Genomic DNA, 72,089 nt, shown 5'->3' on the forward strand with positions numbered 1-72,089 from the left:
ATGCGATTCATTAGATCCATGAATACTGCTGGAGCATTGGTCAATCCAAAAGGCATGACTAAAAATTCATAGTGACCGTAAAGGGTTTTAAACGCGGTTTTAGGAACATCTTCTTCCTTCACTCTCAGTTAATGATATCCGGAGCGTAGATCAATCTTGGAATAAACACTTGATCCTTGCAATTGATCAAACAAATCATCAATCCTCGGTAATGGGTACCGATTCTTGATCGTTAATTTGTTTAATTCTCGGTAATCTATGCACATTCTCATAGATCCATCCTTCTTCTTGACGAACAGAATAGGAGCACCCCAAGGTGAAAAGCTGGGATGGATAAATCCACGGTCCGATAATTCTTGCAACTGGTTTTGTAATTCTTGCATTTCTGAAGGTGCAAGTCTATATGGAGATCGGGCTACAGGTGCAGCTCCTGGTATGAGATCAATCTGGAATTCTACACATCTGTGTGGAGGTAGCCCCGGTAATTCTTCTGGAAATACTCCGGGATATTCTCTTACAACCGGCATGTCATCAATGCTTCTTTCTTTAGTATCGATCTTATTTACGTGTGCCAGAATAGCATAACAACCTTTTCTTATAAGTTTCTGAGCCTTCATACAGCTGATAAGGTTCAGCTTCGAGTTGCTCTTCTCCCCATAAATCATTAATGACGTTTCATCCTTTCGAGGGATGCGGATCGCTTTCTCAGTGCAAACAACTTCCGCTCTTGTTTTGGACATCCAGTCCATGCCAATGATTACGTCAAAACTTCCTAATTCTACGGGTATCAAATCGATTTTGAAGGTTTCACCAGCGAGATTTATTTCGCAACCGTGGCAAATTTTATCGACTTTTATCAGTTTACCATTAGCTAATTCAATAGTATATTTATCGTTTAGAGGCAATGATGCACATTTTAGTTTAGAACTAAAGTCTTTACACATATAACTTCTATCAGCACCCGTATCAAATGAAATGTCCCGTTCTTATTGATTAAAAACGTTCCATATTAATTGATTTCGTTGCGAGGTTTTGACCTCTATATGAGACGTTTTTTCAAAGACTGCATTCATTTTTAAAACAAACCATAACCTTTATTTCATCAATAAAGGTTTAAAAAGCTTTAAGTAGATTATCAAATAATGATAATCTAAAATATCCTGTTTACACACGACCATTACATAATGGTTTACAATACAAATATGTTACAACAAAATAAGTTTCTTGAATGCAGTTTTTACACAATATCATACAAGCATGGACTCCAAATCTCGTCCTTATTTAAGTATGCGACAGCGGAAGCTCTTAATAATCACCTGAGAATAAACATGCTTAAAACGTCAACAAAAATGTTGGTGAGTTATAGGTTTAACCTATATATATCAAATCGTAACAATAGACCACAAGATTTCATATTTCAATACACATCCCATACATAGAGATAAAAATCATTCATATGGTGAACACCTGGTAACCGACAATAACAAGATGCATATATAAGAATATCCCCATCATTCCGGGACACCCTTCGGATATGATATAAATTTCGAAGTACTAAAGCATCCGGTACTTTGGATGGGGTTTGTTAGGCCCAATAGATCTATCTTTAGGATTCGCGTCAATTAGGGTGTCTGTTCCCTAATTCTTAGATTACCAGACTTAATAAAAAGGGGCATATTCGATTTCGATAATTCAACCATAGAATGTAGTTTCACGTACTTGTGTCTATTTTGTAAATCATTTATAAAACCTGCATGTATTCTCATCCCAAAAATATTAGATTTTAAAAGTGGGACTATAACTCACTTTCACAGATTTTTACTTCGTCGGGAAGTAAGACTTGGCCACTGGTTGATTCACGAACCTATAACAATATATACATATATATCAAAGTATGTTCAAAATATATTTACAACACTTTTAATATATTTTGATGTTTTAAGTTTATTAAGTCAGCTGTCCTCGTTAGTAACCTACAACTAGTTGTCCACAGTTAGATGTACAGAAATAAATCGATAAATATTATCTTGAATCAATCCACGACCCAGTGTATACGTATCTCAGTATTGATCACAACTCAAACTATATATATTTTGGAATCAACCTCAACCCTGTATAGCTAACTCCAACATTCACATATAGAGTGTCTATGGTTGTTCCGAAATATATATAGATGTGTCGACATGATAGGTCGAAACATTGTATACGTGTCTATGGTATCTCAAGATTACATAATATACAATACAAGTTGATTAAGTTATGGTTGGAATAGATTTGTTACCAATTTTCACGTAGCTAAAATGAGAAAAATTATCCAATCTTGTTTTACCCATAACTTCTTCATTTTAAATCCGTTTTGAGTGAATCAAATTGCTATGGTTTCATATTGAACTCTATTTTATGAATCTAAACAGAAAAAGTATAGGTTTATAGTCGGAAAAATAAGTTACAAGTCGTTTTTGTAAAGGTAGTCATTTCAGTCGAAAGAACGACGTCTAGATGACCATTTTAGAAAACATACTTCCACTTTGAGTTTAACCATAATTTTTGGATATAGTTTCATATTCATAATAAAAATCATTTTCTCAGAATAACAACTTTTAAATCAAAGTTTATCATAGTTTTTAATTAACTAACCCAAAACAGCCCGCGGTGTTACTACGACGGCGTAAATCCGGTTTTACGGTGTTTTTCGTGTTTCCAGGTTTTAAATCATTAAGTTAGCATATCATATAGATATAGAACATGTGTTTAGTTGATTTTAAAAGTCAAGTTAGAAGGATTAACTTTTGTTTGCGAACAAGTTTAGAATTAACTAAACTATGTTCTAGTGATTACAAGTTTAAACCTTCGAATAAGATAGCTTTATATGTATGAATCGAATGATGTTATGAACATCATTACTACCTTAAGTTCCTTGGATGAACCTACTGGAAAAGAGAAAAATGGATCTAGCTTCAATGGATCCTTGGATGGCTCAAAGTTCTTGAAGCAAAATCATGACACGAAAACAAGTTCAAGTAAGATCATTACTTGAAATAAGATTGTTATAGTTATAGAAATTGAACCAAAGTTTGAATATGATTATTACCTTGTATTAGAATGATAACCTACTGTAATAAACAAAGATTTCTTGAGGTTGGATGATCACCTTACAAGATTGGAAGTGAGCTAGCAAACTTGAAAGTATTCTTGATTTTATGAAACTAGAACTTTTGGAATTTATGAAGAACACTTAGAACTTGAAGATAGAACTTGAGAGAGTTCAATTAGATGAAGAAAATTGAAGAATGAAAGTGTTTGTAGGTGTTTTTGGTCGTTGGTGTATGGATTAGATATAAAGGATATGTAATTTTGTTTTCATGTAAATAAGTCATGAATGATTACTCATATTTTTGTAATCTTATGAGATATTTCATGCTAGTTGCCAAATGATGGTTCCCACATGTGTTAGGTGACTCACATGGGCTGCTAAGAGCTGATCATTGGAGTGTATATACCAATAGTACATACATCTAAAAGCTGTGTATTGTACGAGTACGAATACGGGTGCATACGAGTAGAATTGTTGATGAAACTGAACGAGAATGTAATTGTAAGCATTTTTGTTAAGTAGAAGTATGTTGATAAGTGTATTGAAGTCTTTCAAAAGTGTATAAATAAATATTAAAACACTACATGTATATACATTTTAACTGAGTCGTTAAGTCATCGTTAGTCGTTACATGTAAGTGTTGTTTTGAAACCTTTAGGTTAACGATCTTGTTAAATGTTGTTAACCCAATGTTTATAATATCAAAAGAGATTTTAAATTATTATATTATCATGATATTATGATGTACGAATATCTCTTAATATGATATATATACATTAAATGTCGTTACAACGATAAACGTTACATATATGTCTCGTTTCAAAATCATTAAGTTAGTAGTCTTGTTTTTACATATGTAGTTCATTGTTAATATAATTAATGATATGTTTACTTATCATAATATCATGTTAACTATATATATAACCATATATATGTCATCATATAGTTTTTTACAAGTTTTAACGTTCGTGAATCACCGGTCAACTTGGGTGGTCAATTGTCTATATGAAACCTATTTCAATTAATCAAGTCTTAACAAGTTTGATTGCTTAACATGTTGGAAACATTTAATCATGTAAATATCAATCTCAATTAATATATATAAACATGGAAAAGTTCGGGTCACTACAGTACCTACCCGTTAAATAAATTTCGTCCCGAAATTTTAAGCTGTTGAAGGTGTTGACGAATCTTCTGGAAATAGATGCGGGTATTTCTTCTTCATCTGATCTTCACGCTCCCAGGTGAACTCGGGTCCTCTACGAGCATTCCATCGAACCTTAACAATTGGTATCTTGTTTTGCTTAAGTCTTTTAACCTCACGATCCATTATTTCGACGGGTTCTTCGATGAATTGGAGTTTTTCGTTGATTTGGATTTCATCTAACGGAATAGTGAGATCTTCTTTAGCAAAACATTTCTTCAAATTCGAGACGTGGAAAGTGTTATGTACAGCCGCGAGTTGTTGAGGTAACTCAAGTCGGTAAGCTACTGGTCCGACACGATCAATAATCTTGAATGGTCCAATATACCTTGGATTTAATTTCCCTCGTTTACCAAATCGAACAATGCCTTTCCAAGGTGAAACTTTAAGCATGACCATCTCTCCAATTTCAAATTCTATATCTTTTCTTTTAATGTCAGCGTAGCTCTTTTGTCGACTTTGGGCGGTTTTCAACCGTTGTTGAATTTGGATGATCTTCTCGGTAGTTTCTTGTATAATCTCCGGACCCGTAATCTGTCTATCCCCCACTTCACTCCAACAAATCGGAGACCTGCACTTTCTACCATAAAGTTCTTCAAACGGCGCCATCTCAATGCTTGAATGGTAGCTGTTGTTGTAGGAAAATTCTGCTAACGGTAGATGTCGATCCCAACTGTTTCCGAAATCAATAACACATGCTCGTAGCATGTCTTCAAGCGTTTGTATCGTCCTTTCGCTCTGCCCATCAGTTTGTGGATGATAGGCAGTACTCATGTCTAGACGAGTTCCTAATGCTTGCTGTAATGTCTGCCAGAATCTTGAAATAAATCTGCCATCCCTATCAGAGATAATAGAGATTGGTATTCCATGTCTGGAGATGACTTCCTTCAAATACAGTCGTGCTAACTTCTCCATCTTGTCATCTTCTCTTATTGGTAGGAAGTGTGCGGATTTGGTGAGACGATCAACTATTACCCAAATAGTATCAAAACCACTTGCAGTCCTTGGCAATTTAGTGATGAAATCCATGGTAATGTTTTCCCATTTCCATTCCGGGATTTCGGGTTGTTGAAGTAGACCTGATGGTTTCTAATGCTCAGCTTTGACCTTAGAACACGTCAAACATTCTCCTACGTATTTAGCAACATCGGCTTTCATACCCGGCCACCAAAAATGTTTCTTGAGATCCTTGTACATCTTCCCCGTTCCAGGATGTATTGAGTATCTGGTTTTATGAGCTTCTCTAAGTACCATTTCTCTCATATCTCCAAATTTTGGTACCCAAATCCTTTCAGCCCTATACCGGGTTCCGTCTTCCCGAATATTAAGATGTTTCTCCGATCCTTTGGGTATTTCATCCTTTAAATTTCCCTCTTTTAAAACTCCTTGTTGCGCCTCCTTTATTTGAGTAGTAATGTTATTATGAATCATTATATTCATAGATTTTACTCGAATGGGTTCTCTATCCTTCCTGCTCAAGGCATCGGCTACCACATTTGCCTTCCCCGGGTGGTAACGAATCTCAAAATCGTAATCATTCAATAATTCAATCCACCTACGCTGCCTCATATTCAGTTGTTTCTGATTAAATATGTGTTGAAGACTTTTGTGGTCGGTATATATAATACTTTTGACCCCATATAAGTAGTGCCTCCAAGTCTTTAATGCAAAAACAACCGCGCCTAATTCCAAATCATGCGTCGTATAATTTTGTTCGTGAATCTTCAATTGTCTAGACGCATAAGCAATCACCTTCGTTCGTTGCATTAATACACAACCGAGACCTTGCTTTGATGCGTCACAATAAATCACAAAATCATCATTCCCTTCAGGCAATGACAATATAGGTGCCGTAGTTAGCTTTTTCTTCAATAACTGAAACGCTTTCTCTTGTTCATCATTCCATTCAAATTTCTTCCCTTTATGCGTTAATGCAGTCAAGGGTTTTGCTATTCTGGAAAAGTCTTGGATGAACCTTCTGTAGTAACCAGCTAGTCCTAAAAACTGGCGTATGTGTTTCGGAGTTTTCGGGGTTTCCCACTTTTCAACAGTTTCTATCTTTGCCGGATCCACCTTAATACCTTCTTTGTTCACTATGTGACCGAGGAATTGAACTTCTTCCAACCAAAATGCACACTTTGAAAACTTAGCGTACAATTCTTCCTTCCTCAATACTTCTAACACCTTTCTCAAATGTTCACCGTGTTCTTGGTCATTCTTTGAGTAAATAAGTATGTCATCAATGAAAACAATGACAAACTTGTCAAGGTATGGTCCACACACTCGGTTCATAAGGTCCATGAACACAGCTGGTGCATTAGTTAAACCAAACGGCATGACCATAAACTCGTAATGACCGTAACGTGTTCTGAAAGCAGTCTTTGGAATATCATCTTCTTTCACCCGCATTTGATGATACCCGGAACGTAAGTCAATCTTTGAATAAACAGACGAGCCTTGTAGTTGATCAAATAAGTCGTCGATTCTCGGTAGTGGATAGCGGTTCTTGATGGTAAGTTTGTTCAACTCTCGGTAGTCGATACACAACCTGAATGTACCATCTTTCTTCTTGACAAACAAAACAGGAGCTCCCCACGGTGATGTGCTTGGTCGAATGAAACCACGCTCTAAAAGTTCTTGTAATTGGCTTTGCAGTTCTTTCATCTCGCTGGGTGCGAGTCTGTAAGGAGCACGAGCTATTGGTGCAGCTCCTGGTACAAGATCTATTTGAAATTCAACGGATCAATGTGGGGGTAATCCCGGTAATTCTTTCGGAAATACATCGGGAAATTCTTTTGCAATGGGAACATCATTGATGCTCTTTTCTTCAGTTTGTACTTTCTCGACGTGTGCTAGAACAGCATAGCAACCTTTTCTTATTAGTTTTTGTGCCTTCAAATTACTAATAAGATGTAGCTTCGTGTTGCCCTTTTCTCCGTACACCATTAAGGGTTTTCCTTTTTCTCGTATAATGCGAATTGCATTTTTGTAACAAACGATCTCCGCTTTCACTTCTTTCAACCAGTCCATACCGATTATCACATCAAAACTCCCTAACTCTACTGGTATCAAATCAATCTTAAATGTTTCGCTAACCAGTTTAATTTCTCGATTCCGACATATATTATCTGCTGAAATTAATTTACCATTTGCTAATTCGAGTAAAAATTTACTATCCAAAGGCGTCAATGGACAACTTAATTTAGCACAAAAATCTCTACTCATATAGCTTCTATCCGCACCCGAATCAAATAAAACGTAAGCAGATTTATTGTCAATAAGAAACGTACCCGTAACAAGCTCCGGGTCTTCCTGTGCCTCTACCGCATTAATATTGAAAACTCTTCAACGGCCTTGTCCATTCGTGTTCTCCTGGTTCGGGCAATTTCTAATAATGTGGCCTGGTTTTCCACATTTATAACAAACTACATTGGCATAACTTGCTCCGACACTACTTGCTCCGCCATTACTCGTTCCGACACCATTTGTTCCTTTCGTTCTATTAACCCCTGGTCCGTAGACCTCACACTTCGCCGCGCTATGACCATTTCTTTTACACTTGTTGCAAAATTTGGTGCAGAACCCCGAGTGATTCTTTTCACACCTTTGGCATAGTTGCTTCTGATTGTTGTTGTTGTTGCGGTTATTATTGTTGTTGGGATGATTGTTGTAGTTGCTGTTGTTGTTGTTGTTGTTGTTGGGCCGTTTGTTGTAGTTGCGATTGATGTTGCGATTGTTGGGATAATTGTTGCGATTATTGTTGTAATTGCTGTTGTTGTTGTATTGGTGATTCTTATCACCGTTTTCCTCCCACTTTCTTTTGACTTGCTTCACATTGGCCTCTTCAGCAGTCTGTTCTTTAATTCTTTCTTCAATCTGGTTCACTAGTTTGTGAGCCATTCTACATGCCTGTTGTATGGAGGCGGGCTCGTGTGAACTTATATCTTCTTGGATTCTTTCCGGTAATCCTTTCACAAACGCGTCGATCTTCTCTTCCTCATCTTCGAATGCTCCCGGACACAATAGGCACAATTCTGTGAATCGTCTTTCGTACGTGGTAATATCAAATCCTTGGGTTCGTAACCCTCTAAGTTCTGTCTTGAGCTTATTGACCTCGGTTCTGGGACGGTACTTCTCGTTCATCAAGTGCTTGAATGCTGACCACGGTAGTGCGTACGCATCATCTTGTCCCACTTGCTCTAGATAGGTATTCCACCATGTTAACGCAGAACCTGTGAAGGTATGCGTAGCGTACTTCACTTTGTCCTCTTCAGTACACTTACTTATGGCAAACACCGATTCAACCTTCTCGGTCCACCGTTTCAATCCGATCGGTCCTTCGGTTCCATCAAATTCCAAAGGTTTGCAGGCAGTGAATTCTTTGTAGGTGCATCCTACACGATTTCCTGTATTGCTAGATCCAAGGTTATTGTTGGTATGTAGCGCAGCCTGTACTGCGGCTATGTTTGAAGCTAGAAAAGTACGGAATTCCTCTTCATTCATATTCACGGTGTGTCGAGTAGTCGGTGCCATTTCCTTCAAAATAGTTAAATGGAACAAGTTAATCATACAGAATATTAAGAGTAGTTAATAGTATTTCGTAGCATAATATGAACTCATTTATAAAAGCTTTTTCTTCATATTAGCGTTTTATAAGTTTAAATTCGGGTAGTACCTACCCGTTAAGTTCATACTTAGTAGCTAATATACAATTCAACTACTACAATTCTATATGAAAAACTGATTGTAATAATATTTCGCGTTCAAACTTTTATACAATATTTTACAAACTTACAATACCGCTTATTTTACATAAAGCATGAAATATAGCACACAATAACTTTGATACAAGATAGTTGTGAAGACAATTCTAGCTAGTACACAAGTCGTTCGGCAAAGGCAATAAAGACACGTAATTCATACGTCCAGAAACAAGTCATGCATTCTGGTTTTACTAGGACTACTTCCCATCCTTGGTCTTGTGCAACATAACCGTTATGGCCGTTGATAAGACAGCGTGTTGTAACGTCATCAAAGGGACGAGGGTTACGTAATGTCCAACAGTCCCGTAATAATCTAAAAACCTCATTTCTTACCCCAATTACCGACTCCGTCACTTGTGGAAACGTTTTGTTTAATAGTTGTAGCCCGATGTTCTTGTTCTCACTTTGGTGAGAAGCGAACATTACTAATCCGTAAGCATAACATGCTTCTTTATGTTGCATGTTAGCCGCTTTTTCTAAATCACGAAGTCCAATATTCGGATATATTGAGTCAAAATAATTTCTTAACCCGTTGCGTAAAATAGCATTTGGGTTCCCCGCAATATATGCGTCAAAGTAAACACATCGTAACTTATGGGTTTCCCAATGTGATATCCCCCATCTTTCAAACGAAAGTCTCTTATAAACCAAGACATTCTTGGAACGTTCTTCGAATGTCTTACAAACTGATCTCGCCTTAAATAGTTGTGCCGAAGAATTCTGGCCGACTCTAGACAAGATTTCATCAATCATGTCTCCGGGTAGGTCTCTTAAAATATTGGGTTGTCTATCCATTTTGTGTTTTTAAACTGTAAAATAGACAAGAGTTAGATTCATAAAAAAAATACTTATTAATACAAGCAATTTTTACATATATCATAAAGCATAAGAACACTATATTCCATATATTACACCACACGAATACAACTATCTTATTCCGACTCGCTCGTTTCTTCTTCTTCGGTTTTGGTTCGTTTTGCCAAGTTTCTAGGGATATATGATGTTCCCCTAATACGAGCCGTCGTTGTCCACATTGGTTTAGAAAAACCTGGTGGTTTAGAGGTTCCCGGGTCATTGTTACAACTTAAGGACTTCGGGGGTTGACGATACATATAAAGTTCATCGGGGTTGGAATTAGATTTCTCTATTTTTATGCCCTTTCCCTTATTATTTTCTTTTGCCTTTTTAAATTCAGTTGGGGTAATTTCTATAACATCATCGGAATTCTCGTCGGAATCCGATTCATCGGAGAATTGGTAATCCTCCCAATATTTTACTTCCTTGGCGGAAACACCATTGACCATAATTAACTTTGGTCGGTTGGTTGAGGATTTTCTTTTACTTAACCGTTTTATTATTTCCCCCACCGGTTCTATTTCTTCATCCGGTTCCGATTCTTCTTCCGGTTCCGATTCTTCTTCCGGTTCCGACTCTTCTTCCGGTTCCTCTTCGGGAACTTGTGAATCAGTCCACAAATCATTCCAATTTACATTTGACTCTTCATTATTATTAGGTGAGTCAATGGGACTTGTTCTAGAGGTAGACATCTATCACATAATATCAAACACGTTAAGAGATTAATATATCACATAATATTCATATGTTAAAAATATATAGTTTCCAACAAAAATGTTAAGCAATCATTTTTAAAGAAAACACGGTCGAAGTCCAGACTCACTAATGCATCCTAACAAACTCGATAAGACACACTAATGCAAATTTTCTGGTTCTCTAAGACCAACGCTCGGATACCAACTGAAATGTCCCGTTCTTATTGATTAAAAACGTTCCATATTAATTGATTTCGTTGCGAGGTTTTGACCTCTATATGAGACGTTTTTTCAAAGACTGCATTCATTTTTAAAACAAACCATAACCTTTATTTCATCAATAAAGGTTTAAAAAGCTTTAAGTAGATTATCAAATAATGATAATCTAAAATATCCTGTTTACACACGACCATTACATAATGGTTTACAATACAAATATGTTACAACAAAATAAGTTTCTTGAATGCAGTTTTTACACAATATCATACAAGCATGGACTCCAAATCTCGTCCTTATTTAAGTATGCGACAGCGGAAGCTCTTAATAATCACCTGAGAATAAACATGCTTAAAACGTCAACAAAAATGTTGGTGAGTTATAGGTTTAACCTATATATATCAAATCGTAACAATAGACCACAAGATTTCATATTTCAATACACATCCCATACATAGAGATAAAAATCATTCATATGGTGAACACCTGGTAACCGACAATAACAAGATGCATATATAAGAATATCCCCATCATTCCGGGACACCCTTCGGATATGATATAAATTTCGAAGTACTAAAGCATCCGGTACTTTGGATGGGGTTTGTTAGGCCCAATAGATCTATCTTTAGGATTCGCGTCAATTAGGGTGTCTGTTCCCTAATTCTTAGATTACCAGACTTAATAAAAAGGGGCATATTCGATTTCGATAATTCAACCATAGAATGTAGTTTCACGTACTTGTGTCTATTTTGTAAATCATTTATAAAACCTGCATGTATTCTCATCCCAAAAATATTAGATTTTAAAAGTGGGACTATAACTCACTTTCACAGATTTTTACTTCGTCGGGAAGTAAGACTTGGCCACTGGTTGATTCACGAACCTATAACAATATATACATATATATCAAAGTATGTTCAAAATATATTTACAACACTTTTAATATATTTTGATGTTTTAAGTTTATTAAGTCAGCTGTCCTCGTTAGTAACCTACAACTAGTTGTCCACAGTTAGATGTACAGAAATAAATCGATAAATATTATCTTGAATCAATCCACGACCCAGTGTATACGTATCTCAGTATTGATCACAACTCAAACTATATATATTTTGGAATCAACCTCAACCCTGTATAGCTAACTCCAACATTCACATATAGAGTGTCTATGGTTGTTCCGAAATATATATAGATGTGTCGACATGATAGGTCGAAACATTGTATACGTGTCTATGGTATCTCAAGATTACATAATATACAATACAAGTTGATTAAGTTATGGTTGGAATAGATTTGTTACCAATTTTCACGTAGCTAAAATGAGAAAAATTATCCAATCTTGTTTTACCCATAACTTCTTCATTTTAAATCCGTTTTGAGTGAATCAAATTGCTATGGTTTCATATTGAACTCTATTTTATGAATCTAAACAGAAAAAGTATAGGTTTATAGTCGGAAAAATAAGTTACAAGTCGTTTTTGTAAAGGTAGTCATTTCAGTCGAAAGAACGACGTCTAGATGACCATTTTAGAAAACATACTTCCACTTTGAGTTTAACCATAATTTTTGGATATAGTTTCATGTTCATAATAAAAATCATTTTCTCAGAATAACAACTTTTAAATCAAAGTTTATCATAGTTTTTAATTAACTAACCCAAAACAGCCCGCGGTGTTACTACGACGGCGTAAATCCGGTTTTACGGTGTTTTTCGTGTTTCCAGGTTTTAAATCATTAAGTTAGCATATCATATAGATATAGAACATGTGTTTAGTTGATTTTAAAAGTCAAGTTAGAAGGATTAACTTTTGTTTGCGAACAAGTTTAGAATTAACTAAACTATGTTCTAGTGATTACAAGTTTAAACCTTCGAATAAGATAGCTTTATATGTATGAATCGAATGATGTTATGAACATCATTACTACCTTAAGTTCCTTGGATGAACCTACTGGAAAAGAGAAAAATGGATCTAGCTTCAATGGATCCTTGGATGGCTCAAAGTTCTTGAAGCAAAATCATGACACGAAAACAAGTTCAAGTAAGATCATCACTTGAAATAAGATTGTTATAGTTATAGAAATTGAACCAAAGTTTGAATATGATTATTACCTTGTATTAGAATGATAACCTACTGTAATAAACAAAGATTTCTTGAGGTTGGATGATCACCTTACAAGATTGGAAGTGAGCTAGCAAACTTGAAAGTATTCTTGATTTTATGAAACTAGAACTTTTGGAATTTATGAAGAACACTTAGAACTTGAAGATAGAACTTGAGAGAGTTCAATTAGATGAAGAAAATTGAAGAATGAAAGTGTTTGTAGGTGTTTTTGGTCGTTGGTGTATGGATTAGATATAAAGGATATGTAATTTTGTTTTCATGTAAATAAGTCATGAATGATTACTCATATTTTTGTAATCTTATGAGATATTTCATGCTAGTTGCCAAATGATGGTTCCCACATGTGTTAGGTGACTCACATGGGCTGCTAAGAGCTGATCATTGGAGTGTATATACCAATAGTACATACATCTAAAAGCTGTGTATTGTACGAGTACGAATACGGGTGCATACGAGTAGAATTGTTGATGAAACTGAACGAGAATGTAATTGTAAGCATTTTTGTTAAGTAGAAGTATGTTGATAAGTGTATTGAAGTCTTTCAAAAGTGTATAAATACATATTAAAACACTACATGTATATACATTTTAACTGAGTCGTTAAGTCATCGTTAGTCGTTACATGTAAGTGTTGTTTTGAAACCTTTAGGTTAACGATCTTGTTAAATGTTGTTAACCCAATGTTTATAATATCAAAAGAGATTTTAAATTATTATATTATCATGATATTATGATGTACGAATATCTCTTAATATGATATATATACATTAAATGTCGTTACAACGATAAACGTTACATATATGTCTCGTTTCAAAATCATTAAGTTAGTAGTCTTGTTTTTACATATGTAGTTCATTGTTAATATAATTAATGATATGTTTACTTATCATAATATCATGTTAACTATATATATAACCATATATATGTCATCATATAGTTTTTTACAAGTTTTAACGTTCGTGAATCACCGGTCAACTTGGGTGGTCAATTGTCTATATGAAACCTATTTCAATTAATCAAGTCTTAACAAGTTTGATTGCTTAACATGTTGGAAACATTTAATCATGTAAATATCAATCTCAATTAATATATATAAACATGGAAAAGTTCGGGTCACTACATCAAACATAATAGAAGCTAGTTGATTATTAACGGTAAACGTACCCGTGACAAGATTAGGATCATCACGTGTGCTTCACTGGCACTAACATTAAATGCCCTCCCACGTGTGGGTTCTTTGTTCTTCTCCTTATCAGGGCATTGATTTATAAAGTGACCAGACTTCCCGCATCGAAAACATTTCTTGACATCGGTCGGTTTTGTCTTTACTTCAGAAACGGTGGCATAACAAGCTTTCGCCACATGTCCTTTCTTGTTGCACTTATCACAGACCACTTGACAATAACCTGCATGATGTGTGTAACATCTTTTGCAGAACGGATGAGGTCCCTTATAGTTTGGACTTACAGTTGCCCCATCTTATTTACCTTTAAAAGTTTCTTGTTTCTTCAGGTGAGTACTTTTGCCCTTGTAGTCTTCCCATTTCCACTTTCCTTCAGTTGTCTTGACTTCGGTAATTAGTGCCTTAATCGAACTCTCTGTGATCTGGTCCATGAGTTGGTGTGCCATTGTCATGGCTTCCTGCATCATATTTGGTTTGGACGATGTAACATTTCCTTTGATATTGATCGATAAACCGTTAATATACATTTCTATCTTTCGTTTCTCGTTTGGCACCAATTCGGGACACAACAATGCTAGTTCCATGAAACGCTTTTCATAGTTATTGAGATTCGCGCCGAAAACCTTCAGATTACGTAACTCAGATTCTATTTTTCTGATCTCGTTTCGAGGACAGTACTCCTCGATTAGCATATTTTTCAGTTCTTCCCAAGAGATATCATATGCCATATCTACTCCTTCTGCTTTAGCATAATTGTTCCACCAAGTAAGTGCACCGTCTTGCAACGTGCACGAAGCATACTTTGACTTGTCTCCGTCCGCACAATTACTGATTTTGAAAACGGACTCCATCTTTTCAAACCATCGGGTTAGACCGACTGGTCCCTCAGACCCACTAAACATCTATGGTTTGCATCCTTGAAAAGTTTTGTATGAGCATCCGTTTCGTGAATTTGTGTTTATGGTTGCTGCTTTGGCTGCTGCTTCGGCTGCTGCTTTTGCTGCCTCGGCTGCAGCAATTCTTTCATTCACACGTTTCTCGACTAGTTCCTCAAACTCAGCATCCGACATTTGAGACATGTTTCTTCAATAAACACAACAGAGATAATTTAATCATATAGAATATTATAGGTAAAATGAGTTGTCAATAGTTAATCGTAGCATATTAATAATATGAACCAATTATTATAAAAGCCTTTTCTTCTTATTAGCATTTTATAATTATTTCTAGGGTATTACCTACCCGTTAAGTTCATACATAATAGCTAGTACAAGGAATTATCTACTAAAATCCTAATAATATTCCACTATGAAAAATTATTGCGAGTGACTACGTTATTATGTAATAATAATAATAAGAAGTAGTAATAATAGAAATAATCATTCCATGCATTTATTATTAATAAACCAAAATAATACAATACCATACAATACAATACCGATATTTTACATATGCTTGTTCTACATAACAAGATAGAGTAGCACACATAAGCAATAGAATAGCGCATGGAAGATTTATGGTTGCGAGGTCGTTTATTCAGAACTATCAAAAACTTCTTCCCATTTGGTTCTCTCTGCCAATTGTTTATGTGTGCATGGTCCGACAGACATTCTAGCAGTGTATTTAATTTTTGGTTGGGGTTTTGAGGTGCCCGGTGCCTCAGTGGGTTTACTATGGTAAAGGTGGTGACGAACCGAATGGTCCTGTTCCTTTTTAATAATTAAGGACTTTTTATTATTGTGGTTGTTTTTATTATCTATAGCAAGTTGGAATTTCTCCTTAGTGACTTCTTTTATTTCATTAGCGAAATCCTCTTCCTCACTGATCTCATATGATGACGAACTGTCTGAGTCATGTATAGGAGAATATGATGACGAACTGTCTGAATCATGTGTACGAGAATATGTACCGGTGGTCATGAACCGAAATCTGCCAGGCGTAATCTTCACAACCCGCATGTCGGCAGTGTATCTGGCCCAAAGTCCATGTTCGTCTAGAAATGGACGATTCTCGTTTATTCCAGGGATCATGGGTCCATGCCAACGATACTGTGGCTCCGGAAAACTAGAGTTGGGTGGAGCTGGAACCTCCTCTGGGTTTACAGGGAGTTGAGATTCCCCGGCTAACACAATTTCTTCTTTAATAGGTATTGGAACGCCCTTTTCAGTTGTGGATAGAATAGATTCAATGTCCGATTCCGAGTCGTACAAAATGATAGGATTAGAAGAAGTCATCTATCACATAATTGAAACAACAATTACGTTAGCATATAAATATATCACATATAATGTTTTTGACCAAATGATAAGCAAAAATCAGTAAAAACAGATATGGTCATAGTCCAGACTCACTAATGCATCCTAACAATTACCAGTTAAACACCTTAATGCAAATTCTAGTTCCCTATAACCTCAAGCTCGGATACGAACTGTAACGACCCGTCAAAATCGCTATTGACGCTGCACGTTAATCATTGATTCCACAGTGAGGTTTTGACCTCTATATGATACGTTTTGATAAAATATTGCATTCATTAAAATAAGTGACTTTCTAAACATAGAAAGTTATAAACATGTGGGTGAGTGCTTAGGTATAAGCAAATCCCCAAAATACATAAGTTTTTATCATACAGTTTGACATCACAGTCAAATTATTTATTACACAACGCAGTTTTATTTCGAATGCAATAAACTTTATACAAAGCATGAGAGACTCCATGCAGGCAACAAGCACATCACAGCGGAAGCAGTCTAAGGACCTGAGAATAAAACATGCTAAAAAGTCAACACGAATGTTGGTGAGTTGTAGGTTTAATTGCTTGAGTCATAAATATATATAAAGATAGACCACAAGATTTCATCAAAAGTTTATCAATAGATTCTACGTAATAGAGCACCCTGGTAACTAAACTTTAACGTTATAATGATAATTACCCCATTCGTTTTAATACACGCAAACCAACGTGTCATAAACTCAAATAACATACGTCCGTTAAAAGGCTAGCGCTCTAGCTCGGACGGGGATGTCAAACCCTATGGATCCATATACTACTACTCGCGCCCACCAGTTTTTATAACTGGCAGTTACTAGTTACCAAAGCTAAGGGATTTTTGGTTCAAACTCAGTGTAGAATTTAGTATGTACTTGTGTCCATTGCATTTAAAATAAAGTGCATGTATTCTCAGCCCAAAAATATTTAAAGTATTTAAAAAGGGATACTATAAACTCACAGTTCAATATTGAGACTCAATATTGTAGGCAAATTGTGTAGACGTAATGATGGTAGACGACTGTATGGTTGGCCTTGGATTCAAGAACAATACCCCGATTAATACCCAATATTTTCTTAGTTTAAAACGGTTTGAAACCCGAACTAAAAACACCCTCGTATATACCTTATTATTATTAAACTTAAATTATAATTAAAATTATAATTATAAATATAAATACAGATTATAGAAGAAGAAAAAAAATGTGAAGAATCCGTCGAGCAAACAGGCGTATTTATAGTACTTTTTCATTTCCTGTAGCTCATGCGATCGCATGAGTTTTCAGTATTTTTGCCATGCGATCGCATGGCCGCCCGAGCCGCTTTTGTTTGCTAGTTCGCCGACATCAAATAGTGTTCACTGTAGCAAATAGTGTTACTGTAGCAAATAGTGTTTTACTGTAGCAAAGTCGTTTTCACTGTAGCAAATAGTGTTTTACTGTAGCAAAGTCGGTTTCACTGTAGCAAATAGTGTTTCACTGTAGCAAAGTCGTTTTTACTGTAGGAAAGTCATTTTTTTACTTGTACATCTTAATATATATATATATATATATATATATATATATATATATATATATATATATATATATATGTATATATACATACATACATACATACATACATATAATTATTCATGAATCGTCGAGAGTAGTCAAAGGTAATTGAATATATGAAACAGTTCTAAAATTTTGAGACTCAATCTAACAGACTTTGTTTAACGTGTCAAAATAATAAATCGTATAGAGAATTGGTTTAAATAAGTCGAAATTTTTCGGGTCATCACAGTGGCTAACGATGATGTCATTGAAGCACAACTTGAGTCGAACTAAAAGGTATAAACCGTGAGAGATTTAAATGTTATTTTAAATTAGCAATATATGTGCATCTCCGCGTTTCGCTATGGAATTGTCGACTTTTAAAAATTTAACGTAAAATCAACGTGTATGAAAAGTACCCCAAATATTTAGCGTTTTTTAAAAAGTGTCCGTTTTGTGTACCCTTATCAAATCGGTTTTGAGTAGCCTTCCTTTGTATGCTTTTTCCCTATTCCGTTGTAGTGACCCGAACTTTTCCATGTTTATATATATTAAATGAAATTGTTATTTACATGATTAAGTATTTCCAACATGTTAAGCAATTAAACTTGTTAAGACTTGATTAATTGAAATAGGTTTCATATAGACAATTGACCACCCAAGTTGATCGGTGATTCACGAACGTTAAAACTTGTAAAAACTATATGATAACATATATATGATTATATAAATAGTTAACATGATATTATGATAAGAGTATCTCATTAGGTATTTTAACAATGAGTTATATACATAAAATTGAGTTTATTGAATTAAGAAACTCGAAACGATATATATAACGATTATCGTTATAACAACGTCTTACTAAATACATATGAATCATATTAAGATATTGATACACTATGTTTAATCATGATAAATGATAAGTAAACATATCATTAAGTATATTAAAAATGAACTACAAATGTAAAAACAAGACTACTAACTTAATGATTTCGAAACGAGACATATATATAACGATTATCGTTGTAACGACATTTAATGTATATATATCATATTAATATATATTAATACATCATGATATCATGATAATGTAATAATTTAACATCTCATTTGATATAATAAACAATGGGTTAACAACATTTAACAAGATCGTTAACCTAAAGGTTTCAAAACAACACTTACATGTAACGACTAACGATGACTTAACAACTCAGTTAAAATGTATATACATGTAGTGTTTTAATATGTATTTACACACTTTTTAAAGACTTCAAGACACTTATCAAAGTACTTCTATTTAATAAAAATGCTTACAATTACATCCTCGTTCAGTTTCATCAACAATTCTACTCGTATGCACCCGTATTCGTACTCGTACAATACACAGCTTCTAAATGTATGTACTATTGGTATATATATACTCCAATGATCAGCTCTTAGTAGCCTATGTGAGTCACCTAACACATGTGGGAATCATCATTTGGCAACTAGCATGAAATATCTCATAAAATTACAAAAATATTAGTAATCATTCATGACTTATTTACATGAAAACAAAATTACATATCCTTTATATCTAATCCATATATCAACGACCAAAAACACCTAAAAATACTTTCATTCTTCAATTTTCTTCATCTAATTGATCTCTCTCAAGTTCCATCTTCAAGTTCTAAGTGTTCTTCATAAATTCTACAAGTCTAGTTTCATAAAATCAAGAATACTTCCAAGTTTACTAGCTCACTTCCAATCTTATAAAGTGATCATCTAACCTCAAGAAATCCTTTTTGTTTACAGTAAGATATCATTCTAAATCAAGATAATACTCATATACAAACTTTGATTCAATTCCTATAACTATAACTATCTTAATTCGAGTGATAATCTTACTTGAACTTGTTTTCGTGTCATGATTCTACTTCAAGAACTTTCAAGCCATCCAAGATCCTTTGAAGCTAGATCATTTCTTGTCACTTCCAGTAGGTTTACCTACTAAACTTGAGGTAGTAATGATGTTCATAACATCATTCGATTCATACATATAAAACTATCTTATTCGAATATTTGAACATGTAATCACTAGAACATGGTTTAGTTAATTCTAAGCTTGTTCGCAAACAAAAGTTAATCCTTCTAACTTGACTTTTAAAATCAACTAAACACATGTTCTATATCTATATGATATGCTAACTTAATGATTTAAAACCGGAAAATATGAAAAACACCGTAAAACCGATATACGCCGTCGTAGTAACACCGCGAGCTGTTTTGGGTTAGTTAATTAAAAATTATGATAAACTTTGATTTAAAAGTTACTCTTCTGGGAAAATGATTTTTCTTATGAACATGAAACTATATCCAAAAATCATGGTTAAATTCAAAGTGGAAGTATGTTTTCCAAAATGGTCATCTAGACATCGTTCTTTCGACTGGAATGACTACCTTTACAAAAACGACTTGTAACTTATATTTCAGACTATAAATCTATACTTTTTATGTTTAGATTCATAAAATAGAGTTCAATATGAAACCATAGCAATTTGATTCACTCAAATCGGATTTAAAACGAAGAAGTTATGGGTAAAACAAGATTGGATAGTTTTTTGATTGTTGTAGCTACGGGAAATATACAATTCTATACAAATCATATCCTAGCTAACTTATATTGTATTATACATGTATTCTAATATATTATGTAATCTTGGGATACCATAGACACGTATTCAAATGTTTTGACATATCATATCGACCCATGTATATATATTATTTGGAACAACCATAGACACTCTATATGCAGTAATGTTGGAGTTAGCTATACAGGGTTGAGGTTGATTCCAAAAATATATATACTTTGAGTTGTGATCTAGCATGAGACGTGTCTACACTGGGTCGTGGATTGATTCAAGATAATATATATCGATTTATTTCTGTACATCTAACTGTGGAAAACTAGTTGTAGGTTACTAACGAGGACAACTGACTTAATAAATTTAAAACAGTAAAACGTATTAAAAATGTTGTAAATATATTTTGAACATACTTTGATATATGTACATATTTGTTATAGGTTCGTGAATCGACCAGTGGCCAAGTCTTACTTCCCGACGAAGTAAAAATCTGTGAAAGTGAGTTATAGTCCCACTTTTAAAATCTAATATTTTGGGATGAGAATACATGCAGTTTTATAAATGTTTTACGAAATAGACACAAGTAAATGAAACTACATTATATGGGTGAATGATCGAAGCCGAATATGCCCCTTTTGCTTGGTAGCCTAAGAATTAGTAAACCGATCTACTAATTGACGCGAATCCTAAAGATAGATCTATTGGGCCTAACGAACCCCATCCAAAGTACCAGATACTTTAGTACTTCGAATTCGTTTATATCATGTCCGAAGGATTTTCCGGAATGATAGGGGATATTCTTATATGCATCTTGTTAATGTCGGTTACCAGGTGTTCACCATATGAATGAATTTTATATCTATGTATGTCATAACCCGACCTTAACCATAAGGACGATTACAATAACATATGATTTCAACGCGAGGTATTGACCTCTATATGCGACATTTTTCAAAAACTGCATTCGTTTTTACAATACAAACCATAGCTTTTATTACAAATACAAGGTTTAAACAGCTTAATAATGATTATCGTTTATCGATAATCTTAGACTTACAAACTTTACATGTGATAATAACAATACGACTTCCAACATATTTTACATTACAAATCCTCCGATATGCAGTTTTATTTTTGACACAAATATGCATACTCAAGATCTTGCTTAAATTCAACATGTTGCAGCGGAAGCTTTTAGTTATCACCTGAGAATAAACATGCTTAAAACGTCAACATAAAGTTGGTGAGATATAGGTTTAATGCCGGCAGCGTTATGAATATAGACCACAAGATTTCATATATAAACGTTTTAATAAAAATATTCTAAGTTGTTGAGCACTTGATAACCATACTTAACATTTAATCAACGTCGCATATTCCCTTTATTATGAAATCTTACTACACCGTACCAAGTGTAGTCACCGAAACGAAGTACTGTGCAACCGTTGAATACTGGTCGTCAAGTCCGGTTGGGGTTGTCAGGCCCGATAGATCTATCAACAGGATTCGCGTTTACAATACCGCATGTAAATAGTAGTTACCAAGTTACAGGGAGATATGCCAGTGGTACAACTCAACGTAGAATATATAATTTTAATCACTTGTGTCCATAACGTAAATCATAAAATGCATGTATTCTCATCCCGAAATATTTAGAGTTTAAAAGTGGGACTATATACTCACTTTTGCCTTAAAGGTATTTATCACGACTTGGTCTCCGATAGATATCACGAACCTAACCATATATATAATATATCAACATATTTTATTTTTAAGTAATCGTTATATATATATATATATATATATATATATATATATATATATATATATATATATATATATATATATACTTTTAATATTTTCTTAGTCCGTAGTTAGCAGTCCGATGTTAGTGGTCCACAATTAGTTGCTCAATAAAATAAATAAAGACCCCATCGTATTCGTATTGATCAGAATTAATCTTGACCCATGGTACCATGTTGTCAAATGACGTGTTGCGTACATAAAGTACCGTGTTGTCAAATGACGTGTTGCGTACAATCATGAGGTCTTATGATTAATCTTCTCGTGTTGTTTACGGGTGGCCCTGAAATATATAAAATCAAATCATAAGTAAATATATATGAAATATCATATTAATTAGAAATATATGATTAATTTAATTTTTCTCCAAATATTTTCGTAGCTAAACTAGCTTCGCATACCCGATCTTGTTTTAGTCGTAGTTTCTTCATTACAACTCCGTTTTTGTTGGTTCAACTTGCCACTTCCTTGGATCGAGTCAAATTTTAAGAATATGAACTGAAAATACCTTATGTTGTATTCGAAATCACAGGTTATAGGTCAAACTTTGGTGAAACTTATGAAAGTGATCATTTTCCATCATAAAAACAACATTTAATGATCATTTTTCTAAAAATACTTACACTTTGAGTTAAACCATGAAATTTTTATGTGTTAACATATTCATAAGAAATATCATTTTTCCAGAATATGAACTTCCAATTCAAAGCTTAAGATGGTTTTTAATTATCCAACCCAAAACAGCCCCCGGTTGCACTCCGACGACGTAGATTCAGTTTTTAAGGTGTTCTTTGTAAAACCAAGTTATATCTTGTTAAGTTAGCATATCATTATGATATATTACAGGTCTTGAAGTGTTTTAAAAGTCAAGTTAGAAGGATCTATTTAGTTTGCGAACAAGTTTGAAATCATTCAAACTATGTTCTTGTTGTTAAAATTGTATACCACAAAATAAGATAGCTATATGAATATGAATTGAATAAGGTTATGAATAAGGTTACTACCTCAAGTTACTTGGACAAAGTTACTGTAAGAGATGAGAAAAATCCTAGAATCAAAAGAGTGGTGGAGTTGGATCAAAAGGTTGGAAGTAAACTTGTTTACTTGGAAGGATTATTGAAGTGTTCTTGGAAGGTTTTTCTTATGAAGATTAAGGCTTGTTTTTGAAGCTAGATCTTCATGGTAACTTGCTGAATTGTTGAAGAACACTTAAGGTTCCTAAGAGTGTGTTTTTGGTTAGAGAAAATGTGTAGTAAAAATGAAAATGGAATGGAGTATAAATGGTGGTGAAAAGATGTATAAATTTGTAATATTGTGCAAAAGTCTTGTAATATGCCAAATTGATTAATCATGCATGCCAAGATCCAAAATTGGCTAACTCATGGCTGCTAATAAAGTAATTGTGATGTGTATATACTAATAGTAAATACGTATAGAAGCTGGGTATGATACGGGTACATATACCCTAGATATACGTATAAAAATCTTGAGAAAACGGAACGAGGATTCAAATATAGCTATCTTTTGTAAATATACTTATATTGTTTTATGTATATAAATCCTTTAAAAGTAATAAAATACATATCTATACGATACATGTATAAGCATTATAAGTTTTAAGTATTTAAGTCGAAGAACGTCACATATAGTTATCGTTTTGAAAACTTAAGTTAGTAGTCTCAAAATATACTTATAACTCATTGTTATTAGTACACAATGAGATGTTAAAACATTCTTAGATCATGTTAAATATATAAAAATACATATATATACACAAACGTATAATTATCGTATGTTATATAGTTCGTGATATCATCGGCCAAATTGGACGGTCAAACGTTGTGTAAAACTCTTTTCAAAAACATAAGTCTCAACAATTTAGATTGCTTATCATGTTGGTAAGGTTTAATTTATGTAAATATTAATCTCATAGGTATAAAATGATCGAAAAAATCCGGGTCGTTACAATGTATGGGATGTATATTGAAATATGAAATCTTGTGGTCTATTATTATGATTTGATAATATATAGGTTAAACCTATAACTCACCAACATTTTTGTTGACGTTTTAAGCATGTTTATTCTCAGGTGATTATTAAGAGCTTCTGCTGTTGCATACTAAAATAAGGACAAGATTTGGAGTCCATGCTTGTATGATATTATGTAAAAACTGCATTCAAGAAACTTATTTTTGATGTAATATATTCTTATTGTAAACCATTATGTAATGGTCGTGTGTAAACGGTATATTTTAGATTATCATTATTTGATAATCTACGTAATGCTTTTTAAACCTTTTTCGATAAAATAAAGGTTATGGTTGTTTTAAAAATGAATGCAGTCTTTGAAAAACGTCTCATATAGAGGTCAAAACCTCGCGACGAAATCAATTAATATGGAACGTTTATAATCAATATGAACGGGACATTTCATCCGTGCTCCTTCAGGCGTCCTCAACTTACTCGAAGGTATGAGAAGAAATTTTTTTTGGGGCGGGATTGAAAACAACTCTAAAATATCTTGGGTTAAATGGGAAAATATTTTATTACCTTATGAGGGTGGGGGTTTGAATATCGGATCACTCAAAGCAAAAAATCTCTCCTTACTTGGAAAGTGGTGGTGGCGTTTTCATAATGAAACAAACACCATTTGGGTTAAAGTTATACAAAGTTTATATGGGCGGGATGGGGAGTTGGGTTCTCACGTTTCAATTGCTATTCGTAACAGGCACACAACTTGGATGGGTATCCACAAAGCAGGCATTGATATAGATAAGTTAGATATTCCATTCTCAAAGTTCTTTCATGAAGACAGTTAACAAAGGCAATAGTACGAGATTTTGGAAAGATTTATGGTTAGGAAACCAACCATTCTCGGTCAAATTTCCTAGACTTTTTCGACTCGAACAAGAACCTGACACTCTGATTATGGATCGACTAATTCGTGTAGCTGATTGCAATGATTGGAAAGCTTGCTGGAATTGGTCCAGACCACCTACTGGTAGGACTAATTCTGAATTTCTTGGGTTACTAGATACAATTCAAGGTTTCAAGTATTGTGATGATACACGTGATGAATGGAAATCGAATCTCTGTCGTAGTGGCAAATTCCATACATCTATCCTTAGTTCTCTTCTAAATCAAAAGATTCTACCACAAGCTCAAAGTTTAAAAGCTACTGATCGCAATAGACTTATCCCACAAAAAAATCGGTATCTTCGTTTAGCGTGCGAAAATGAACAAACTACCGGTTCTCGTGGAACTCGATAAACGAGGAGTTGATCTCAATTCGGTTCTTTGTCCTATATGTGGTAATGAAATTGAAACCATTGAACACGTCCTAATTCGTTGTTCGGTTGCCTTGGACGTTTGGACACGCGTTTCTCGCTGGTGGAACTCAAATATTAGGGCAAGTATAGACGTGAATTCCAGATTCTCGGGTTTCTCTTCATCCGGTTCGAACACTAAATCGGTTTTGTGGCAAGCGATAGAGTGGATTACTGGCTATATACTATGGAAAAATAGAAACAACGTCATTTTCAAAAGAAAAAAAGGCAACGCTCCCATGATCCTAAACGAAATCCAAGTTAAAGCCTTTGATTGGATTTCAAATCGCTCGAAAAAGCATCGTTTAGTTTGGTCTCAATGGCTTCTTAATCCTAATACGTTTGGCGATCATGGTTAGTTCAAAGTAGTTAGTTTCTAGTTATTAAGTTAGTCACAATCCACTGTTCTTGTTGTACTGTATGTAGGCATTACCTATATGCCTCTTGTTCATGTTTCTAATTAATAAAATTTTCATTGGCTTTTCAAAAAAAAAAAAAAAAAAAATCGTTCGTTTTGCGTATAGCTAGTGACATTGTGTTCCTAAAATTGTTTCGAGTTTATCGATGGTGTCGGAAAAATTTAACTCGTTGCGAGCGAGAAGATATGACCCGTTGAATATTTGGGTGGAGTTTATTTAAGATTTTTTTTATGAAAATGGTTATTTGATACTTTACCCCCTGTTTGGGGGTCGATTTGAATTTTTTAAAAAAGTGTGGGGGCCTTTGTTGGTAAAATGAAATTTAGTTAAATTTTTTTTTTTAAAAAGGGTGAAAAGTCGAAAATGCCCCTGATACTATTCATAAGTTTTGTCTTTGACACTTTACCCCCTGACCCCTGTTTGGGGGTCGATTTGAATTTTTTAAAAAAGTGTGAAGGCCTTTGTTGGTAAAATAAAATTTAGTTAATTTTTTTTTTTAAAATGTGAAAAGTCGAATATGCCCCTGATACTATTCATAACGTTTGTCTGTTAGTTAATATGTAAATGTAAATAAATTATAATAGAATAAGTAGCCATGTTTTTTTGTAAATTTACAAAGAGAGCCCTTCAAGCTTGAGAAAATAGATAATGAGCGGGTGCACGTGCGAAGATAAAAAAGAAAAGAGAATTAATTAATGGTCGTGCGTAAAAAAACGCGTAAACAGGAGGAGATCGGGGAAAGGAAGGAAATGATTGAAAGTGAAAGTAACAAGAAACAAACATCAACCAACAAAACAAAAACCTTCCTTTTAATTCTCTATTTCTCCCTTTCCTCTTCTTTCTTCAAATTATTAATATTAATTTATTGATTGATTTTAATATAAATTATTAAATTACTGCAATACAAAGTGAAATTGAAATTGAAATTGAAATTGAAAATCAAGTCAATTAATTCATCAGCAAAACAAAATGCATACATACATACATTCATTCATTATTTCTTTGTTGTTCCTTCACCACCCAACACCCCCTTTCCCCTTAGGGTTCCACCTTAACCTCACATTATAAATAGTAAAATCCTTTTTTTCTTAATTTCAATTTAAATCAATGATTCACAATTACAATCCCCAAACAAAACAACCCATTTTTTATTTTATTTCCCAGATTTAAACAAGTATCAATATCAAGATTCTCTCCTTTTTAATTAGATTTGAATAAATTAGTTTTTTTTTTTTTTTTTTTTTTTAACCTAGAGATTAAAAAAAAAAATCTCATCTTTCGATTTGGGTATCACCGATTTTTACAAGTTTCTTATTTGGGTGTTTCTAATATACCTTGCCTCTCAAGATTTAGAGTAAAAATTTTGGATTTTTAATAACTTCAAGGATTTTGTTTTGTTGGTTTGTTAATTAGGGTAAAGAGGTATTTTGGGGGTTGTTTTAATTTAGGGGTATTTTGTGCAAGAAATGTGGGATGTCAGAAGGTTTTATGAATCTGTTATCTGTTTGTTGGAAGCCTTTTATTAAGGGTGACAGTAGCGAAACAGGTGCTTCTGTTGGTGTTAATGGTGGTGGTGGTTATAATGGTGATGGTGGTGGTGATGATTTTGAGAAAGATGGTTTGTTGTGGTATCGAGATATCGGAAAATACGCTGGCGGCGACTATTCGATGGCCGTGGTTCAGGCGAACCAAATTCTTGAAGACCAGTGTCAAATTGAGTCCGGTTCGTTTGGTACATTTGTTGGGGTCTATGATGGCCATGGAGGACCTGCTGTTGCCCGTTACGTTTGCGATAACTTGTTTAGAAACTTTCAAGGTTTGTTGCTCTGTAATGCAATAAATATTGTGATAATTGTGTTTGCTAGGAGTCTAGCATACATGATCATCATTTGGATTGTTTAAATTACAATTAACAAATTTCATAACTTGTGATTAATGGGGTGTTCAGATATGCAATTTGGAAGCGATCGAATAATCACAATATAAGAAATGTAGTAGATAGTGTTTAGATGACCCTGTCATTGAACGTGGTAATAATCACTCATTAATTATTATAACTTGTTTTACATTCTGGCCACTTAAGGAAATAAGAGATAAAAGAAGGGAGAATTTTTGCAGTTTTACCTTATGATTTGATAATCGAGATTGTTGCAGTTAGTATGATGATGATGATTAAACTGGTTACTGATCATTGTGGAAGCCATATTTAAGAGTTACTAAATGCGAATAATTCATCAAATTGTTTTAGGTTACTTTATTTAATTACGATGTAATAATGGACGTTCTGCGTTTGGTAATACCTTAGACGTAGCTTTCAAATTACTCAAGTTTTGTGTCCTAGGAGCTCTTGTTGATTGATTGAAACCAAAAGTGAACTAATTTTCTATCCTAAATTATACACCGGTTCCATATGGTTTGAAATTATGATGTGGTACGTAGATTGATGTTATGACGTACACTTTTTGATGTAACTCAGTCTTATTAAGCAGGAATTATCAAATTAACTTACTTTCCTTTTGGGTAAGATTTGAATCTTAGTTTACCTAGTTATTAAGAGTGATATTTGATTTTGCTTCACAATATATTAAATGTAATATCATTATTCGATTTGTAAGATATTTATGAACATAAATAATTTCCATTGAAGTATAGAGATGATTACCTAATTTCCTTTTTTCTATTCAACGTTTATATTGTTAGTAGTAGGGTTATAATTGAGATTTAAAAAGTTTTTTTAGTTCGATCAGACTGGAAAAAAAAACATCCTTTTGCCTTTCTTTGTCCATCTATATTCTACGTTTATATTGTTAGTAGTAGGCGTGGGGCTTATATCTAACAGGTCAAACATGATGGGCTGACCCTCCAATACATTTGTCCACTTTTTTTTGAATTTTTAGTATATATTAAGTTTGTGCATTAAACATGATAACGATGAAACTTAATTTACTAAAGAACATGAATTCCTTTTAAGCAGAACAATTTAGGACATTGGAAATTTGAATGTTAGACGATTTTGACCTTTTAATCTGTTTCTGTTTTAGCCAATGTTATATTTGACCTGTTAGCAAGAATATACTACCTAAATTACCGGTTTGGGTTTTAGGTAGAAGGTTTTCCCTGTTTGGGCTACCCGGGAGGGCGAGTAATTCGACCCCCATACTCTAATGTATGCAGCCCAACATGATTACTCCTTGACTGTTTTCAACCCTTCCCTGACCACCACAATATATTCGTCCTAGACAGGATTCGAACCTAAGACCTCTTGCAAGGAACTCAGAGCCCCAACCACTTGGGTTTGAGAATAAAAAGTAGAAGAGTATCCTTTTCTAAAAAAAGAATAACAAAGTATTTATTTCATCATTCTAACGATAGGTGTTTATGCAGTAGCGTCAGCTGCGGATTACGGTGTCGTGACCCCAGAGACAATAAGAACCGCGTTTCTTGAAACCGAGAACGGGTTCACGTCTCTTGTATCCGAGGTTTTTAACGAACAGCCAAGCGTTGCAACTGTTGGATCATGTTGTTTGGTTGGGGTGATTTATCAGCAGACACTTTTTATTGCTAATCTTGGTGATTCGCGTGTTGTGCTCGGTAAAAAAGTTGGTAACACGGGAGGTATGGCGGCAATACAATTGTCGTCGGAACATAATGCGAATCTTGAGGAGGTTCGGCACGAGTTAAAAAGTTTACATCCGCATGATCCGCAAATCGTCGCGTTGAAACATGGAGTTTGGAGGGTCAAAGGCATTATTCAGGTTTTTCTCTGGAATTAAATTTCTTTTGTATCTTTTATATTAATAGCTATTTTGTGATGTATTCAATGTTCTTTAAAAAAAGGCTGAGTGTGTGGAAAATTTAGTACTTTAAGTGCATTGGCGAATGAGTGCTTGATAAAATGTAAACTAATGTGTATGTGATTGTGTACCCTTACTTTGTATTATTATTATTATTATTTTTAAATTGTGTTGTCTGAATTAGATGGATTAATTTTGTGTCATCTGGTACGGGATTACTCATATATTGGATGTAAATTAAACTTGCTTAATGTTTCGTGGGAAGACTCTTATATATGGCCATGTATACATGAAGAGATGAAGGTGGGACCCACAAAATGAAGTTGTGTAAGTCAATGGATTATTATAAATAAATAGCAAAATATTTAATGGTAAAAGTTGTTGCTAGTAAACATTGAGTACATAGTACCTAGACCTTGCCATGTTATGTGACTATTGATACGGTACCCATAAAGATATACGTTACTGTGGTAAGTATTATATGAAAAGTTTGACTATGATGCCCTTAATGCCCATACAAGTTATAGCAGGGTATGAATAAAGATTTACATTAGGTCTCTTAATTACCTAATTAGTATTTTATTAGGTGTTTCTTATGGGTTTAACCTAAGGTTTTGGTAAATATGTTGCACCGTTCCTGATTAGTATAAACTTCAGCTTTTGAACCATTGTCTACATTTATTTGCTCAACACGGACTCTTATAGTAAACTTGAATGATAATGTTATGTGGTGCAGATTTCGAGATCGATTGGGGATGTTTATATGAAACATTCGGAGTACAATACTGACCAAATTGCACAAAAATTCCGACTTCCTGAGGGCACGGTTATGCCTATTTTATCGGCCACGCCGGCAATCCTTACGCATGATATCCACCCAAGTGATTCTTTTCTTATATTTGCTTCTGACGGTTTATGGGAACACATGAGTAATGAAGAGGCGGTGGAAATCGTTCACAATAATCCACGCGCTGTAAGAATTCTTCTGCCTTTATAATATTTCCATGTTTAGATATTTTAATGCTTTCAATTCCATTAAAATGAAAACCGTCATCTCTGATGCCGTGCTTCTGTGTTGAGTATAAACGTAATGGCATATGCCGAATATCTTGTTCGTGTCATATCGCGTCTTATATGCCTACATACACACATACATTCATACTCTCATACACGCCGACTCGGCGTGAATCATGGTTGCAAAACTCGGCCGACTCGGCCGAGTACTCGGGGAGAAAGCGGCAGAATGGAGAAAACTAGAAATCGTCCACAAACTCGGTCAAAACTTGGTCAACCTTGGTCAACGCCAGTCAAACCTCTAAAATTTCCATTTTTTGTTTCTCACCTTTTTCATATTCTTGGGAGCTGGAAAATGAAATCTGATGGCTGAAATTGGAAGTTAGTGGCCGGAATTTGAGTTAAGGAAGAAAAAGTTAAGGAAAAAAGAGTTAAAAATATAAATATACGGGGTCTATAAGTTAATATATCATTATTATAAACTGAAATATACATAAAATATATTAAAAAACTAAAAAGTCAACGAAGTCAACATCCGAGTTCTCCCCCGGGGTTCTCCCCGAGTCGCCGAGAACTCAAAAACCTCCTGCCAAGTTCTCTCCAAGTCGCGAGTTTTACAACCTTGTGTATGATTGTGTTGGGCGAATTTATAAATTAATATTCATTATGTGTGATGCCTAAAATGCTATCTTATAACATTGACTTGGGGAGTATATGGAAACACGGGGAGTACTCGGATGTTGATAAGTTTGAATTTGACCAATCTTGACCGAGTTTTGACCGATTTTCTGAGTAATCCCGAGTTTTGACCGAGTATTCCCCGAGTTGCAAAACTGAGTATTCGCCGATTAATTTCGAGTTCTGAAACATTGCCTAAAGGTTCATGATCTGTGTGTTTATTATGTGTGCGCCTCGGCTACATAACTAGTTGTGCTTGAGGTACACAACCCGGTTGCATGATAAAAAAACATTCTGGTGGTTGTTTCAGGGAATAGCGAAGAGACTAGTGAAAGCTGCATTACACGAAGCAGCAAAGAAACGAGAAATGAGATATTCTGATTTACGCAAGATTGATAAGCGGGTCCGACGTCACTTCCACGATGATATAACTGTAATCGTATTGTATCTAAACTATGATCAGATTTCAAGAGGCCACTCCAATGCACCTAACGTCTCTCTTCGAAGTGCATTGGAACACTAATCCTGGTCATCTGTCTATTCTAATGTCGATATAGAGGTTAAATATATCTATGAGGCGATTAAAAAAAAAGGAAAACTTGAAATGTTTGTTGAAACATAAGATCTTTGTAATACCTTCATGTTTATCATCCTTTACTATAACCATTCATAAATCTATTTTTGTCACAAATTTTGCCAAATCCTATCCCTTTCCTGTTCCTATAAGTTATGAACTAGATATATAATTTTTCTTTTTGCTCATAATTTAAGACAGTTGAATAAACTAGGTGTGTATTATTATTTAAATTGTATTTTTCGTTATATGTTACATATATAGTGTATCATAAATTTGTAGCTGTACTAGTTGGACAACAGTTCTGTAATAGTTAGGGCAAGGATATCAAAAAAGGCCACATAATATTTTAGGCGTTGTTCTTCTTGATTGGTTAGATTTGGGGAATTATAATTCAGTTGGTTTTGTTTTTGTAGCTATAAGTTCATAAATACTCCCTCCGTTCTAAATTAATAGTTCACTTTCATAAATAGAAAAAAATAAAAAGCTTAAGTTATATTATGTCTTTAATGTATGTGGATAGGATTAAGAGAGAGAAAATGTACGGGTAAAACTGGAAAGTAAACAGAAAGTACAATATTGTATGTTTTTTTATCTCTGAACTATTAATATGGGACGAACGAAGTACTAACTAAATGCCCTGAAATTAAAGAACTTTATTGAAGGTTAAAGACGATTTGATCATTTAACAAACAAGAAGGCACTGCACGATTTGTCTCAAATTTCACTATTTTGAAATTCGTGTTCCAAATGGTTTGAGTTATGGCGGGAGTTGGTTAAAAACATATTAACCTTGAAGTGAAAGTTGATGTTGGTCCCATTATGCAAGTGGTCAAGTAGGATTTCATGCATATGTTTTGTTTGCCACTATAAAAATATGCACATTCGGGTTATATGTAAACAAAAGTTTACTAAAGGTGGTCAAATGAGTTAACAAAGACAAAATTACACGGGGGGTCCCTGTGGTATGTTCGAAATTGCAACTGGAGTCCAAATTTTTTTTTTCGACTTGGGGGATCACTGTGGTATGCGCTTGTTTCATGGGGAGTCCAATTGCCTAACTTTCGTGTAAATCTAACGGTTGATTGCTGCACATGACTTGCACACGAGGGTAAACTCGTCTTTTTAAATCATTTTACCCCACATCAGATTTTCCTTTTAAATCAACTTGTACCTCTCGCTATAAGAGTTGCACATAGTTCTTAAAGAATTACTCTGTATAAACTACAAACTGCATCTTGTTTACCAACATCAATATATCCTTGTAATCAACCCCCATTTCCAGATTTCATTACTTCCAGATTTCTTTTCCCTTCAATTTTTCTTCTCATTTCTCAAAACACAACAAATGCTTCTTTTCCCTTTAATCTTCTTCTCATTTCTCAGAAACTTAATTTTTTAAAAACCACTAATAACCGTCATCGGCACTTGTTGTAATGGTTGGAGTTTGTTGCAGCGGTGGTGGTGGTTTGGGGATTTTGCAACAGGGTGGTGCTTTTGCAGTGACAGTGGTGGTGAAAGTCGTGAGTAAAAGTTGGATGCATCTGGCTGAAATTAAGAAAAGTAAGAAGTGGGTTTTGAGGTGTAAGATGAAGTAGTTAATGGTTCGAATTAACAACTGAAATAAGTTGTTATAAATGAGATGAAGGTGATGAAAAAATAATTGAGGTAAGCATCAGTGAAATCGAAATCGTTGTCATCAGAGTTCTACCAACTGTGGCTCCGTCTTGGCTCAACCGCCACCACTCGCCGGAACCCTAGTAAACCGACCTCAGATAAAGGAGTTAAAGCGCTGCGTAATTTGGTGTTAATTGGTAAACCTCACAAATGGCTTTGTACCTTAAATTCAATACCCATGTCTTCAAATTTGAAACTGATTTATATTGTTAAGGTTCTGTATATTTAATTGGTGGTGGGGAAAAGAGGAACAATGGTAAAATTGGGTGTGGAGGTTTCGAATTTTGATTTTTGGATTTGATTTAAGTTCAAATGATAATAATAAAAGGTGAAATCAAAATTGGATATGTGTATTTAAACTGAATCTAGAATTGGGTATTGAATGATACGGAGTAGATTGATGAATTGAAATGGATATTAAAAGGTGTGATTTAGGTTTTAAATAAGGTCGACGGTGTTAATTTTGGTCAAGGTTTAAAATGTGTGCAGGTGTGATGGAGTTTCAAGAGTGCAGATGTAGACAAAAGGGAAAGGGGGAGAGTAAATACCGAAAATAACCTTATGTGCACTGCACATGATGAAGTTTAACGGAAAAATTTAACGTCGTTAACGAATTGGACTCTCCATGAAACAAGTGCATACCACGGTGACCTCCCATGTCAAAAAAATTCTTTTGGACTCCGGTTGTAATTTCGAACATACCACAGGGACCCCCCGTGCAATTTTGTCGTTAACAAATGATGCCAAAATACAATATAAAACATACATATTGTAGTACGATTCATAATATTAAAATATATATTACATGTACAATTTACCATTAAAATTTTAGAGGTCTCTCTTTATGACTTCATATGTGACAATAATTAATTACATTATAATTGGAGTATATTAAAACCTTCTAAATATAAATATGAATCGTTACGTATTACTACACCACACAATATAAAACTTGTGAATAGAATAATACCGGAGGTTCATAACATTGAATAAAAATTGATATGAAATTAACAATTGTTTATTAGCTAATAAAGTTATGTAACACCACCAAGAGTAATAAAAGTTATAAACTTTTTAATAATTGTTATCTTTTTATTTTTCTTAATTTAAATTTAATTATAAACATTCATTCATAAAAAGTAAAATTTATATGTCATAAATTATATGATTAGTTTCAATCTTTTCATTTTCCTTATTATAATTTTGTCATAAATTTAAAATTAAGCTACAATTTAAATAATAACAAAAGTTTCACACTTTTCATTTTTCATATTTACATTGATAGATATCGTTGCATATATATATACATATATATATATATATATATATATATATATATATATATATATATATATATATTAAGTAAATATGATTTATATATTTACATGAATAAAAAATATTACACCTATAATAATCATACTTATATAAATTATTACTAAAATGTAATAATAATAAAAATAATAATTATTACTATTAATCATAATCGTAATCATATTCATAATTATATATATTCATAATTATTTATATAAATTAATTAAATAAACAATATCGATATATTTACATGTATAAGAAACGTTACACCTATAATAATCATAGTTATATAAATTATAACTAAAATGTAATAATAATAAAAATAATAATCGTAATCATATTCATAATTATATTTATGAATTATAATCATAATAATAATCATAATCTTAATTATTAATCAGATAAGTTATACAAATATACAATATAATAATCATAATATAATAATATTAACATCAAAATTAGAAGCTTCGGACGAATCGATCCAACATTGAGTCTACCACGTTTCTTCATGCTTTGTCCGCGGTTTACAATATTTTGAAATTGATGTTTCTTCGATACCTACAAAAACAAACAAACATATATATATATATATATATATATATATATATATATATATATATATATATATATATATATATATATAATATGTGTATATATATATAATATGTATATATATACATATTATATATATATACACATATTATATATATATATACACATATTATATATATATATATATATATATATATATATATATATATATATATATATATATATATATATATATATATTGTATTCGAACACACACACACACACACACATATATATATATATATATATATATATATATATATATATATATATATATATATATATATATATATATATACACTATATTTACTATAATATTCTATATATCATTTTTTCTTCTTTCCATTTAAAAAAAAATTGAGAATACAACATTAGTAATATGGTGTACTTTTTTGTATGATTGATATGGAAAAATGGAATGGATATGACATATTTATAGGATAAAAAAAATAACTTAGGTTACCTAGAAGATGAAAGGTTTATATATTTATTGATAATTAATTATTTATAATTTATTTATGACATTATTATTTAATATGGTGTTTATTTTTATTTTTTTAGTTTTTTACCATAATAATTTTTAACCTTTTTTACCAGTCTATTAAATTGCAAGAGTAAAATTTTATTAAGTTAAACGTATTTAATATACCATACTTATGATTCTAGAACTCAATTACTATAGATATAAGGGAAATTCGCCCAAATACATTTTTTTATAAAGTTTTATTCCAAAATACACTTTTTGGGAAAAAAAATTGTCTATTTACACCATTAGGTCGACCACCTTTTGGGTCGACTACCCCTTGACCTGGTCGACCACCACAAATTTCAATGTGGTCGACCAACATTCTTTGTAAAAGATGGTCGACTACTTCAAAAACACGGTCGACCACGAGATCGACCGTATTTGCATTGTAGTCGACCAACATGTAGGTCGACTAAGCATAAAATCACTCTTTTATTGGATAAGATATATCAGATTACATACCTAACTTATTATTAAACCACAAAGACTTAAACACACGAAACAGAAAACATACAAACACACATACCTATCATCCATGACAGCCAAACACATTTAAAACTTAAAAAAAAGAACCTAATCATCACTCAAATTGTAAGTCGAGTCAATAAATGACGACGGTGAAGTCCTTAAGATCAAGCACAATAAGCACCCAGTGATCCGCATCTTCCAAACATGTTGGGAATAGGACCTACAATTTAAAGGTATACAAATAACTATAATCTGAATGTATATGTCTATGTATATGAAAACTGTATATGTATATGTATAAAGTATACTAACCTTCTGACACTTCGACCATTGTGGGAAAGGGAGTCTCGAACCGTCTGCATAACAAGTAATATCGGGAATGGTGTAATTCGGGTCAAGTGTTACACCCGTTTTAAAAATTCCCATTCACTTAATCATGTCGACCGGCATGATCGCACATCTTTGACGGTCCTTTAGCGACTGAAAATAAATTTGATCTAAACGGTAGCTCCACCACAACAACATAGATCCCCAACCATTAATATTCTGCAATTAACAAACACGTAGTCAATCTCATGTTTTCGAAGTTAAATTTACGATATTAATAATAAGTTTATTAAACACTTACAAAGTTATCTAAGTAACCGCCTTCAAATTTGTTGTAGATCCGCTCCCAAAACTCGTCAGTGATGAATATAAATCCGTCGGATATGCCCCGAACAAATACAGAAATGCACTCATAATGTGGAGTCATCATCTCTTCCGGTGTCTTAGGGCCTTTTAGATTCCTTTCATCACCATATAATGTGGAAGGGCCGAGATAGATAAGTCCAGATCCATGGATCAAATCGTCAACGATTTCTAGAATAACAGTATCAGAAACTACCGAAGCCCTCAGTCTCCCCGTCTTCTGTTGTTTTATCGGGATTTCTTTCTCTGGTATGTCAGGCTTTCTTTTACCAGCCTTTTTGATCATCTGTAATGGTGTAACGTAAGGAGACATCCTTGCCCTTGAAACCCGACTGTCCCTTTTGCTTTTCCTGATATAAACCGGTGAAGCAACCTTCACATTATCAAACATATCGTTCTTGGTTGTTTGAACTTCTACATCTGACACATATCCACCAATGAAACCACCATCATCCTATCACAGAGAACACAGAACAAATGTAACATAAACATTCAATATAATCGACCTTGATTAAGGTCGACTATAGTAAAACTTTACTATATTCGACCTAATTAATGGTCGACTATAGGCAAATAATGTGATAGTCGACCATTTGTAAGGTCGACTACTCCACAACACACTGTCCAGTTTATAATTTGGGAAAATTATCAACTTGCACAATAAATGAATTATATAATAACAAATTACCTGTACTTGTTGTTGTTGTTGAAGCTTTTGTATCATGGAATGGAGTTTTAAAATACAGTTTACATGGATGCCTCTAGAAACATGTAGTGTTGTAAATCTCCCGAGATCTCCCCCGAGATCTCGTTTTTAGAAGGCACCGAGATGAGATGTTCATCTCCCGAGATTTCTCGGTCAACGAGGTCAAACTTAGTCAAAGCCACGATTTCTCGGATTTTCTTGCTAATTTGTAAGATTTGCTTGTAAAATTCGTAATTTCTAAGATTTTCTCGCTCATTTCTCGGATATTTTTGTAAAATCTCATAAAAACGTATATAAATATTCATATATTTATGTTTTTATGTATAGTTTTATTAAAAAAACTATAAAGTCAACGTAAGTCAACTTCCGAGATCTCTTCGAGATTATTCCGAGATGCCGAGATCTACCTAAAAAAGTCCAAACGAGATCTTTCCGAGATCCGAATTCTCCAACCTTGGAAACATGTAAACTCTGCACTATCTTTAGTGTCTCACGTGTAACATGGATGCCAGACTCAACCCGATCACTCATCACCTTAATCTCCTTGGCATGTTTCTTTTCCTAATCATCTAATCTCTTTGTCAAATTCTGGATCATATCCATCAACTCCTTCTTCGTCTCATCATCAAATTTCTTCGGATCATCAGCTTTCTTCACCGGGACTTTAGCATCGGGGTTCTTGAAATAGTTGACACTAGCAACCCACCACTCACACTTAGCCTCTGTCTTGGTGGGCCTCAAACGATTAAGAGGCCGTTCTTCGGTAGGGATATCATCCTGTCATATACATATACATATACATATACATATAGATACACATTCAAGCACTGATATACATATACATAAACACATATACATACACATACATATACATACACTTTTTGGTATAATTATACTCACTGGGAGTTGCATCAACTCAACGTACTCATTCCAACCCATGACTTTCTTCTTCCGTTTCCAGTGGATTCCACGAGGTATGCCATTACTTTCTGGCTTGAAAGTGTATGCTTCTATTCGCTGTTTGTATGCCTCCCATATCCACATCTTCAAACAAAAGTCAAATTTGATTAAACATGAGACATGTTAATTGCTTAACAGGGTATAAGTACGGATGAATACCTTAAACGCCCAAGTGAAGCCGCTCAAATGGTATGTCATCACCCCCTTCCTGGTTTTATCTGCTACCCTCTCTTTATAAGGTACTAACACGTGACGCAAACTATTGTAAAGTTTGGTCCATAAGAAAGAACCCCACGGATACTTGTTCATCAAATCAAAGTCCTCTATTAAAAGCAGCATATCATCATTTACACCATCCCGCAACTGCTTTCCAAGGAAGCATAAGTTAATTATCAATGCAATGGAGACTATGACCTTATCCTTGTCAGTTCCTTTCAACTCATCATTAAAAAAGGCGTCGTGAAACTCTGAAAGGTGACGGGGACCACTATGTCATTTACTAAAAATAAGAGATGAAACCGAGTGGTCAAAATCAGACCTCTCTTGACCTATCCAATCTACAAAATATGTAACCGGACCAAACCGCATTTCGATAATCAAGTAAAACTCACGTCTACCACACCTAATGACATGATCTCGGGTAACTCGAAACCATAGCTCTTCTGGCTCCTCGCATATTTCGCGTCCATTGATTGTAAAGTTTTTCGGACGGTCAATCTGATTCATTAATAAGCAATGTATGTATCCCGGATCATTGTCATCACACTTTATATCTATAACACCCGCGTTTTGGGCCTAGCTGAAATGACCCTTTTGACCTTGGGCTTGTTTGTATGATATTATAATAATTGTTTGTTTATAATTATTTGGTTGTTTAGTTGAGACCAGTTTGTGACAAGGGTCACAGAACAAGTTCGTTTTTTTAATTTGGACTCCGTTAGGGCCTCTCAGCGAGGTATGAAAGATATCAGATAACTGGTAAATACCCGTGTGTGATGGGGTATGGGATTTTAACCTCAAATAAGTGTAGTGAGCTGCATTTTGTTACCAATTTCTCCATCCCTCTAGAATCTTCACCAAACACCGTACCTTCATCCCTCCCATCTACCAAACCCTAATCCTTAAACATTAATCTTGAGCTCAAATTGGTGTTAGAATCGTGTATGCTATCGTTTACTGAGTCTATCAAGGTAAGTAACATGTGTTTTTGTGTTCAATTCGGTGTTAAATTCATGGTTTTGTGTGAGTTTTGTAAAAAGATTAAATTTTTGTCAAAACAAGTGATTTAAGTGTTGTTATGGTCAAATTGTTGTGGGTTTTGAGTCTATAACAAGTAGTTAACAAGTTGTGGTCGATTTTGGTGTTTAAAACGAGCTCTAGATCGAGATTTGAGGATTTCATCGTGAAGTCCGTAGCCTTTGTTCAGTTTCCGATGAAGATGAACACAGTCGGCTGACTGTCAGTCGACAGTCGACCGACTGAGGGTTGAACCATTTGAGTGAACCGACCGACTGAGAGTTACCTTCGGTCGATTGATGTAATATCTGTAGTGACCCGAACTTTTACGTGTTTATATATATTAATTGAGATTGATATTTACATGACTAAATGTTTCCAACGTGTTAAGCAATCAAACTTGTTAAGACTTGATTAAATGAAATAAGTTTCATATAGACAATTGATCACCCAAGTTGACCGGCGATTCACGAAAGTTACAAATTTGTAAAAACTACATGTTGTGGTATATATAGACATATATATATGGTTGAAATGAGAATATGGTGACTAAGTATCTCACTAAGTATATTAACAATGTGTGATATACATAAGAAATGAGATTACTAAGTTAAGAAACTCGAAATGATATATATAACGATTATCGTTATGATAACGTCTACTAAATACATATGTATCATATTAAGATATTGATAAACTATATTTAACATGATAAAATGATATTTAAATATATCATTAAGTGTGTTAACAATGAACTACATATGTAAAAACAAGACTACTAACTCAAGAATTACGAAACGAGACTTATATGTAACGATTATCGTTGTAACGATATTTTAATGTATATATCATATTAAGAGATATTCATACATCATAATATCATGATAACATAATAATTTAACATCTCATTTGATATAATAAATATTGGGTTAACAACATTAATTGAGATCGTTAACTCAAAGGTTTCAAAACAACACTTACATGTAACGACTAACGAAGACTTAACGACTCCATTAGAATGTATATACATGTTGTGTTTTGATATGTATTCTTACACTTTTGAAAGACTTCAAGACACATATCAAAGTAATTTTACTTAACAAAAATGCTTACAATTACATCCTCGTTCAGTTTTGATGTGGTAGCGGAGGGGTATAAAATACTATTAAATTTTTTCAGGAAATACTATTAAATACGATACAATTTTACACAAGATATTTATTTATTTATAGAATGGATATACTTAAACCTTGCTACAACACTTATAGGCAGTGTACCTAATCGTACAGTAGTGTAGTTTTTAGTAAGTCCGGTTCGTTCTACAGGGAATCTTTTTTTAAACAAAGCTCAACGCTATATTAGTTTACTTTTATAAAAATACAAATATATATATAAGTAATATTATTATTATAAAGGGGGGTTTTTACCGTTTAATGACCGGTTTGTCTATTTTAAAACTTTAGTCGCAGTTAAAACCAAATGTAAAATAATAAATAAATACAAGACTTAATTTTAAGCGTAAAGTAAATAACGATAATGAAATTGCGAATAATAAAAGTGCGATAAAATAAACTTGCGATAATTAAAAAGGACGATAATTAAAAGTGAAATTAAATAACAATAAATAAAAGTGCGATAATTAGAAGTGCAATTAAATATAAAATAAAGGAAATTAAATATGAAATAAAAGAATTATGCTTATTTAAACTTCCGTAATCATGATGTTTGACGTGTTGATTTTAGTTTTATGCCCATGGGTTAATTGTCCTTTGTCCTGGATTATTTAATATGTCCGTCTGGTTTTTGTCCATAACAGTCCATCAGTCATAAATATAAAGTGCGAGTGTCCTCGTCAAATTATTCTTATACCCGAAGTTAAATATTCCAACTAATTGGGGATTTAAACTGTAACAAGATTTTAATACTTTGTTTAATAATTACACCAGGTTGTCGACTGAGTGTAACCCAAGGTTTTAATATTTTGTTATCAATTATACCAAGTGTCCTTTGTACATAATTTCACCCCTGTTTTAATTATTCTAGTGGCTATTAATCCATTCCCGTGTCCGGTTAAATGAACGATTATTCGTACATATAAATACCCCGCCCATCGTGTCCGATTGAGTGTATATGGTAATTTATAGGGACGCCCAATTGTAAATCTTTATATTAACATTAACAAACTATCATTTAGTTAAACAAATATAAAGCCCATTAATAGCCCATAGTCTAATTTCCACAAGTGTCGTTCTTTTGTCCAAACCCCAATTATGGTACAAAGCCCAATTACCCAATTTTAGTAATTAGCCCAACATCATGATTACTTCGGATTAAATAAGCATAATAATAACTTAGCTACGAGACATTAATGTAAAAAGGTTGAACATAACTTACAATGATTAAAATTAGCGTAGCGTTACACGGACAGAATTTCGACTTACACCCTTACAACATTTGCTAACATACCCTTATTATTAGAATTATAATTAAAATTAAAATATAAATTATAAATATATATATATATATATATTTTACGTATGAGAAGAAGAAGAAAAAGATGATGATTTGCGATCAGAATTCGGTTGCTTTTATAGGGATTTTTGACTTTTGGGGCTCCGCGACTCGCGGCATTTTTGCCTTCAAACTCCGCGAGTCGCGGAGAATGAAATTACAGCTCAGTCCCTTTGGAGTCTTTCTTGCCGACGGTTTTTATTATTTATTATAATATATAAATAATTATAAGAATTATTTAAATATTATATTATATTTATGTGCATAGTTGACTTGTAATTTTTAGTCCGTTGCGTCGAGCGTTGAGAGTTGACTCATGTCCCGGTTCCGGATTTTCGAACGTCCTTGCGTACAATTTTATATTTTGTACTTTGCGTTTTGAATCTTGTACTCTTGTAATTTCGAGACGTTTCTTGTCAATAATTGGAACCTCTTTGATTATCTTTTGTACTTTTGAGCTTTTTGGTCGTTTGCGTCTTCAATTCGTCGAATCTGTCTTTTGTCTTCACCTTTTATTATTTAAACGAATATCACTTGTAAATAGAACAATTTCAACTAAAAGCTTGTCTTTCTTGAGGAATAATGCTATGAAATATATGTTCGTTTTTAGCATTATCAAGTTTCATCAACAATTCTACTCGTATGCACCCGTAATCGTACTCGTACAATACACAGCTTTTAGATGTATGTACTATTAGTATATACACTCCAATGATCAGCTCTTAGCAGCCCATTTGAGTCACTTAACACATGTGGGAACCATCATTTGGCAACTAGCATAAAATATCTCATAAAATTACAAAAATATTAGTCATCATTCATGACTTATTTACATGAAAACAAAATTACATATCCTTTATATCTAATCCATATACCAACGACCAAAAACACCTACAAACACTTTCATTCTTCAATTTTCTTCATCTAATTGATCTCTCTCAAGTTCCATCTTCAAGTTCTAAGTGTTCTTCATAAATTCCATAAGTATAGTTTCAAAAAATCAAGAATACTTCCAAGTTTGCAAGTCTACTTCCAAGCTTTCTAATCCATTCCAAGTAATCATCTAAGATCAAGGAACCTTTGTTATTTACAGTAGGTTATCTTTCTAATTCAAGGTAATATTCATATTCAAACTTTGATTCAATTTCTACAACTATAACAATCTTATTTCGAGTGAAAATCTTACTTGAACTGTTTTCATGTCATGATTCTGCTTCAAGAACTTTCAAGCCATCCAAGGATCTTTTGAAGCTAGATCCATTTTTCTCATTTCCAGTAGTTTTATCCAGAAAACTAGAGGTAGTAATGATGTTCATAACATCATTCGATTCATACATATAAAGCTATCTTATTCGAAGGTTTAAACTTGTAATCACTAGAACATAGTTTAGTTAATTCTAAACTTGTTCGCAAACAAAAGTTAATCCTTCTAACTTGACTTTTAAAATCAACTAAACACATGTTCTATATCTATATGATATGATAACTTAATGATTTAAAACCCGAAAACACGATGAACACCATAAAATCGGATATACGCCGTCGTAGTGAAACCGGGGGCTGTTTTGGTTTGGATAATTAAAAACTATGATAAACTTTGATTGAAAAGTTGTTCTTCTGGGAAAATGATTTTTCATATTAACATGAAACTATATCCAAAAATCTTGGTTAAACTCAAAGTGAAAGTATGTTTTTCAAAATGGTCATTAAGATGTCGTTCTTTTGACGGAAATGACTACCTCTTTAGTAATTGACATGTAACTTAAATTTTAGACTATAAACCTATACTTCTTATGTTTGTATTCTTAAATTAGAGTTTAATATGAAACCATAGAAATTTGATTCACTCAAAACGGATTTAAAATGAAGAAGTTATGGGTAAAACAAGATTGGATATTTTTGATCTTTTTAGCTACGAGAAATATTTAACAAATCTATACAAATCATATCCTAGCTAACTTATATTGTATTATACATGTATTCTAGTATATTATGTAATCTTGTGATACCATAGACACGTATGAAAATGTTTTGACATATCATATCGACCCATGTATATATATTATTTGGAACAACCATAGACACTCTTTATGTAGCGACCCGACCAAAACCGTTATTGACGGCGTCGTTAACTTAGGTCCCGTTGCGTGGTCGTAGTCCCTATATGAGACTCGTTTGACCAAAATTATGTCGCGTTCATTTGAAAGGTACAAAGTTTAGTTTAACAAACGGATCGACAATAGGTTTAAGTTTACAAAGTTATAAGTATGAATGAAATAACTTGCGACATAATTAGTTTGAAACCACAGTTGCTATAAATAGCGTAAGTAGACAAAAGTTTGAATCCAAAAATGCTATCCCTAGCGTATGCATGCATGGTAGACTCCAATCAAATAACCAAAGAGTGCGGAAGCGTGTAACAAATAGCCATGTGAAAACCTGAGAAAACATAGAAGAATCTGTCAACGCAAAAACGTTGGTGAAATCATAGGTTTGAGTAAGTGAGTAAAAGTAAAGTAAGTCGAACCACAAGATTTGCAAAGTTGAAATAATAGTAGTACATTCTAAAAGTTAATATTCACGAGCACCCAATTATCAAAGCTTAACGTTCCGTCCGTTGAATACCCCATCAATTAGTGCTAGAACAACACTGTTCCCGAAAATATATTTCATTCGTAAACGGTAGCGAACCGTTTGAATGAGGGTTTGTCAAACCCATATGGCCATATAACATAAGTTCTCGCTTACACCATCTGATGTAACTAATGATAATCGGATTGAGGATTTTCGTTCTAAACTCGTATGTAGAATGTTTGTTTTCCCGTTCTTGTGTTCACTTAGTTCAAAAGAATCGTTTATGTTTTCTCATCCCAAAAGTAAGTTCAAAAGAGTAAAAAGTGGGACTATGATCTCACCTCGAGTGCACGAGTATAAAGGTACTTCAACAAGTAAACGTGTGCATGAAAGTTGCTTAGCCTTGACCTAAACAAATAAGTTGTATCAATTAACCGGTTACGACACAAGGTCGGGTGAAATGTGTTCAATTAGTCCTATGGCTCGTTACGACTCGAATAGTATAGCATGTGAATCACGTTGTCAAGTTTCATGCAAGAATCAAGTATAAAAGCATGTTAGAACGATTGTAATAAAGTTTGAGTTGACATTTCAAAACCTTACCATTAGAAAGGAAATCTTATTACGTTTCCAACGATATTTGATTCATCGAAAACGGAGTTACGGTCAAAAAGTTATGGCCAAAACAAGTTTGCTGAAGTTCGGATGAAACAGGCAATTGTCACGGCGCGACAAATTGCTCCGCGGCGCGACAAATGCCTATGTTGAAGGTCAGAAAGCTTGAAAAACATGTTCTAAAATCACCCTTTGGGCCACGGCGCGACAAATTGCTCCGCGGCGCGACAATGGCCGTGGCCTGGTCCCTGGCCTGTTTCACTTGTTCAAGGCTTGGTAAAATTTCAAACAAACGCAAAACTCAAACCGTAAACAATTAGAAAGCGTATCTTATACCGTTGGAAAGCTCTTTTGACAAGGAACACAACTAAACATGTTTCATAAAACAAAAACAACATTTTCCATAACCGATTTCTCGTCAAGTGATCATTTAAAAGTCCATTTTCAAAGTTTCAAGTTCATCAATTGCATTTTAAGTTTCGGGAATCCAATTCACACATATGATATGCCGTTTTGAAGGTAATGAAGCATACATTACTACTAAACACTAACAATTAACATTCCATGGCATTTAAACATCCAAATGTTCATGTCAAGAACTATCAAACCCTAGTCAAACATCACAAAATCATTAATCGGGTTTTTGAAGTTTTCTTAATCAACCTACACATCCAAACGAAGCTAGTGATACTAGTAACACAATTAAAACATGCACTTTAACAATCTAACAACATTAACTCATCCAAAATCAAGGATTAAGCAAACCCATTTCAAATGTTCAAACTAGTTACTCAAAACAACGAATCGAGCAAACAAAACATATATTCATGTTATACACGAGCCATAGACACTAACTAACACCATTTCAAGTCAAAAACACGAATTTATAGAAATCTAGAGTTTTTAGAAAGTTACCCAAACGAGATGAAGTTGGTATCAAATTGTAGAGGATGAAGAGAGGATTCCAAATATGTAATTTGTTTTGAAGTTTGCTTCCCGATCCGGATTTAGATGATGATTTATGTTTGTGTTCTTGAGAGAAAAAAAGAAAGAAAGAAGGAAAAAGAAATGGATGAATGAGGGGTGGAGGTGGTGAGTGGTTGACTAGTCAACTACTAGCCACCTCTTTGGTCAAGTGGCGGAACTAGTCCCTCAAGTTTCAGAGCGGGTGCGGGAATTAACCAAACGAATATTTTTAAAACGCAAGTTAACGAGAGATGTTATAATTAAATGACGGAATTATTGTGAACGTTAGTCAACGGAAACTACGAATTTAAATAACGAAAGGTATTATTTAAAAGAAAAAGACGGTGTTAAAAATAAATTTAACGGAAAAAGGCGGGATGTTACATTATCCACACCTCAAAAGAAATTTCGTCCCGAAATTTAGTTGGAAGTAGTAGTCGTTGAATCTTCCTCGAGATCTTGTGTTGCCAATTCTACGAATGAGGGAGAAGTACGTTCTAAGGTATTTCAACGAATTTTGACGGTCGGGATCATGTGTTGTTTTAAGGTTTGGCTTCACGATTTATGGTTTCAACCGGTCCTCCTAGGAAGTGAGGGTTATCGTCGATAGTGAGTTCATCAAAGGAGATAACAAGTTCTCGTTTCGCAAAACACGTCTTTGAGTTGATACATCGAATGTAGGATAAACGGAGACCCAAAATGAGTCGGAAAAATCTAAACGGCTAGCGACGGGTCCAAAACACCCCAAGAATTTAAAGGATCAAAATATCGCGGATTTAGCTTCCTACGTTTCCCGAAACGGATTGCACCTTTCCAAGGTGCGACTCTTAACGTGACGCGGTTTCTCACGTGGAATTTGAAATGTTTACGTCTAACATCGGCGTAGCTCTTGGTGATTACGAGTCGCGTAGGGTTTTGCCTGAATATGAATAAATTTTCTCGGTTGCTCATGAATAACCTCGGCCCCGGTGAATTGATCATCGTTTACTTGGTTCGACAAAGGAGAATGACGTTTCCGGTCACATGTGGTTTCAAAAGGAGTGACGTTAAAACTCGAATGAAAATCATTGTAGTACGAGGATTCGGTTAAAGGAAAATACTTTTCTCAAGTAAATTTGAAGTTGGTAATACAAACTTGTATTATGGTTTCCAAGGTTTAAATTGCATGTTTGTTCGGTCCGTCGGGTTGTGGATGGTACGCGGTACTCATGTCTAAACGCGGTCCCGAGGCTTTTTGTAAGGTACTCCAAAATCTAGAAGTGAAACGAGTCTCGATCCGAAACGGGGTACATTTCCCTAAGGCATATTGAACAAGTTTGCTATGAATTGAAAACGTTAGCTGGAACAAGTTTCTCAAGAAATTCACGTCGCGGGAGATTTATCGGTTTCCAAAAACGTTCGTCGGGGCAAGTTCTTATCGGGTTTTGAAAACGATTGTTAGGACTATCCACCCTCGCGGCGAATACTTGTATGACGTGAAGAGTCGCTCTCCATTGAGAATTTAGAATAAGGACCTCCTGAACCGGAAGTACGAGGGTGATGCAAGAGAAGTTCCCGCCCCGATGTGAGCATAACGAGTAAATTGTAGTTAGTCAATATGACTGCGCGAGGACGAGCTAGTATACCCGTGTGACATACGGTTGAAGTCGAATGGAATCGGTAATTCATTCGGTAGCATAAATATAATTTGACAATAATTGTAGGTGTGTCCCCGGTATGGTTGTTATAAATATTCTCGGAGTTTTCGGATGTCCAAACATGAAAAGATGAAGTCATGTACATGGCACTTGGTGGTGTTTAGGTTGATCGAGTCTAACCACCATCACGCGTCACTAGAACTTTGGTATGTCTTACCGTAATATAACCACGTTGATCGAGTGTCGTTATATTACGCTAACTCATACCTCCATTCCCACATCACTCTATAGATTCAAGTTCGTGTAATTGCGAAAATCTAAAATGAACAAAATGTAACGACGTCTCAAACGTGACTCGTATTAAATCGAAAGAATTGGTGCAACTCTGAAGATGCGTTCCCCGAGGGAAGTGTATAGTTGATTGTTCACGTCAATGTGGTTCGAGTCAGACAATATTGTATTCAGGTATGAAAAGAGTAACGAGTCATGATAACGAGTAGCACGAAACCGTAGTGATAAATGGTGATGACGATACTCATCTAGAGTAGTGATGGTAGTAACACTAAAAAGTAGATAGTAAGAAACACCAGTGGGAAACCGATAGTAAGTTGAAACGGTGGCAAATAACAATCCGGGAGACAGAGTTCCCGAACAAGTGTGACTAATGAAGTCGTCGTCATCCATACGTGTATGAATCATGAATTTACGTGTGTTACCAAAAAGTGGCGGAATACAAGTTCGTATGATGAAGGTTGGGTACCATTAAAAAGTTTGCCTAAGAATGATTCAAGTATAATGCACAAGTAGTCAAGTAAGTGCTATCTATAGCAAATGTATGTCAGAATGCAATTGCTAACTATCCGGTTGTAGTCTAGACTCACTAATGCGTCCTAACGACTCTGTTAGACACACTAATACACGTCCTAGTTCCCTACAACCTGGCTCTGATACCATCTGTAGCGACCCGACCAAAACCGTTATTGACGGCGTCGTTAACTTAGGTCCCGTTGCGTGGTCGTAGTCCCTATATGAGACTCGTTTGACCAAAATTATGTCGCGTTCATTTGAAAGGTACAAAGTTTAGTTTAACAAACGGATCGACAATAGGTTTAAGTTTACAAAGTTATAAGTATGAATGAAATAACTTGCGACATAATTAGTTTGAAACCACAGTTGCTATAAATAGCGTAAGTAGACAAAAGTTTGAATCCAAAAATGCTATCCCTAGCGTATGCATGCATGGTAGACTCCAATCAAATAACCAAAGAGTGCGGAAGCGTGTAACAAATAGCCATGTGAAAACCTGAGAAAACATAGAAGAATCTGTCAACGCAAAAACGTTGGTGAAATCATAGGTTTGAGTAAGTGAGTAAAAGTAAAGTAAGTCGAACCACAAGATTTGCAAAGTTGAAATAATAGTAGTACATTCTAAAAGTTAATATTCACGAGCACCCAATTATCAAAGCTTAACGTTCCGTCCGTTGAATACCCCATCAATTAGTGCTAGAACAACACTGTTCCCGAAAATATATTTCATTCGTAAACGGTAGCGAACCGTTTGAATGAGGGTTTGTCAAACCCATATGGCCATATAACATAAGTTCTCGCTTACACCATCTGATGTAACTAATGATAATCGGATTGAGGATTTTCGTTCTAAACTCGTATGTAGAATGTTTGTTTTCCCGTTCTTGTGTTCACTTAGTTCAAAAGAATCGTTTATGTTTTCTCATCCCAAAAGTAAGTTCAAAAGAGTAAAAAGTGGGACTATGATCTCACCTCGAGTGCACGAGTATAAAGGTACTTCAACAAGTAAACGTGTGCATGAAAGTTGCTTAGCCTTGACCTAAACAAATAAGTTGTATTAATTAACCGGTTACGACACAAGGTCGGGTGAAATGTGTTCAATTAGTCCTATGGCTCGTTACGACTCGAATAGTATAGCATGTGAATCACGTTGTCAAGTTTCATGCAAGAATCAAGTATAAAAGCATGTTAGAACGATTGTAATAAAGTTTGAGTTGACATTTCAAAACCTTACCATTAGAAAGGAAATCTTATTACGTTTCCAACGATATTTGATTCATCGAAAACGGAGTTACGGTCAAAAAGTTATGGCCAAAACAAGTTTGCTGAAGTTCGGATGAAACAGGCAATTGTCACGGCGCGACAAATTGCTCCGCGGCGCGACAAATGCCTATGTTGAAGGTCAGAAAGCTTGAAAAACATGTTCTAAAATCACCCTTTGGGCCACGGCGCGACAAATTGCTCCGCGGCGCGACAATGGCCGTGGCCTGGTCCCTGGCCTGTTTCACTTGTTCAAGGCTTGGTAAAATTTCAAACAAACGCAAAACTCAAACCGTAAACAATTAGAAAGCGTATCTTATACCGTTGGAAAGCTCTTTTGACAAGGAACACAACTAAACATGTTTCATCAAACAAAAACAACATTTTCCATAACCGATTTCTCGTCAAGTGATCATTTAAAAGTCCATTTTCAAAGTTTCAAGTTCATCAATTGCATTTTAAGTTTCGGGAATCCAATTCACACATATGATATGCCGTTTTGAAGGTAATGAAGCATACATTACTACTAAACACTAACAATTAACATTCCATGGCATTTAAACATCCAAATGTTCATGTCAAGAACTATCAAACCCTAGTCAAACATCACAAAATCATTAATCGGGTTTTTGAAGTTTTCTTAATCAACCTACACATCCAAACGAAGCTAGTGATACTAGTAACACAATTAAAACATGCACTTTAACAATCTAACAACATTAACTCATCCAAAATCAAGGATTAAGCAAACCCATTTCAAATGTTCAAACTAGTTACTCAAAACAACGAATCGAGCAAACAAAACATATATTCATGTTATACACGAGCCATAGACACTAACTAACACCATTTCAAGTCAAAAACACGAATTTATAGAAATCTAGAGTTTTTAGAAAGTTACCCAAACGAGATGAAGTTGGTATCAAATTGTAGAGGATGAAGAGAGGATTCCAAATATGTAATTTGTTTTGAAGTTTGCTTCCCGATCCGGATTTAGATGATGATTTATGTTTGTGTTCTTGAGAGAAAAAAAGAAAGAAAGAAGGAAAAAGAAATGGATGAATGAGGGGTGGAGGTGGTGAGTGGTTGACTAGTCAACTACTAGCCACCTCTTTGGTCAAGTGGCGGAACTAGTCCCTCAAGTTTCAGAGCGGGTGCGGGAATTAACCAAACGAATATTTTTAAAACGCAAGTTAACGAGAGATGTTATAATTAAATGACGGAATTATTGTGAACGTTAGTCAACGGAAACTACGAATTTAAATAACGAAAGGTATTATTTAAAAGAAAAAGACGGTGTTAAAAATAAATTTAACGGAAAAAGGCGGGATGTTACACTTTATGCAGTAATGTTGGAGTTAGCTATACAGGGTTGAGGTTGATTCAAAAAATATATATACTTTGAGTTGTGATCTAGCCTGAGACGTGTATACACTGGGTCGTGGATTGATTCAAGATAATATATATCGATTTATTTCTGTACATCTAACTGTGGACAACTAGTTGTAGGTTATTAACGAGGACAGCTGACTTAATACATTAAAATCTTTAAAACATAATAAAAATGGTTGTAATTATATTTTGATCATACTTTGATATATATGTACATATTTGTATAGGTTCGTGAATCGATCCGTGGCCAAGTCTTATTTCTGAGGAAGGAAATATCTGTGAAAGTGAGTTATAGTCTCACTTTTAAAATCTAATATTTTTGGGATGAGAATACATGCAGGTTTTATAAATGATTTACAAAATAGACACAAGTACGTGAAACTACATTCTATGGTTGAATTATCGAAATCGAATATGCCCCTTTTTATTAAGTCTGGTAATCTAAGAATTAGGAAACATACACCCTAATTGACGCGAATCCTAAAGATAGATCTATTGGTCCTAACAAACCCCATCCAAAGTACCGGATGCTTTAGTACTTCGAAATTTATATCATATCCGAAGGGTGTCCCGAAATGATGGGGATATTCTTATATATGCATCTTGTTAATGTCGGTTACCAGGTGGTCACCTTAGGAATGATTTTTATCTCTATGTATGGGATGTGTATTGAAATATGAAATCTTGTGGTCTATTGTTACGATTTGATATATATAGGTTAAACCTATAACTCACCAACATTTTTGTTGACGTTTAAAGCATGTTTATTCTCAGGTGAATACTAAGAGCTTCCGCTGTTGCATACTAAAATAAGGACAAGATTTGGAGTCCATTTTTGTATGATATTGTGTATAAACTGCATTCAAGAAATATATGTCGATGTAATATATTTCTATTGTAAACCATTATGTAATGGTCATGTGTAAACAGTATATTTTAGATTATCATTATTTGATAATCTACGTAATGCTTTTAAAACCTTTATTGATAAAATAAAGGTTATGGTTGTTTTAAAAATGAATGCAGTCTTTGAAAAAGGTCTCATATAGAGGTCAAAACCTCGCAACGAAATCAATTAATATGGAACGTTTATAATCAATATGAACGAGACATTTCAGTTGGTATCCGAGCGTTGGTATTAGAGAACCAGAAAAATTTGCATTAGTGTGTCTTATCGAGTTTGTTAGGATGCATTAGTGAGTCTGGACTTCAACCGTATTTTCTTTAAAAATGATTGCTTAACATTTTTGTTGGAAACTATATATTATTAACATGTAAATATTATGTGATATATTAATCTCTTAACATGTTTGATATTGTGTGATAGATGTCTACCTCTAGCACAAATCCCATTGACTCACCTAATAATAACGAAGAGTCGAATATATATTGGCAAGATTCACAAGTTCCCGAAGAACCGGAAGAAGAGGAAACGGAACCGGAAGAAGAGGAACCAGAAGAAGAGGAACCGGAAGAAGAAGAGGTTCCGGATGGGGGAATAGTAGGAACCACAAAAAACCGGTCAAATAAAAGAAAATCCTCAACCAATGGACCAAAGTTAATAATGGTCAATGGTGTTTCCGCTAAGGAAGCAAAATATTGGGAAAATTACCAATTTTTCGATGAATCGGATCCTGATGAGGATTCCGATGATGTTATAGAAATTACCCCGACCCAATTTAATGAGGCAAAAGAAAATAATAAGGGAAAAGGCATCAAAATAAAGAAATCTGATTCCGACCCCGATGAACTTTATATGTACCGTCAACACCCGTATTTTCAATATCGTGACAATAACCCGGGAACCTCTAAACCACCAGGTTTTTCTAAACCAATGTGGAAAATGACGAATCGTATTAGAGGAACATCATATATCCCTAGAAGATTAGGAAAAAGAACCAAGTTCGAAGAAGAAGAAACCAGTGATTCAGATTAGAGGGGTGTGAGCATGTTGTGTAATAAATGTATTGTAGTGTGCTTGTACTTTTATGTTCTATGTAAAAATTGCTTGTATTGTTTGTTTTTACGAATCTAATCCTTGTCTGTTTTACAGTATAAAAACAAAATGGACGTTAAGGGTAGACAACCGAATATTTTAGAAGACCTACCAGAGGATATGATTGAGGAAATCTTGTCTAGAGTCGGTCAGAATTCATCAGCACATTTAGTTATGGCGAAATTAACTTGTCAAACATTTGAAAGGCTTTCTAGAAATGCCTTAGTTTATAAAAGGCTTTCCTTTGATAGGTGGGGTATATCACATTGGGGAGACTTTAAGTTACACCGTGTTTTCTTTAAAGCGTTAAATGCGGGGAACCCAAATGCAATTTTAAGCTACGGGTTAACAACCTATTTTGACTCAACATATCCCAACATAGGATTTCGTGAATTAGAAAGAGCTTCTAACATGCAACATAAAGAAGCATATTATGGTTACGGGTTAGTGATGTTCGCTTCTTACCAAAGTGAGAAAAAGAACATCGGATTGCAGGTTTTAAATAAAACTTTCCCACAAGTGACAGATTCAGTAGTTGGGGTGAGAAACAAGGTTTTTAGATTATTACGGGGCTGTTAGACATTACGAAACCCTCGTCCTTTTGACGACATTACAACATGCTGCCTAGCCAATGGTCATAGCGGTTATTTTCCACAAGACCAAGGATGGGAAGTCGTCTTAGTAAAACCAGAATGCATGACTTGTTTATGGACTTATGAATTACGTGTCTTTATTTTCTTTGCTGAACAACTTGAGTATTAACTAGATTTATCTTCAAAACTGTCTTGTATCATAGTGTACTATATTTCATGTTATATGTAATATAGCGAAGTTGTAAGTTTGAAGAATATTTGTATGTGATATATTATCATAATCAGTTTTTCATATGGAATTGTAGTAGTTGAATTGTATATTAGCTACTAAGTATGAACTTAACGGGTAGGTAATACCCGAATTTAAACTTATAAAACGCTAATATGAAGAAAAAGCTTTTATAAATGAGTTCATATTATGCTACAAGATACTATTGACTACTCTTAATATTCCGTATGATTAAATTGTTTCATTTGACTATTTTGAAGGAAATGGCACCGACTACTCAACACACCTTGAATATGAGCGAAGAGGAATTTCGTGCCTTTATTGCTTCAAACATAGCCGCAGTACAGGCCGCGCTATATACCAACAATAACTCTGAATCTAGCAATACAGCTAACGACGCAAGAAATCGTGTAGGATGCTCCTACAAGGAATTCACTGCCTGCAAACCTTCAGAATTTGATGGGACCGAAGGACCAGTCGGATTGAAACGGTGGACCGAGAAAGTTGAATCGGTGTTTGCCATAAGTAAGTGTGCTGAAGGAGACAAAGTGAAGTACGCTACATATACCTTCACAGGTATTGCGTTAACATGGTGGAATACCTATCTAGAGCAAGTGGGACAAGTTGCTGCTTACGCGCTACCGTGGTCAGCATTCAAGCACTTAATGAACGAGAAGTACCGTCCCAGAACCGAGGTGAATAAGCTCAAGTCAGAACTTAGAGGGTTACGAACACAGGGATTCGATATTACTTCGTGCGAAAGATGATTCACAGAATTGTGCCTATTGTGTCCGAGAGCGTTCGAAGATGAGGAAGAGAAGATCGACGCGTTTGTGAAAGGGTTACCGGAGAGAATCCAAGAAGATATAAGTTCACACGAGTCTGCCTCCATATAAAAGGCCTGTAGAATGGCTCACAAATTAGTGAACCAGATTGAGGGAAGAATTAAAGAACAGGCGGCCGAAGAGGCCAACGTGAAGTTAGTCAAAAGAAAGTGGGAGGAAAACGGTGATAAGATTCACCAAAACAACAACAACTATCCCAACAATCGCAACATCAATCGCAACTACAACAAACGGCACAACAACAACAACAACAACTACAACAATCATCCCAACAACAATAACAACCGCAACAACAACAACAATAATCAGAAGCAGCTATGCCAAAGGTGTGAAAAGTATCACTCGGGGTTCTGCACCAAATTTTGCAACAAGTGTAAGAGAAATGGTCATAGCGCGGCGAAGTGTGAGGTCTACGGACCAGGGGTTAACAGAACGAAAGGAACAAATGGTGTCTGAACGAGTAATGGCAGAGCAAGTAGTGTCGGAGCAAGTTATGCCAATGTAGTTTGTTATAAATGTGGAAAACTGGGCCACATTATTAGAAATTGTCCGAACCAGGAGAACACGAATGGACAAGGCCGCGAAAGAGTTTTCAATATTAATGCGGCAGAGGCACAGGAAGACCCGGAGCTTGTTACGGGTACGTTTCTTATTGACAATAAATCTGCTTACGTTTTATTTGATTCGGGTGTGGATAGAAGCTATATGAGTAGAGATTTTTGTGCTAAATTAAGTTGTCCATTGACGCCGTTGGATAGTAAATTTTTACTCGAATTAGCAAACGGTAAATTAATTTCAGCAGATTATATATGCCGAAATCGAGAAATTAAACTGGGTAGCGAAATATTTAAGATTGATTTGATACCAGTAGAGTTAGGGAGTTTTGATGTAATAGTTGGCATGGACTGGCTGAAGGAGATAAAAGCAGAGATCGTATGTTACAAAAATGCAATTCGCATTGTATGAGAAGAAGGAGAACCCTTAATGGTGTACGGAGAAAAGGGCAACACGAAGCTACATCTTATTAGTAATTTGAAGGCACAAAAACCAATAAGAAAAGGTTGCTATGCTGTTCTAGCACACGTCGAGAAAGTACAAACTGAAGAAAAGAGCATCAATGATGTTCCCGTCGCAAAAGAATTTCCCGAAGTATTTCCGAAAGAATTACTGGGACTACCTCCACATCGATCTGTTGAATTACAAATAGATCTTGTACCAGGAGCTGCACCAATAGCTCGTGCTCCTTACAGACTCGCACCCAGCGAGATAAAAGAACTACAAAGCCAACTACAAGAACTATTAGAACGTGGTTTCATTCGACCAAGCACATCACCATGGGGAGCTCCTATTTTGTTTGTCAAGAAGAAGGATGGTACATTTAGGTTGTGTATTGACTACAGAGAGTTGAATAAACTTACCATCAAAAACCGTTATCCACTGCCGAGAATTGACGACTTATTTGATCAACTACAAGGCTCATCGGTTTATTCAAAAATCGATTTACGTTCTGGATATCATCAAATGCGAGTAAAGGAGGATGATATTCCAAAAATTGCTTTTTGGACGCGTTATGGTCATTACGAGTTTATGGTTATGCCGTTTGGATTGACTAACGCACCAGCTGTGTTCATGGACCTTATGAACCGAGTGTGTGGGCCATATCTTGACAAGTTTGTCATTATTTTCATCGATGACATATTTATTTACTCAAAGAATGATCAAGAGCACGAAGAACAATTGAGAATAGTGCTAGAAGTATTGAGGAAAGAAAAATTGTACGCTAAGTTTTCAAAGTGTGCATTTTGGTTGGAAGAAGTTCAATTCCCCGGTCACATAGTGAACAAAGAAGGTATCCAGGTAGACCCGACAAAGATCAAAACCGTTGAAAAGTGGGAAACCCCAAAAACTCCGAAGCATATACGTCAATTTTTAGGATTGGCTGGTTACTACAGAAGATTCATCCAAGATTTCTCCAAAATAGAAAAACCCTTGACTGCATTAATGCATAAAGGGAAGAAATTTGAATGGAAGGATGAACAAGAGAAGGCGTTTCAGTTATTGAAGAAAAAACTAACTACGGCACCTATATTGTCATTGCCTGAAGGGAATGATGATTTTGTGATTTATTGTGATGCATCAAAGCAAGGTCTCGGTTGTGTATTAATGCAACGAACGAAGGTGATTGCTTATGCGTCTAGACAATTAAAGATTCACGAGCAAAATTATACGACTCACGATTTAGAATTGGGTGCTGTTGTTTTTGCATTAAAGACTTGGAGGCATTATTTATATGGGGTCAAAAGTATTATATATACCGACCACAAAAGTCTTCAATATATATTTAATCAGAAGCAACTGAATATGAGACAACGCAGGTGGATTGAACTGTTGAATGATTATGATTTTGAGATTCGATACCACCCGGGAAAGGCGAATGTGGTAGCTGACGCTTTGAGTAGAAAGGACAGAGAACCTATACGGGTAAAAGCTATGAATATAATTATTCGTACTAACCTTACTACTCAAATAAAGGAGGCGCAACAGGGAGTTGTAAAAGAAGGAAAGTTGAAGAATGAGATACCCAAAGGATCAGAGAAACATCTTAATATTCGGGAAGACGGAACCCGATATAGGGCTGATAGAATTTGGGTACCAAGGTTTGGAGATGTAAGAGAAATGGTACTTAAGGAAGCACATGAAACCAGATATTCAATACATCCCGCAGCGGGGAAGATGTATAAAGATATCAAGAAACACTTTTGGTGGCCGGGTATGAAAGCCGATATTGTTAAATATGTAGGAGAATGTTTGACATGTTCTAAGGTCAAAGCTGAACATCAGAAACCATCAGGTCTACTACAACAACCTGAAATTCCGGAATGGAAATGGGAAAACATTACCATGGATTTCATTACTAAATTGCCAAGGACTGCAAGTGGTTATGATACTATTTGGGTAATAGTTGATCATCTCACCAAGTCAGCACACTTCCTGCCAATGAGAGAAGATGACAAAATGGAGAAGTTGGCGCGATTGTATTTGAAGGAGGTTATCTCCAGACATGGAATACATGTATCTATTATCTCTGATAGGGATGGTAGATTTGCTTCAAGGTTCTGGCAGACGTTGCAACAAGCATTGGGGACTCGTCTAGACATGAGTACTGCCTATCATTCAAAAACTGATGGGCAGAGCGAAAGGATGATACAAACACTTGAAGACATGCTACGAGCGTGTGTTATTGATTTCGGAAACAGTTGGGATAGACACCTCCCGTTAGCAGAATTTTCCTACAACAACAGTTATCATTCTAGTATTGAGATGGCGCCGTTTGAGGCACTTTATGGTAGAAAGTGCAGGTCTCCAATTTGTTGAAATGAAGTGGGGGATAGACAGATTACGGGTCCGGATATAATACAAGAAACTACCGAGAAAATCATCCAAATTCAACAATGATTGAAAACCGCCCAGAGTCGACAAAAGAGCTACGCGGACAGTAAAAGAAAAGATATAGAGTTTAAAATTGGAGAAATGGTCATGCTTAAGGTTTCACCTTGGAAAGGCGTTGTTCGATTTGGTAAACGGGGGAAACTAAATCCAAGGTACATTGGACCATTCAAGATTATAGATCGTGTCGGACCAGTAGCTTACCAACTGGAGCTACCTCAACAACTCGCGGCTGTACATAACACTTTCCACGTCTCAAATTTGAAGAAATGTTTTGCTAAAGAAGATCTCACTATTCCGTTGGACGAAATCCAAATCAATGAAAAACTTCAATTCATTGAAGAACCCGTCGAAATAATGGATCGTGAGGTTAAGAGACTTAAGCAAAACAAGATACCGATTGTTAAGGTTCAATGGAATGATCATAGAGGACCCGAGTGCACCTGGGAGCATGAAGATCAGATGAAGAAGAAATACCCGCATCTATTTCCAGAAGATTCGTCAACACCTTCAACAGCTTAAAATTTCGGGACGAAATTTATTTAACGGGTAGGTAATGTAGTGACCCGAACTTTTTCATGTTTATATATATTAATTGAGATTGATATTTACATGACTAAATGTTTCCAACATGTTAAGCAATCAAACTTGTTAAGACTTGATTAAATGAAATAAGTTTCATATAGACAATTGATTACCCAAGTTGACCGGCGATTCACGAACGTTACAAATTTATAAAAACTACACGTTGTGGTATATATAGACATATATATATGGTTGAAATGAGAATATGATGAGTAAGTATCTCACTAAGTATATTAACAATGTGGGATATACATAAGAAATGAGATTACTAAGTTAAGAAACTCGAAATGATATATATAACGATTATCGTTATGATAACGTCTACTAAATACATATGTATCATATTAAGATATTGATTCACTATATTTAACATGATAAAATGATATTTAAATATATCATTAAGTGTGTTAACAATGAACTACATATGTAAAAACAAGACTACTAACTCAAGAATTACGAAACGAGACTTATATGTAACGATTATCGTTGTAACGATATTTTAATGTATATATATCATATTAAGAGATATTCATACATAATAATATCATGATAACATAATAATTTAACATCTCATTTGATATAATAAACATTGGGTTAACAACATTAATTGAGATCGTTAACTCAAAGGTTTCAAAACAACACTTACATGTAACGACTAACGAAGACTTAACGACTCCATTAGAATGTATATACATGTTGTGTTTTGATATGTATTCTTACACTTTTGAAAGACTTCAAGACACATATCAAAGTACTTTTACTTAACAAAAATGCTTACAATTACATCCTCGTTCGGTTTCATCAACAATTCTACTCGTATGCACCCTTAATCGTACTCGTACAATACATAGCTTTTAGATGTATGTACTATTGGTATATACACTCCAATGATCAGCTCTTAGAAGCCCATGTGAGTCACCTAACATATGTGGGAACCATTATTTGGCAACTAGCATGAAATATCTCATAAAATTACAAAAATATTAGTAATCATTCATGACTTATTTACATGAAAACAAAATTACATATCCTTTATATCTAATCCATATACCAACGACCAAAAACACCTACAAAAACTTTCATTCTTCAATTTTATTCATCTAATTGATCTCTCTCAAGTTCCATCTTCAAGTTCTAAGTGTTCTTAATAAATTCCATAAGTATAGTTTCATAAAAATCAAGAATACTTCCAAGTTTGCAAGTCTACTTCCAAGCTTTCTAATCCAATCCAAGTAATCATCTAAGATCAAGGAACCTTTGTTATTTACAGTAGATTATCTTTTTAATTCAATGTAATATTCATATTCAAACTTTGATTCAATTTCTACGACTATAACAATCTTATTTCGAGTGAAAATCTTACTTGAACTGTTTTCGTGTCATGAATCTGCTTCAAGAACTTTCAAGCCATCCAAGGATCCTTTGAAGCTAGATCCATTTTTCTCATTTCCAGTAGTTTTATCCAGAAAACTTGAGGTAGTAATGATGTTCATAACATCATTCGATTCATACATATAAGGCTATCTTATTCGAAGGTTTAAACTTGTAATCACTAGAACATAGTTTAGTTAATTCTAAACTTGTTCGCAAATAAAAGTTAATCATTCTAACTTGACTTTTAAAATAAACTAAACACCTGTTCTATATCTATATGATATGGTAACTTAATGATTTAAAACCTGGAAACACGATGAACACCATAAAATCGGATATACGCCGTCTTAGTGAAACCGAGGGCTATTTTGATTTGGATAATTAAAAACTATGATAAACTTTGATTGAAAAGTTTTTCTCCTGGGAAAATAATTTTTCATATTAACATGAAACTATATCCAAAAATCTTGGTTAAACTCAAAGTGAAAGTATGTTTTTCAAATTGGTCATCAAGATGTCGTTCTTTCGACGGAAATGACTACCTCTTTAGTAATAGACATGTAACTTAAATTTCCTACTATAAACCTATACTTTTTATGTTTGGATTCTTAAATTAGAGTTCAATATTAAACCATAGAAATTTGATTCACTCAAAACGGATTTAAAATGAAGAAGTTATGGGTAAAACAAGATTGGATATTTTTGATCTTTTTAGCTACGGGAAATGTTTAACAAATCTATACAAATCATATCCTAGCTAAATTATATTGTATTATATATATATTCTAATATATTATGTAATCTTGAGATACCATAGAAACGTATGCAAATGTTTTGACATATCATATCGGCCCATGTATATATTATTTGGAACAACCATAGACACTCTATATGCAGTAATGTTGGAGTTAGCTATACAGGGTTGAGGTTGATTCCAAAAATATATATACTTTGAGTTGTGATCTAGCCTGAAATGTGTATACACTGGTTCATGGATTGATTCAAGATAATATATATCGATTTATTTCTGTACATCTAACTGTGGACAACTAGTTGTAGGTTATTAACGAGGACAGCTGACTTAATACACTCAAATCTTTAAAACATAATAAAAATGGTTGTAATTATATTTTGATCATACTTTGATATATATGTACATATTTGTATAGGTTCGTGAATCGATCCGTGGCCAAGTCTTATTTCTGAGGAAGGAAATATCTGTGAAAGTGAGTTATAGTCCCACTTTTAAAATCTAATATTTTTGAGATGAGAATACATGCAGGTTTTATAAATGATTTACAAAATAGACACAAGTACGTGAAACTATATTCTATGGTTGAATTATCGAAATCGAATATGCCCCTTTTTATTAAGTCTGGTAATCTAAGAATTAGGGAACAGACACCCTAATTGACGCGAATCCTAAAGATAGATCTATTGGGCCTAATAAACCCCATCCAAAGTACCGGATGCTTTAGTACTTCGAAATTTATATCATATCTGAAGGGTGTCCCGGAATGATGGGGATATTCTTATATATGCATCTTGTTAATGTCGGTTACCAGGTGTTCACCATATGAATGATTTTTATCTCTATGTATGGGATGTGTATTAATATATGAAATCTTGTGGTCTATTGTTACGATTTGATATATATAGGTTAAACCTATAACTCACCAACATTTTTGTTGACGTTTAAAGCATGTTTATTCTCAGGTGAATACTAAGAGCTTCCGCTGTTGCATACTAAAATAAGGACAAGATTTGGAGTCCATGTTTGTATGATATTGTGTAAAAACTGCATTCAAGAAATATATGTCGATGTAATATATTTCTATTGTAAACCATTATGTAATGGTCATGTGTAAACAGTATATTTTAGATTATCATTATTTGATAATCTACGTAATGCTTTTAAAACCTTTATTGATAAAATAAAGGTTATGATTGTTTTAAAAATGAATGCAGTCTTTGAAAAAGGTCTCATATAGAGGTCAAAACCTCGCAACGAAATCAATTAATATGGAACGTTTATAATCAATATGAACGAGACATTTCAATATCAAGTGAATGGACCAACTGGGAAGGTCAGTCGACCGGTTGTGTCGACAGTCGACCGACTGTCAGTGTCAGTCGACCGACTGAGTGTCCAGGGCAGAATATTTTTCTAAGTGTTGATTTTTAGCCGTTATGCTGCCCGTTTGTATTTTGTTGTTCAGGATGTAAATTTTGAAAGTGCATAAGTGTAAGGTAGACTTTTAGCGGCACTTTTTATGACTGATTTATGTACTGTGTTGTTTTGTGTTAACGGATAGAAACTAACTTGATTTGCCTTATGTTCAGGTGATAAGGATAAGGAAGAAGCTCAGTGATAGTTTATCTGAGCTGGTTGCTGGTAATCGGTGAGTGGGATTATCTCTGGGTGTACTATAGAGTAGCAATTTGCGCTACTATCTTTTTATTGTTGATAGTTGCCATGATTAGTAGTTTTGTTGTATAGTTGATCGCAGTTAAGGTTGCCATGCTTTTAGTAGTATTAGTTGCCTGTAGTAGTAGTAGTAGTTGACTGGTTGTATGTGCACAAGTTGTTGTTGTTGTTGGAACCTATTGTTGTTAGGTTCAGCTCAGAGAGGTTAACCTAGTTGTGGTTGGGTCTAGTTGGCTACTGTTTGTTGAGTATAGTACTGAATGACGCATCACCTGCGTGTGGATGACTATACTGGAGATTCAGTAGTAAAGACTATCGGTAGACGCTAGACTGATCAGCTAGTGGTCGTGTGCCCGTACAAGACGCCGATCCTCTAGTTGTAGCACAGTTGCTAGTTATTGTTGTTGTATGTGGTTGCATATAGCTGTTGATATAGGAGTACAAGTTGGTACTGTATGCTAGACCTTTTGATAGTTCCATTCACTTAGCCTTGTGCTAACCCCTCACCTCCTCCCTTGCAGGTTTTGGATCTTAGTGCTGGTAGGGACGGGAGTCGGGCTGACGATATGTTTGACAAGACGAACTCTGATGTTTTAAGTTTTGTAAATATTTAACTAGTCGTTTAACGTAACACCTGTGGTTTGTAATAAAGTAATTAACTTATGATTTGTGATAATCATGTTTGTAACTAACTAAGGGTATTTATGTAAACTCAGTCTTCCGCTGTGATATTTTTTTTTTAAGGTGTTACAACTTGGTATTAGAGCATAGGTTTGGCCGCATGTACATTGTGTTGAATGTCATGTTCCCAAACCTTGTGTTGTGTCAAACATATCTGAGGGGATGGGTTAAGTGAATGTAGGAATTACATGCGTTAGTTGATAGGTACTAACATGTTTTCCACTAAGAATTTGTGTGAGTTGTTGTGGTAGTCCAAATATGGCGGATAATATAGGAAACGCAAATGGTCCGTCAGCCCCCGGAACATCCAGAGCCCCAGATGAAGACGGGTATGTGTCAGAAGAGGATCCGCAGGAACAAATTCTAGATTTAGAAAGTAAGTTAAAGGAAGCACGTGACCGAAAAAGGGAATTAGAACAACGCCAGTTAACAGTGAATCCCGGTGGTAGTGTACCGAATCAGATGTTTAGTGGGTATCCGATGCAGTCAAATATTTACCAGCAAACAGGAAGTGTTTTCCAACAACAACAATGGTTACCACCTCAGTGTCACTTTCCTCAACAGTATCAGGTGCCACCTCAGTTTAATCAACAGTTCACAAATCAGATGTGGGGTCAGTATCAGATGTCAACGTTTCAACAACCGAAGAAATGTACCTTCAAACAGTTTTTGAATTCTAATCCACCAGAGTACGTAGGAAGTTCTAACCCAACGGTAACCCTTAACTGGTTAAGAGAGATAGAAATAGTTTTTGAGGCATGTCAGTGCGAACCAGAATTACAGATTATTTATGCTAGTCGTATGTTAAAAAATAGGGCAATGGTTTGGTGGGATACAGTTATTTCTAGTATACCGAAAGAGCAAGTGAACATGATTACTTGGGAACAATTTTATAGTAAAGTTTGTGAGCAGTATTGTTCGTCCTACGACCTCAATCGAATTAAGACAGAATTTTTGACAATGAAAATGACACCTCAGATGACGATCGATGAGGTGATTGAGCAGTATATGGATAAATTAAGATTCGTGCAACAGTGGGTTCCAGACGTGTCATAACCCGACATTAACCATAAGGACGAATACAATAACATATGATTTCATCGCGAGGTATTGATCTCTATATGCGACATTTTTCAAAAACTGCATTCGTTTTTACAATACAAACCATAGCTTTTATTACAAATACAAGGTTTAAACAACTTAATAATAATTATCGTTTATCTTAGACTTACAAACTTTACATGTGATAATAACAATACGACTTCCAACATAATTTACATTACAAATCCTCCGATATGCAGTTTTATTTTTGACACAAATATGCATACTCAAGATCTTGCTTAAATTCAACATGTTGCAGCGGAAGCTTTTAGTTATCACCTGAGAATAAACATGCTTAAAACGTCAACATAAAGTTGGTGAGATATAGGTTTAATGCCGGCAGCGTTATAAATATAGACCACAAGATTTCATATATAAACGTTTTAATAAAAATATTCTAAGTTGTTGAGCACTTGATAACCATACTTAACATTTAATCAACGTCGCATATTCCCTTTATTATGAAATCTTACTACACCGTACCAAGTGTAGTCCCCGAAATGAAGTACTGTGCAACCGTTGAATACTGGTCGTCCAGTCCGGTTGGGGTTGTCAGGCCCGATAGATCTATCAACAGGATTCGCGTTTACAATACCTCATGTAAATAGTAGTTACCAAGTTACAGGAAAGTATGCCAGTGGTACAACTCAACGTAGAATATATATTTTTAATCACTTGTGTCCATAACGTAAATCATAAAATGCATGTATTCTCATCCCGAAATATTTTGAGTTTAAAAGTGGGACTATATACTCACTTTTGCCTTGAAGGTATTTAATTCGACTTGGTCTCTGATAGATATCACGAACCTAACCATATATATAATATATCAATATATTTTCTTTTTAAGTAATCGTTACATATATATATATACTTTTAATACTTTTAATATTTTCTTAGTCCGTAGTTAGCAGTCCGATGTTAGTGGTCCACAATTAGTTGCTTAAATAAAATAAATAAAGACCCCATCGTATTCGTATTGATCAGAATTAATCTCGACCCATGGTACCATGTTATCAAATGACGTGTTGCGTACATAAAGTACCGTATTGTCAAATGACGTGTTGCGTACAATCATGTAGGGGTGTGCATTAAATGGTTTCGACCATGGAATCGACCGACCCAAATTGATTTGGTTAAATTGGGTTGGCTTATTTGGTTTTAGTTTGGTTTTTTGGTTTCAACCGAAAATATTAACGGTTTTTGGTTTGGTTTTGGTTTGTAAAATGTACATTTGGTTTCAAACCGAAAACCGAATTATACAACTATTTATGGTATATATATATATATATATATATATATATATATATATATATATATATATATATATATTAAAATATTTAAATATTTAAATTATTAATATTTAATTTTATTTTGGATTTAAAGTTTGAATTACCGTTTATTTGTTCTTGTTTAAGTTTGTTATATTGGTTTGATATTACTTCAACAATTGAATTTATATATATATGTTGAAAGTGGAAGCTTAGTTTCTTCCGATTTCGTTTTTAATTTTTGAGCTGATGGTGGTTGTTGTACAAATTTAGTTTAGATTTCAGTTTATATTGCTTATGGTGTTTGCAAGTTATAACTACAGTTCATTGATATTACCAAATATGGGTTGTAAAAAAACAACACATGTTTTTATATGTAATACTTAATTTGGTTCAAACCGAAACCGATCCATGTAAACCGATTTGTTATTTGGTTGGATTGATTTGGTTTTGTCAAGTTTGGTTTGGTTATTGGTTCTCAAAAAAAATTCTTAAAAACCAATTAAACCAAACCGAATAAATCACGTAAATCGTAAACCGACCGAATGAACACCCCTACAATCATGAGGTCTTATGATTAATCTTCTCGTGTTGTTTACTGGTGGTCCTGAAATATATAAAATCAAATCATAAGTAATTATATATAAATTATCATATTAATTAGAAAAGATATGATTAATTTACTTTTTCTCCAAATATTTTCGTAGCTAAACTAGCTTCGGATACCCAATCTTGTTTTAGTCGTAGTTTCTTCATTACAACTCCGTTTTTGTTGGTTCAACTTGCCACTTCCTTGGATCGAGTCAAATTTTAAGAATATGAACTGAAAATACCTTAGTTTGTATTCGAAATCATAGGTTATAGGTCAAACTTTGGTGAAACTTATGAAAGTGATCATTTTCCATCATAAAAACAACATTTAATGATCATTTTTCTAAAAATACTTACACTTTGAGTTAAACCATGAAATATTTATGTGTTAACATATTCATAAGAAATATCATTTTTCCAGAACATGAACTTCCAATTCAAAGTTCAAGATGGTTTTTAATTATCCAACCCAAAACAGCCCCCGGTTGCACTCCGACGACGTAGATTCAGTTTTTAAGATGTTCTTTGTAAAACCAAGTTATATCTTGTTAAGTTAGCATATCATTATGATATATTACAGGTCTTGAAGTGTTTTAAAAGTCAAGTTAGAAGGATCTATTTAGTTTGTGAACAAGTTTGAAATCATTCAAACTATGTTCTTGTTGTTAAAATTTTATACCACAAAATAAGATAGCTATATGAATATGAATTGAATAAGATTATGAACAAGGTTACTACCTCAAGTTACTTGGACAAAGTTACTGCAAAAGATAAGAAATAATCTTGGAATCAAAGAGTGGTGGAGTTAGATCAAAAGGTTGGAAGTAAACTTCTTCAAATGGGTGGTTATTTTGATATGTTCTTGAAAGAGTTTTCTTATGGTGTTTAAGGCTTGTAATTGAAGCTAAATGATGGGGAAAATGCTTGGAGATGATCAAGTATGAAGTTAGGAGTATTTTGAGAGAGAAATGAGGGTGTAGGTATGAGAAAATGGAGTGAAGAAATGGTGTTCATTCATAAAAACGTTTTTTGTTTATAAAGAAAGAAAAGGATTCATAATTCTGTTTTCTTACTAATAATTCATGCTACTTGACAAATCCTAGTTACCTCATATCTAGGGCAGTAATAATGTTGATTAGGATATTGATTTGATGTGTATATACCAATAGTAAATACGTATAGAAGCTGGGTATGATACGGGTACATATACCCTAGATATACGTATAGAAATCTTGAGGAAACGGAACGAGAATTCAAATATAGCTATCTTTTGTGAATATACTTATATTGTTTTATGTATTTAAGTCCTTAAAAAGTGATTAAATACATTATATATACGATACATGTATAAGCATTGTAGATTATAAGTATATATATCAAAGAATGTTACGTATAGTTATCGTTTTGAAAACTTAAGTTAGTAGTTTCAAAATATACTTATAACTCATTGTCATTAGTACACAATGAGATGTTAAACCATCCTTAGATCATGTTAAATATATATAAATACATATATATACACAAATGTATAATTATCGTATGTTATATAGTTCGTGATATCATCGGTCATATTGGACGGTCAAACGTTGTGTAAAACTCTTTTCAAAAACACAAGTCTCAACAATTTGGATTGCTTATCATGTTGGTATGGTTTAATTTATGTAAATATTAATCTCATAAGTATAAAATGATCGGAAAAATCAGGGTCGTTATAGTACCTACCCGTTAAATAAATTTCGTCCCGAAATTTTAAAGTTGTACCTATTTTGCGTTCTCGGGAAACAAATGTGGGTACTTTTGTTTCATCTAATCCTCTCGTTCCCAAGTAAACTCGGGACTTCTTCGAGCATTCCAACAAACCTTAACGATTGGTATGTTGCTCTGCTTGAGCCGTTTAACTTCACGGTCCATGATTTCGACTGGTTCTTCTATGAATTGTAGTTTCTCGTCGACTTGGATTTCTTCAAGAGGAATGGTGAGATCTTCCTTTGCAAGACATTTCTTGAGGTTTGAGACGTGAAATGAATTATGTACTCTGGCGAGTTGTTGTGGAAACTCGAGTCGATAAGCTACCGGTCCGATGCGTTCGATGATCTTGAACGGGCCTACATACCTTGGGTTCAGTTTACCCCTTTTTCCAAAACATATTATGAAATGTCCCGTTCTTATTGATTAAAAACGTTCCATATTAATTGACTTAGTTGCGAGGTTTTGACCTCTATATGAGACGTTTTTCAAAGACTGCATTCATTTTAAAACAAACCATAACCTTTATTTCATCAATAAAGGTTTAAAAAGCTTTACGTAGATTATCAAATAATGATAATCTAAAATATCCTGTTTACACATGACCATTACATAATGGTTTACAATACAAATATGTTACAACAAAAATAAGTTTCTTGAATGCAGTTTTTACACAATATCATACAAGAATGGACTCCAAATCTCGTCCTTATTTAAGTATGCGACAGCGGAAGCTCTTAATAATCACCTGCGAATAAACATGCTTAAAACGTCAACAAAAATGTTGGTGAGTTATAGGTTTAACCTATATATATATATATCAAATCATAATAATAGACCACAAGATTTCATATTTCAATACACATCCCATACATAGAGATAAAAATCATTCATATGGTGAACACCTGGTAACCGACATTAACAAGATGCATATATAAGAATATCCCCATCATTCCGGGACACCCTTCGGATATGATATAAATTTCGAAGTACTAAAGCATCCGGTACTTTGGATGGGGTTTGTTAGACCCAATAGATCTATCTTTAGGATTCGCGTCAATTAGGGTGTCTGTTCCCTAATTCTTAGATTACCAGACTTAATAAAAAGGGGCATATTCGATTTTGATAATTCAACCATAGAATGTAGTTTCACGTACTTGTGTCTATTTTGTAAATCATTTATAAAACCTGCATGTATTCTCATCCCAAAAATATTAGATTTTAAAAGTGGGACTATAACTCACTTTCACAGATTTTTACATCGTCGGGAAGTAAGACTTGGCCACTGGTTGATTCACGAACCTATAACAATATATACATATATATCAAAGTATGTTCAAAATATATTTACAACACTTTTAATATATTTTGATGTTTTAAGTTTATTAAGTCAGCTGTCCTCGTTAGTAACCTACAACTAGTTGTCCACAGTTAGATGTACAGAAATAAATCGATAAATATTATCTTGAATCAATCCACGACCCAGTGTATACGTATCTCAGTATTGATCACAACTCAAACTATATATATTTTGGAATCAACCTCAACCCTGTATAGCTAACTCCAACATTCACATATAGAGTGTCTATGGTTGTTCCGAAATATATATAGATGTGTCGACATGATAGGTCGAAACATTGTATACGTGTCTATGGTATCTCAAGATTACATAATATACAATACAAGTTGATTAAGTTATGGTTGGAATAGATTTGTTACCAATTTTCACGTAGCTAAAATGAGAAAAATTATCCAATCTTGTTTTACCCATAACTTCTTCATTTTAAATCCGTTTTGAGTGAATCAAATTGCTATGGTTTCATATTGAACTATATTTTATGAATCTAAACAGAAAAAGTATAGGTTTATAGTCGGAAAAATAAGTTACAAGTCGTTTTTGTAAAGGTAGTCATTTCAGTCGAAAGAACGACGTCTAGATGACCATTTTATAAAACATACTTCCACTTTGAGTTTAACCATAATTTTTGGATATAGTTTCATGTTCATAATAAAAAGCATTTTCCCAGAATAACAACTTTTAAATCAAAGTTTATCATAGTTTTTAATTAACTAACCCAAAACAGCCCGCGGTGTTACTACGACGGCGTAAATCCGGTTTTACGGTGTTTTTCGTGTTTTCAGGTTTTAAATCATTAAGTTAGCATATAATATAGATATAGAACATGTGTTTAGTTGATTTTAAAAGTCAAGTTAGAAGGATTAACTTTTGTTTGCGAACAAGTTTAGAATTAACTAAACTATGTTCTAGTGATTACAAGTTTAAACCTTCGAATAAGATAGCTTTATATGTATGAATCGAATGATGTTATGAACATCATTACTACCTTAAGTTCCTTGGATAAACCTACTGGAAAAGAGAAAAATGGATCTAGCTTCAACGGATCCTTGGATGGCTCGAAGTTCTTGAAGCAGAATCATGACACGAAAACAAGCTCAAGTAAGATCATCACTTGAAATAAGATTGTTATAGTTATAGAAATTGAACCAAAGTTTGAATATGATTATTACCTTGTATTAGAATGATAACCTACTGTAAGAAACAAAGATTTCTTGAGGTTGGATGATCACCTTACAAGATTGGAAGTGAGCTAGCAAACTTGAAAGTATTCTTGATTTTATGTAACTAGAACTTGTAGAATATATGAAGAACACTTAGAACTTGAAGATAGAACTTGAGAGAGATCAATTAGATGAAGAAAATTGAAGAATGAAAGTGTTTGTAGGTGTTTTTGGTCGTTGGTGTATGGATTAGATATAAAGGATATGTAATTTTGTTTTCATGTAAATAAGTCATGAATGATTACTCATATTTTTGTAATTTTATGAGATATTTCATGCTAGTTGCCAAATGATGGTTCCCACATGTGTTAGGTGACTCACATGGGCTGCTAAGAGCTGATCATTGGAGTGTATATACCAATAGTACATACATCTAAAAGCTGTGTATTGTACGAGTACGAATACGGGTGCATACGAGTAGAATTGTTGATGAAACTGAACGAGGATGTAATTGTAAGCATTTTTGTTAAGTAGAAGTATTTTGATAAGTGTATTGAATTCTTTCAAAAGTGTATAAATAC

The 72,089-nt window shown here is 34.1% G+C and overlaps 2 protein-coding genes across 2 annotated transcripts; both read left to right on the top strand.

Annotated features, from left to right (window-relative positions):
* The first annotated feature begins 25,604 nt into the window (after positions 1–25,604).
* LOC139876220 (uncharacterized) lies at positions 25,605–26,054 on the top strand. The gene has a single exon (XM_071863507.1). It carries the CDS (start codon positions 25,605–25,607, stop codon positions 26,052–26,054), a length of 450 nt encoding a protein of 149 aa, XP_071719608.1.
* Positions 26,055–26,951: 897 nt separating this feature from the next.
* LOC139877540 (probable protein phosphatase 2C 42) lies at positions 26,952–32,284 on the top strand. Its single transcript, XM_071864975.1, has 4 exons — positions 26,952–27,930; positions 29,499–29,869; positions 30,645–30,881; positions 31,911–32,284. Exons 1-4 carry the CDS (start codon positions 27,588–27,590, stop codon positions 32,121–32,123), a joined length of 1,164 nt encoding a protein of 387 aa, XP_071721076.1. The 5' UTR covers positions 26,952–27,587; the 3' UTR covers positions 32,124–32,284.
* The last annotated feature ends 39,805 nt before the right edge of the window (positions 32,285–72,089 follow it).

The sequence above is a fragment of the Rutidosis leptorrhynchoides genome, chromosome 11 (assembly GCF_046630445.1).
Source record: "Rutidosis leptorrhynchoides isolate AG116_Rl617_1_P2 chromosome 11, CSIRO_AGI_Rlap_v1, whole genome shotgun sequence".
In the NCBI taxonomy this organism is placed as follows: domain Eukaryota; kingdom Viridiplantae; phylum Streptophyta; class Magnoliopsida; order Asterales; family Asteraceae; genus Rutidosis; species Rutidosis leptorrhynchoides.

Coding starts and splice junctions, on each gene's coding strand:
- LOC139876220 (XM_071863507.1), top strand. CDS start 25,605: ATGAACAAACTACCGGTTCTCGTGGAACTCGATAAACGAGGAGTTGAT.
- LOC139877540 (XM_071864975.1), top strand. CDS start 27,588: ATGTCAGAAGGTTTTATGAATCTGTTATCTGTTTGTTGGAAGCCTTTT. Junction 27,931..29,498: donor CTTGTTTAGAAACTTTCAAG/GTTTGTTGCTCT, acceptor GTGTTTATGCAG/TAGCGTCAGCTGCGGATTAC. Junction 29,870..30,644: donor GGGTCAAAGGCATTATTCAG/GTTTTTCTCTGG, acceptor TATGTGGTGCAG/ATTTCGAGATCGATTGGGGA.